General features: G+C 43.4%; 1 protein-coding gene across 1 annotated transcript; it reads left to right on the forward strand.

Annotated features, from left to right (window-relative positions):
* The first annotated feature begins 18696 nt into the window (after positions 1-18696).
* LOC126284521 (uncharacterized) lies at positions 18697-50941 on the forward strand. The gene is made up of 2 exons (XM_049983514.1): positions 18697-18761; positions 48553-50941. Exons 1-2 carry the CDS (start codon positions 18705-18707, stop codon positions 49048-49050), a joined length of 555 nt encoding a protein of 184 aa, XP_049839471.1. The 5' UTR covers positions 18697-18704; the 3' UTR covers positions 49051-50941.
* Positions 50942-70828: the final 19887 nt, after the last annotated feature.

The following is a 70828-nucleotide window of genomic DNA, read 5'->3' on the forward strand; positions in this document are numbered from 1 at the left end:
TGCAAGATGTTGGAAATTCTGAGAAAATGGGAGTAAGCCACATAAGGAGACCAGTGACACACAATTTGTGTAGGAATGAAGAGGGAACAGTAAGGATGGAATACCAAGAGCGACGTGCTTGGATTAAAGAAGGGATGCATCCTTTCGCTTATACTATTCAATCTATACTTCGAAGCAGCAATAACTTAAATAAAACATAGATTTAAGAGTGGGATTAGATACAAGATGAAAGGATATTGCTTGATAAGATTCGATCAAAACATCGCTGTAACGAGTACAGAATATTGACTGAGAGTAAACCGGAAAAAGCCCAAAGTAAAGTGAAGGAGCAGAAATGAGAATAACGGAAACGTAGTATCAAAATTCGTGATCACGAAGTAGACGAAGCTAAGGAAATCTGCTACCGTGGAAGCAAAATTATGCGTGACGGACGAAGCAAGCAGGACATAAAAAGCGGACTAGCACAGAAGAAGAGGGTATTCCTAGCCAAGAGAAGTCTACTAGTGTCAGGCTAAGGACTTAATTCGAGGAATAATTTTTTGAGCATTTAGATAAGTGAAACATGGACTGTGAGGAAACAGGAACAAAAGAGAATCGAAGCATCTGACATACGGTGCTACCGAAGAATGTAAACAACTACGTAGGCTGATAAGGAAAAGGAGGTTCTCCGCACAATCGGTGAAGACAGGAACTTTAGGAAAACACTGACAGTAAGAAGAGACAGGATAACCTCCATGGTACTAGAGGGAGCTGTAGAGGGCAAAAACAGTTGGGGAAGTCGGAGAGGCTGGATCACATTCAGCAAATAATTCAAGACGTGGGGTGCAAGTGCTGCTCGAGATGAAGAAGTTAGCGCACAACAAGAATTCGTGTCTGCCCGGATCAAACCAATCACAAAACTGATGACTTAAGAAAAATGTGAGCCCACCTCACCCGGTGCGTGGAAGGCATGGTAAGCTGCAAACTTCCTACCTTCCGCATTAGACACATTGCGTTGAACCTTCAGAAGCCAGATATTAACTATCCCAAATGGCGGGCCATCAAGAGCTTCTTTTATGATTCTTTCTACGTCACCAGCATTTGCAGTTAATCCCAAGACAATGGCGCATAAACTGGCTGTCAGGAACAGTGCGGACCCATCTCTTCTGACCCTCTCTCCCAACTTCGGTTACGAACACTTCTGCGTGGATTCTCACCTGCCGTTTCATAACTAAACGCCACAGAGCATTCATTCTCTCCACCTTCAAGACGAAACATGTCAAGGTTAGGTGGCATTGTTTGGCTGTACTGAGAGTTCTGCCTCCTACATCGGGAACACTTCGTGTATTCGCAGTTGTCGGAGATTTGCTCAGTGTGAATGCTGTGTCTTGAGAGCGCTGTTTCGACCTGATGCCTGTGATGAATTAATGTGGACTGTGTTGTTAATGCCAATGACAGCGAAGAGGAAGAGGCTTAAACGCGGCTCTGATACATAGGCACTCCAGTATAAAAGTAATGTAGTCGTGTCGTAATCCAACGGACAGATCACCATTAATACTGGCTCATGCTATCACTACAAGACATCCCACTAAGTGATTAAGAATTTAATCCAAAACTCTTACTATGAACAGAAACATGACAACCCTCCCTCTGCTCTCTTACCCGGCTGCGTACTGGTGACGGTATTGTATTCAACTAGTAGGTTTCGTACCTGCTGATACGAGTGCTGCCGACCGAGGGTGGGTTAGCAACTTCAGGTACGAAGCTGGACAGTCTAAGATGTGTAACTACTCGACAATAATCAGCCACAAAAACAGAATTTCGTGTATGCTAATTATTGCCTCTGCGTCGCCAAAACTGACGGAATAAAAGGGAGAAGGTATGCGTTTTGTAGCCAGCGGACCCTGTTACTACGTATACTCGTATACATAAGAGTACATTTTTCGAAAAGTCACACATTAGAAAAGAAAGGTGATACGGCGCCGTAATTTATTCTCCTGCTATTAAAAAGTCAATGACTTCTGGCAAATTATGATGCCTTAGCAGCCCATTTTACTGTTCCTTCTGAGCGGAGGTGTTACAGCAAATTCTTTTCGATATTTAGTGGGGATATAAGTTTCTGTTTGGTTAGATATATGGTCTTTACCAGAGTAGTACGTGCACATTATTTGGTCCAGCATGATTCGCGAGTGGAGGGCATCCACAGTTGTCAAGTAGGTTTTATTAAATAACAGCTCCAGTTGCACAAGTATATATACGAGCGGTTCGGCCCCTTGGATATTATTAAGCGTTCGGTCCGTATTTTATGTGTATAGGGAGAAGTGTGTGTCGTTACTAATAGAGAAAATCGACGTTGGTGAAAGTACATTAAGATAAGAGAGTTCTAGAACACCGTTTGCGAGATAGTTGCGAATGTGTGTTTAGGGGCCTGCTTTTACTTCACTATTAAATGTTGTCCTAATTACTATAAAAGTGTTCGAAAAGGAAACGTTTCTATTAAGTCCACATCTAATTGGACACAAATTTCTCCTAAGACCTACCTCGACAAGAAACGCATTACTACTTCAGTACGTTACAATTTACTGGTGAGTTTTCTTCAACTGCAACATGCAGCTTACGTAGTTGGGCATTGTGTTATATTTAAAACACGTCAGCATAGAATTATCCCTACATGTCTTACACTGCTACTTAACCATCGTAAATTGTACTACTCCAAATTTATTCAAAGTAAACCATAATTTGTAAGTTATGCATTAGTTAATTACAGTTATTAGATGTACAATGGTATGCAACGTAGCAAATTAAGTACAAAATGTCCTGCTTTACATCCTACTTCAATCGTAAATTTTACGAGGCCTTAGTAATCTAGGCTTAAAAGATTTTTTTAAACATTTCTGTATCACAGTTTCCGATGGAAAGTGAAATAATTTGTAAAACGTTGAATCAAAGACTTCGTTTAGTAAGTAAAGAAAGAAATAAAATTTTATAATTTCGTTCCTTTGCCTCAGGATAACAGACAGCACATTTTTGTTGAAACTCGAACAATGCATTAAGTAACGGTTTTAGCTCCCATTAAAAGCTTGGGAAAATCCCAGAAATTCGCTAACGTTGTCCCTTATTTTAATATTTAATACTAGAATGAGATTCACAAACTTATTTTTGTTACAATGGTCTGTCTAGCGCTTACTTTAAAAGTGAAATCTACTCATTGCCACGATCACTAAATTTGGATTTCTGTCCAGAGGAAAGTCAACAAATGTGCAAGGAGAGGGGGGGGGGGGGGGGGGCATTGAGTTTTGTCAAAGCGACGAAAAGTCAAACCTAACGCCCTACTCGAGTCGAGAAAATTAGGTATGCTGGTACGAAGAGAGCGTTATTTTCTTTTCATTTCATGAAACGTGGATAAAAATTATAATTGACACACGAAACGCTTACCAACCTGAGCTTTGGCATCTGAAGCCGACGCCGCGGGAAAGATCATCTGCAATATTCATCCTCCACGACAACACGCATTCACACACCGCTTCCCGTATCCAGTATCCGACTCGGCATTTCCTTTGAATACTTTTGGACCAGCCACACAGCAGTCTCGACCTTGCACCAAGCGACGTTTACCTCTAATTCAACTTGAAGTAATTCACCACCTGCGACATAGTCGCATATATGAACAGTGATCCAATACTGTCAAATGTTTTTTATTCCAGTCTTTGATCGCGATATCAATTCTTTTGACGATGACCGGTTTCAGTTAGTAATCACCAAACAGTTACGTGCGGACGATGCGGCCCATTGTACACCTTATTTTAGATCTATGTGACGATGCCGTGCTGGAATAAAAAACACTTGAAGTAATTAGTTCTCTAGCCAACGGATCTCAATCTGATTACAGTTTTGTAGATTTTACGGGTTTTGACATCGTTGTTCAGTATCGGCTTGTAATCAAGCTGCGCGCCGATGGAGTATCACGTTTGTTGTGCCACTGGATTCGATATTTTTTCCAGAAGGTTCACAGTTCTTAGTAAACGATGATAATTTATCTAGTGAAAACAACTGCGGTTCTCCAAGGAAGCGTTATACACCTTGTGTTGCTCTTAATCTGTATCTGCGATTTGTGAGAAAATCTGAGCAGCTCTGTTAGATTGTGTGCAGATGATGCTGGCGTTTACCGAGTGTAAAAGTCGTCATAAGGTCAAAACTAATTAAAAAATGGTTTAGACCGGATACCCAGAAGATGCGACAAGGAGTTCTGCGTAGTGACGCTTGTGGGACATGATATTCCTGCGGAGTCCAAGACTCTTCGAGTAGTTCGCTGCTTTCACATTCGTTGACTTCGCCAACTTTTAAGCAGTCACATTCCAAACTAACTTAAAAAAACCTAATTGTGACGACTGGCATGTAGCTCAGTCTGAGGTAGACAAAGCTATCTGTCTCCAGAACAGATACTTTCACATTTGTTGGTTTTTCCGATTTAAACTAAAACTATCTACTTCCACCATAACCTTTATCTCGAACTGAGTTACAGAGATTATTCTGTTACCATAAACAGGTTTTTGGTTTCACATTCGTTGTTTTGACCAACTTACAAACAGACTGTCAATCTGGAACCTATCTTGCACCTCTGGCCAAGCTGCACATCAAGATGTTACATTCGTGGCTTCGCCAACTCACAAACAAACTATAACATCCCAACGTAAAATAGGTTCAATCCTGTATCAAATTTCCAAATGTTAACGATCTTTTGGGTCACTCTGTATATAGTACATGTTGTAGACTGCAGCACCCTGTGTGACACCGATAGACTGGAAACTAATTGTTAGTGTGCTTGCATGCTACCTGTGAAAAAGCACTTTTCCCAGTAAGAGCCCCAGGCTCTGCAAAAATGTGACTTCGCAGAAGTGTTGCCTCGCACGAATGCTCCGACCCTCGACAAAAGTGGATAATGACCAGAAACAGTAAAAAGTGTGACACATTCCTACCACAAAAATAATACTAAATTTCACTTACACGAAAAATTAAACGTTTTAAATTTAGAATCAACTCATAAGTAATTTAAATTGTAACCGTCACATAGGAAATGTTCTGCGAAAGACGATGCAAAGACTACGTTTTAATGGGTGAATATTTATAAGGCGCAACGGAACTACTAAAGAGATTGCCTACACTACGTTTTTCCGTCGCCTTCTGTAGTATGGCTACGGAGTACGGGATTCTTATTAGATGTGATTGACGGAAAACATCGAGGAAATTCAAGGAAGGAACAGCTCCCTTTCAATAATCCCAAAATAGGGGAGAGTAAGTAACGGATAAGCGTGTCTGGCTGGTAGTGATTAAAACAAAAATGTTTATCGTTTGGCCAGTTCTTTACACGAAATTTTAGGGGCAAGAGATGTGACAAGCGTAAGACAACAAGAGAAATTAGAGCTCGCACGGAAAGATTTAGGCGTCCGTTTTTCCAATGTGCACCTCTGCACATATCACTGAACTACGTTAAGATTGAATTTACAGATATACACTCCTGGAAATTGAAATAAGAACACCGTGAATTCATTGTCCCAGGAAGAGGAAACTTTATTGACACATTCCTGGGGTCAGATACATCACATGATCACACTGACAGAACCACAGGCACATAGACACAGGCAACAGAGCATGCACAATGTCGGCACTAGTACAGTGTATATCCACCTTTCGCAGCAATGCAGGCTGCTATTCTCCCATGAAGACGATCGTAGAGATGCTGGATGTAGTCCTGTGGAACGGCTTGCCATGCCATTTCCACCTGGTGCCTCAGTTCGACCAGCGTTCGTGCTGGACGTGCAGACCGCGTGAGACGACGCTTCATCCAGTCCCAAACATGCTCAATGGGGGACAGATCCGGAGATCTTGCTGGCCAAGGTAGTTGACTTACACCTTCTAGAGCACGTTGGGTGGCACGGGATACATGCGGACGTGCACTGTCCTGTTGAAACAGCAAGTTCCCTTGCCGGTCTAGGAATGGTAGAACGATGGGTTCGATGACGGTTTGGATGTACAGTGCACTATTCAGTGTCCCCTCGACAATCACCAGAGGTGTACGGCCAGTGTAGGAGATCGCTACCCACACCATGATGCCGGGTGTTGGCCCTATGTGCCTCGGTCGTATGCAGTCCTGATTGTGGCGCTCACCTGCACAGCGCCAAACACGCATACGACCATCATTGGCACCAAGGCAGAAGCGACTCTCATCGCTGAAGACGACACGTCTCCATTCGTCCCTCCATTCACGCCTGTCGTGACACCACTGGAGGCGGGCTGCACGATGTTGGGGCGTGAGCGGAAGACGGCCTAACGGTGTGCGGGACCGTAGCCCAGCTTCATGGAGACGGTTGCGAATGGTCCTCGCGGATACCCCAGGAGCAACAGTGTCCCTAATTTGCTGGGAAGTGGCGGTGCGGTCCCCTACGGCACTGCGTAGGATTCTACGGTCTTGGCGTGCATCCGTGCGTCGCTGCGGTTCGGTCCCAGGTCGATGGGCACGTGCACCTTCCGCCGACCACTGGCGACAACATCGATGTACTGTGGAGACCTCACGCCCCACGTGTTGAGGATTTCGGCGGTACGTCCAACCGGCCTCCCGCATGCCCACTATACGCCCTCGCTCAAAGTCCGTCAACTGCACATACGGTTCACGTGCACGCTGTCGCGGCATGCTACCAGTGTTAAAGACTGCGATGGAGCTCCGTATGCCACGGCAAACTGGCTGACACTGACGGCGGCGGTGCACAAATGCTGCGCAGCTAGCGCCATTCGACGGCCAACACCGCGGTTCCTGGTGTGTCCCCTGTGCCGTGCGTGTGATCATTGCTTGTACAGCTCTCTCGCTGTGTCCGGAGCAAGTGTGGTGGGTCTGATACACCGGTGTCAATGTGTTCTTTTTTCCATTTCCAGGAGTGTAATATTGACAGCAAGTGTGGTTTATGAATTTTAGAGCAAGATTATAATTACGTGTTCAGATAACTATTTTCAAATCATCATGAAAGCAGATGCAGATCTTTTTTGAGTGTGTGTTACATCGTTGTGGGACTTGCCAGGTGTGCAATAGCTAAAAACGGTGACATGAGGTGAAAGTTTATCGATACTCTTGATCTTTGAAAACTCGATATATTACTATAAATGGTCATTCTCGACTGGAAATTTCGCTACATCTTTTGTGAAAAAAGGTATTGGAAAAGTTTTCCGTGCCTAACGAATCTCATGAATTTTTGTTGTAATCTGCAGAAAGACGAAGAATCCTGAGCGAAAGTGGGAGACAGTGCTGGAAAAAACAGGTACTGTTTTTCTTTGGAAGACTACTTACTTGTAACCCACTGAAATAAAACTTAATTGTTGGTGCAGCTAATATTTGCAGGAATGATTGAGTAGTGAGATTGATTAACTTTTTGTGTCCACCAGTTTGATTCAAAAGACAAGAGCAAGATAAAAATAGTTGTCTTAAATATTTAGTTACGTTCAGTGTACAGGATAGAGCTGCATTATACACAGTGAAGAGATAGAGAAAGTGTATTAGGATACGAAATTTAATAGTCGTGAGGAATTCCAATGCGCTTGTACAGGAAGGAATAGGAGAAATGGAAACGGGAGAATATGAGCTTGGTACTAGGAACGAGAGAGGAGAAAGGCTAATTGAGGGCTGCATTATATTTCAGATGGTAATAATAAATACTCTATTCAAGAACCGCAAGAGGAGAAGTATATCGGGAAAAGGCTAGGAGGTAAGGGACTACATCCAGGTCAGGCGGAGATTTCGAAATTAGATACTGGAACGTAAGACGTACCCAGGAGCAAATATAGACTCTTACTTCAACGTAGTAGTGATGAACGATAGACTGAAGTTTAAGAGAGTAGTCAAGAGGAACAAATGCGCAAAGAAAGGGAATACGGAAGTACTAAGGAAAGAAGAGAATTGCTCTAATTTCTCTGAGGCTATAGATACTGCGATAAGGAATAACTCAATAAGCAGTTCAGTTGAGGAGAATGGAGATCTCTAACACGAGCAAGCACAGAAACTAGAAAGAAAAGCATAGTTACTAGGAAATGAACCATGGACCTTGCCGTTGGTGGGGAGGCTTGCGTTCCTCAACGATAAAAGATAGCTGTACCGTAGGTGCAACCACAACGGAGGGGTATCTGTTGAGAGGCCTGACAAACGTGTGGTTCCTGAAGAGGGGCTGCAGCCTTTTCAGTAGTTGCAGGGGCAACAGTCTGGATGATTGACTGATCTGGCCTTGTAACAATAACCAAAACGGCCTTGCTGTGCTGGTACTGCGAACGGCTGAAAGCAAGGGGAAACTACAGCCGTAATTCTTCCCGAAGGCATAGAGCTTTACTGTATGAGTAAATTATGATGGCGTCCTCTTGGGTAAAACATTCCGGAGGTAAAATATTCCCCAATTCGGATCTCCGGGTGGGGACTACTCAAGAGGACGTCGTTATCAGGAGAAAGAAAACAGGCGTTCTACGTATCGGAGCGTGGAATGTCAGATCCCTTCATCGGGCAGGTGGGTTAGAAAACTTAAAAAGGGAAATGGATAGGTTAAAGTTAGATATAGTGGGAATTAGTGAAGTTCGGTTGCAGGAGGAACAAGACTTTTGGTCAGGTGAATACAGGTTTATAAATACAAAATCAAATAGCGGTAATGCACGAGTTGGTTTAATAATGAATAAAAAATAGGTGTATGGGTAAGCTACTACAAACAGCATAGTGAACGCATTATTGTGTCCAAGAGAGTCACGAAGCCCACGCCAACTAGCTCTGTAGATGACGAAGAAATTGATGAAATGTATGATGAGATAAAACAAATTATTCAGGTAGTGAAGGGAGACGAAAATTTAATAGTCATGGGTGACTGGAATTCAAGAGTAGGAAAATGGAGAGAAGGAAACATAGTAGGTGAATATGGACTGGGGCTAAGAAATGAAAGTGGGAGCCGCCTGGTAGAATCTTGCGCAGAGCATAACTTAATCATAGCTAACACTTGGTTCAAGAATCATAAAAGAAGTTTGTATACATGGAAAAACCCTGGAGATACTAAAAGGTATCAGATAGATTATATAATGGTAAAACAGAGATTTAGGAACCAGCTTTTAAATTGTAAGACATTTCTAGGGGCAGATGTGGACTCTGACCACAATCTGTTGGTTATGAACAGTAGATTAAAAGTGAAGAAACTGCAAAAAGGTGGGAGTTTAAGGAGATGGGACCTGGATAAACTGAAAGAACCAGAGGTTTTACAGATTTTCAGGGAGTGCATAAGGGAGCAATTGACAGGAATGGGGGAAAGAAATACAGTAGAAGAAGAGTGGGTAGTTTTGAGGGATGAAATAGTGAAGGCAGCAGAGGGTCAAATAGGTAAAAAGACAAGGGCTAGTAGAAATTCTTGGGTAAAAGAAGAAATATTGAATTTAACTGATGAAAGGAGAAAATATAAAAATGCAGTAAATGAAACAGGCAAAACAGAATACAAACGTCTCAATAATGAGATCGACAGGAACTGCAAAATGGCTAAGCAGGGATGGCTAGAGGACAAATGTAAGGATGTAGAGGGTTACCTCATTAGGGGTAAGATGGATACTGCCTGCAGGAAAATTAAAGAGACCTTTGGAGAAAAGAGAGCCACTTGTATGAACATCAAGAGCTCAGATGGAAACCCAGTTCTAAGCAAAGAAGAAAAAAGCAGAAAGGTGGAAGGAGTATGTAGAGGGTCTATACAAGGGCGATGTACTTGAGGACAATATTATGGAAATGGAAGAGGATGCAGATGAAGATGAAATAGGAGATACGATACTGCGTGAAGAGTTTGACAGAGCACTGAAAGACCTGAGTCGAAACAATGCCCCCGGAGTAGACAACATTCCAGTAGAATTACTGACAGCGTTGGGAGAGCTAGTCCTGACAAAACTCTACCATCTAGTGAGCAAGATGTGTGAGACAGGCGAAATACCCTCAGACTTCAAGAAGAATATAATAACTCCAATCCCAAAGAAAGCAGGTGTTGACAGATGTGAAAATTACCGAACTATCGGTTTAATAAGTCACGGCTGCAAAATACTAACGCGAATTCTTTACAGACGAATGGAAAAACTAGTAGAAGCCGACTTCAGGGAAGATCAGTTTGGATTCCGTAGAAATGTTGGAACACGTGAGGGAATACTGACCCTACGACTTATCTTAGAAGAAAGATTAAGGAAAGGCAAACCAATGTTTCTAGCATTTGTAGACTTAGAGAAAGCTATTGACAATGTTGACTGGAATACTCTCTTTCAAATTCTGAAGGTGGCAGGAGTAAAATACAGGGAGCGAAAGGCTATTTACAATTTGTACAGAAAGCAGGTGGCAGTTATAAGAGTCGAGGGGTATGAAATGGAAGCAGTGGTTGGGAAGAGAGTGAGACAGGGTTGTAGCCTATCCCCGATGTTATTCAATCTGTATATTAGGCAATCAATAAACGAAACAAAAGAAAAGGTTCGCCGATGACATTGTAATTCTGTCAGAGACACCAAATGACCTGGAAGAGCAGTTGAGCGGAATGGACAGTGTCTTAAAAAGAGGATATAAGATGAACATCAACAAGAGTAAAACGAGGATTGTGGAATGTAGTCGAATTAAGTGGGGTGATGCTGAGGAAATTAGATTAGGACATGAGACACGTAAAGTAGTAAAGGAGTTTTGCTATTTCGGGAGCAAAATAACTGATGATGGTCGAAGTAGAGAAGATATAAAATGTAGACTGGCAATGGCAAGGAAAGTGTTTCTGAAGAAGAAAAATTTGTTAACATCGAGTATAGATTTAAATGTCAGGAAGTCGTTTATGAAAGCATTTGTATGGAGTGTAGCCATGTATGGAAGGGAAACGTGGACGATAAATAGTTTAGACAAGAAGACAATAGAAGCTTTCGAAATGTGGTGCTACAGAAGAATGCTGAAGATTAGATGGGTAGATCACATAAATAATGAGGAGGTATTGAATAGGATTGGGGAGGAGCTTGTGGCACAACTTGACTAGAAGAAGGGATCTGGTGGTAGGACAAGTTCTGAGACATCGAGTGATCACCAATTTAATACTGGAGGGCAGCGTGGAGGGTAAAAATCGTAGATGGAGATCAAGAGATGAATACACTAACCAGATTCAGAAGGATGTAAGCTGCAGTAGGTACTGGGAGTTGAAGAAGCTTGCACAGGATAGAGTAGCATGGAGAACAGGATCAAACCGGTCTCACGACCGAAGACCACAATAACAACAACTAGGAAATGACTGTGGTGAAACAATGGGTAAAAGAAGAAATACTTAAGCTCATCGACGAAAGAAGGAAGTACATAAATCCCAGAGAAAATAAAGAATACAGAAATACAAGCCAACTAGGAATGAAATAAATACGAAATGCAGGAGAACTAAGGAGAAATGGCTGTGTGAGTAATTTGAAGAAATCGAAAAAAAGTGATCGTTGGGAGAACTGAATCAGGGAATAGTAAAGTCGAGAAATCTACGATGAAATTAAAAGCAAAGCGAATAGAAAAGTCGACAGATCTACGATGAAATTAAAAGCAAGTGTGGTGACATTAAGTGCAATGGGAATTTCACTGTTAAATGCGAAGAAGAGAGTGGATAGGTGGAATGAGTTTATTGAAGAGTCTCTGTGAAGGGGAAGGCTTGACTGATGGCATGACAGAAAAGACACAGTAGTGGACATAGACGAGGATCCAGTATTCAAAATTAAAAGAACTTTGGAAAAGATGGCTGGTTGGTTGATTTGCAGGAGGGGACCAAACAGCGAGATAATCGGTCCCATCGGATGAGGGTAGGATAGGGAATGTAATCGGCCGCGCCCCTTCAGAGCGTCCATCTCGGTATTTTCCTGAGGTGATTTAGGGAAATCACGAAAGCCTACAGCAGGACGGCCGGAAGCGCGTTTGAACCGTCCTCCTGCCGAATACGAGTCCAGTGTATCAGTGAAATCTAATAAGGCAGAAAGCATAAATAATATTCCACCTGAATTTCTAAAATCGCTTGGGAAATGGCAACCAAACGACTACTCACGCTGATGTGAAGAATGTGTGAGTCTGGCGATAGACCATATGACTTTCGGAATAAAATCATCCACACAATTCCGAAGATAGAAAGATTCAAATGATTCATATGGCTCTGATCACTATGGGACAACATTTGAGGTCATCAGTCCCCTAGAACTTAGAACTACTTGAACCTAACTAACCTAAGGACATCACACACATTCATGTCCGAGGCAGGATTCGAACCTGCGACCGTAGCGGTCAGATAGCAAGAGCCAACAAGTGCGAGAATTATTGGACAATCAACTTAACAGCTCATGCATAGTAGTTACAGACAAGAATAATTTACAGATGTATGGAAAAGAAAATTGAAGATTAGATGATCATTTTGACGTTAGGAAAGGTAAAGGCACCAGAGAGTCAATTCTGATGTTGCCGTTGACAATGGAAGTAACACTAAAGGAAAAAGGCAAGTTCGTAGGATTTGTCGACGTGGATAAAGCGTTCAACTATGTAAAATGAAGCAATATGTTCGAAATTTCAGAAAAAATAGGGGTAAGCTATAGTGAAAGACGGGTAATATACGATATGTACATGAAACATGAACAATAAGGATGGAAGAACGAAGTGGTATGGGACAGGGGTTTAGTCTTTCACCAATAATGTTCAATCTATACATCGAATAAAGAATCACGGAAATATAGGGTTCAAGAGTGAAATTAAAAATGATGGTGAAAGGTTATTAATGACAAGATTCGCCGATTACATTGCTATCTTTAGAGAAAGTGAAGAAGACTTACATGATAAACAGTCTAATGAGTACAGAATATGGATTGAGAGTAAATCGAAGAAAGACCAAAGTAATGAGAAGCAGCAGATTTGAGAACAGCGAGAAACCTAACATCAGGACTGATGGTCACGAAGTAGATGAAGTTAAGGAATTCTGCAACCTAGGCAGCAAAGTAACCAATGACTAAAGGAGCAAGGGGGACATCAAACGCAGAGACTAGCAATGGCAGAAAGGGCATTCGTGGCCAAGAGAAATTTACTAGTATCAATCGTAGGAGTTAATGTGAGGAAGAAATTTCTATTTGAGTTTGGAGCACAGCATTGTATGGCAGTGAAACAAGGACTTTCGGAAAACCGGGAAAGAAGAGATTTGAAGCATTTGAGATGTGGTGCTACAGACGAATCCTGAAACTTAGGTGGACTGATATGGCACGAAATGAGGAGGAAACTGTATAGGAAGACAGAGACTGGAACACATCCGGCAAATAATTGAGGACGTAGGTTGCAAGTGCTACTCTGAAATGAAGAGTTAGGCACAGGAGAGGAATTCGTGGCGGGCCGCATCAAACCAGTCAGAAGACTGATGGCTGAAAAAAAAAAAAAAAACATACTACATCAAGTTTATTCCCTCTACAAAGAATTACACTGGATTACTGTAGTTAATTGTGTGCACCCAGCGTCTATATGTGAACTAGACAAACGAATATGTTCCTATGCCATGGGTTTCACCTGATATAACAGTTAGACCAGTATGTTTTTAGTGACATTTGTATTCTTTTATTCTGATTAGATTAAGTCTAAAGACGAGTGATCAGCATTTTAGAGCTAAGTGTGAAGCTGACCATTATCCTTTTTATTTTATGAACATTATGTTGTTTTGATGGTAGATTCTGAAGACTGCTTTCAGAAGGAGTACTTATTCATTAAGTATCTTTGTTATGTGAATATTAATGAGGTGCTATTGATGATACACAGTAGAAGTGTTATTTATACCAACAGCAATCTAGTCCACCACCTCTGAAGGTCTCGCTGTATGACGGTACAAAATGCAATGTGTAGTTTACAAGAACCAGGGAAAGGGCGGGAATGATGTTGATATTAATCTCTATTCCAATTTTCTATATAGGTTCCGGAAATCTCGGAGCCGAAGCGATGCAAAACTTTTTTTGATGTGTATACAAAGATATGTAAACCGACAGAATACGGCCCTGCGGTCGCCAACGCTTATATAAGACAGCAAGTGTCTGGCGCAGTTGTTAGATCGATTACTACTGCCGCAATGTCTGGATATCAAGATTTAAGTGAGTTTATAATCGACGGCCGGAGTGGCCGAGCGGTTCTAGGTGCTATAGTCTGGAGCCGCGCAACCGCTACGGTCGCAGATTCGAATCCTGCCTCGTACATGGATATGTGTGATGTGCTTAGGTTAGTTAGGTTTAAGTAGTTCTAAGTTCTAGAGGACTGATGACCTCAGCAGTTAAGTCCCATAGTGCTCAGAGCCATTTTTGAGTTTTTAATCGGCACGAGATCGATGGGGCACAACATCTCCAGGTCGCGATGAAGGTATGACCATTTCACAAGTGTACCGTGAATATCAGGAATCCGGTAAAACATCATATCTCCGACATCGCTGCTGTTGGAAAGAAATCCTGCAAGAAGGAGAAAAACGACGACTGAAAAGAATCGTTGAATGTGGCGGAACCATTGCACAAATTGTTGCAGATTTCAATGCTGGGCCATCAACAAGTGTGAGCGTGCGAATCTTTCAACGAAAGATAATCGATATGGGCTTTCGGAACCGAAGGCCTACTCGTGTACCCTCGCTCACTGCGCGACAAAATGCTTTCCTCCTCGCCTTTGCCCGTCAACACCGACATGGGTCTATTATTCCCATATTCATGGTTAGAGGAGTCTCGTTTCAAATTGTATCGAGCGGATGGATTTGTACAGATCGGGAGACAACCTCATGAATCCATGGACCCTGTGTGTCAGCAGGGAAAAGTTCAAGCTGGCGGAGTCTCTGCGATGGTGTAAGGGGTGTGCAGTTGGAATGATGTGGGAGCCCTGATACGTCTAGATACGACTCTGACAGGTGATACGTACGTGTCTGATCACCTGCACCCGTTCATGCCCATTGTGCATTCCAACGGGTTTGGGCAACTCCAGCAGGACAGTACGACACCCCATATGTCAATAATTTCTGCAGAGTGGCTCCAGGAACACTGTTCTAAGTTTACATACTTTCGCTGGCCACCCAAACTCCCCGACATGAACGTTATTGAAAATATCTAGGATGCCTTGCAACGTGTTGTTCAGAAGAGATCTCCACGCCTTCGTACTCTTACGGATTTATGGATAGCCTGCACGATTCATGGTGTGAATTCCCTTCAGCACTACTTCAGACATTTGTCGACTCAATGCCACGTCCTGTTGCGGTACTTCTGCGTGCTCGCGGGAGCCCTACAGGTATTAGGCAGATGCACCAGTTTCTTTGTCTATTCAGGGTAAGTAAGATGGGGCGGTTTTTGTTTAAATTCTGCATGTAATCAGGCTCTCTCCCTTGTCAAAAACCAGAAAGGGACATCGTTAATGCTAACTCACCCGTTGACTAGACTATTAATTCACTGTCGATAATTTCTATGTCCATCATCATTGGTCTGTGTGATGGCGCTACTGTTTACGATGTGCGTGTGTGCTCAGGTTTTAAATTCACTTTCACATACTTACTTGTTGCAATTTTGGCTTGAAAATGTCAGTGTGTTCTCTTGTCGAAATATCGGCAGTTATCGACGACGTCAGCCGGCTGCATTCCGATAAGATATCTGATCTCATATAAAGCGCGCCTGTGACGTAGCAGGGCACAACGCTTTTGCATCATTAGAGAAGAAGGTAGTAGGAATCTTTCATCCAAATTTGAAACTCCTGTGTTGAAAATTGGAGACAGTTATGAGTTTGATTGGCGACTCCATAGAGTGCTGTGTGCACATAAACCATATACGTGAAATTAGAAGGAATTTCAGCTTTGGCCGTAATTTTGATGGTTTATTGACAGCAAAATCGATTTTCTATCACATAAACATCATCTTCAGTACTGTAGTGTACAAATTAAAACTTGTAGGCACTGATGTAACCAAAACTATAAAACTATCACATACGCGCATTACACTTTATAAAGCAATAGACAATATTGCTATTAATACTCAGAACTATGTAGGTGCTCAAGTCGTCCTGCATGGTCCATCAGTGTTCTGTGGTGGAGTTCAGAACTTTACTATTAGCAACAGAGATACCTTGCAGCATGGTAACGGATGGGTAACCGTAGCCCTCGTCCGTGGATCTAAAGTCGACAAAGTTTCAAGGCTAGAACGTTTTAACAGCCGGGACGTCATCACTTAACTGACATTTCACATCGAAGAGGTCTACAATAGAGATATCGGTAAATCATATTACCTGTCGACTATGATCTCGTTTCATAGCTTTCGTTACTGATACACTACTGGCTATTAAAATTGCTACAACAAGAAGAAATGCAGATGATAAACGGGTATTCACTGGACAAATACATTTTACTAGAACTGAAATGTGATTACATTTTTACGCAATTTAGGTGCATAAATCCTGAGAAATTAATACCCAGAACAACCACCTCTGGTCGTAATAACGGCCTTAATACGCCTGGGCATTGAGTCAAACAGAGCTTGGATGGCGTGTACAGGTACAGCTGCCCATGCAGCTTCAACACGATACCACAGTTCATCAAGAGCAGTGACTGGCATATTGTGACGAACCAGTTGCTCGGCCACCATTGACCAGACGTTTTCATTGTTGAGAGATCTGGAGAATGTGTTGGCTAGGGCAGCAGTCGAACATTTTCTGTATCCAGATAAGCCGGTACAGGACTTGCCACATGCGGTCATGCATTATTCTACTGAAATGTAGGGTTTCACAGGAATGCAATGAAGGGGAGAGCCACGGGTCGTAACACATGTGAAATGTAACGTCCACTGTTCAAAGTGCCGTCAATGCGAACAAGAGCTGACAGAGACGTGTAACCAATGGCACCCTATGCCATCACGTCGGGTCATACGCCAGTATGGCACTGACGAATACACGCTTCCAATGTGCGTTCATCGCGATGTCGCCAAACACGGATGCGACCATCATGATCCTGTAAGGCCGGCCGCGGTGGTCTCGCGGTTCTAGGCGCGCAGTCCGGAACCGCTCGACTGCTACCGTCGCAGTTTCGAATCCTGCCTCGGGCATGGATGTGTGTGATGTCCTTAGGTTAGTTAGGTTTAAGTGGTTCTAAGTTCTAGGGGACTGATGACCACAGCTGTGAAGTCCCATAGTGCTCTGAGCCATTTGAACCATTTTATTGATGCTGTAAACAGAACCTGGATTCATACGAAAAAGTGACGTTTATAGATTCGTGCACCCACGTTCGTCGTAGAGTACACGATGGCAGGCGCTCCTGTCGGTAATGCAGCGTTAAGAGTAAGCTCAGCCACGGTCTCCAAGCTGATAGTCCGTGCTGCTGCAAACGTTGTCGAACTGTTCATGCAGTTGGTTGTTGTCTTGCAAACGTTGCCATCTGTTGACTCAGGGATCGAGACGTGGCTGCAGGATCCGTTACAGCCATGTGGATAAGATGCCTGTCATTTCCACCGCTAGTGGTACGAGCTCGTTGGGATCCAGCAAGGCGCTCCTTATTACCATCCTGAACCCACGGATTCCATATTCTGCTAACAGTCATTGGATCTCGACCAACGCGAGCTGCAGTGTCGCGATACGATAATCCGCAATCGCGATAGACTACCATCCGACCTTTATCAAAGTCGGAAACGTAATGGTACGCATTTCTCCTCCTTACACGAGGCATCATAACAACGTTTCACCAGGCAACGCCGGTGAACTGCCGTTTGTGTCTGAGAAATCGATTGGAAACTTTCCTCATGTCAGCACGTTGTAGGTGTCGCCACCGGCGCCAACCTTGTGTGAATGCTCTGAAAAGCTAATCATTTGCATATCACAGAATCTTCTTCGTGTCGGTTAAATTTTGCCTCTGTAGCACATCATCTTCGTGGTGTAGCAATTTTTTAATGGCCAGTAGTGTAATAACTTGACACCAGTGCGTAAGAGCTTTAATTTTTACACTACAGCACTGACGAGCATCATTATGTGATTGAAAATCGATTTTGCTGTCAATAAACCATCAAAATTACGGCCAACGCTGACCTTCCTTCTAATTTCTAAGTTAATTAAAGTTTCAAACAAGTGATATTTTAATTGTGAGCCGGCCGGTGTGACTGTGCGGTTCTAGGCGCTTCAGGTTCGAACCCCGTGACCGCTACGGTCGCAGGTTCAAATCCTGCCTCGGGCATGGATGTGTGTGATGTCCTTAGGTTGGTTAGGTTTAAGTAGTTCTAAGTTCTGGGTAACTGATGACATCAGATGTTAAGTCCCATAGTGCTCAGGGCCATTTGAACCTTTAATTGCGTCTCACAGTGTAGGTGGAGGTTCCATGAGAAGGTAGCAGGTGACAAGGTCACAGCAACGTGGTGCAGAGGCGTGAGGTTGCCGGGTGACGGCGCTAGGGCACTGTGGCCCGTGTTGTGTAGCGCGCGCATTAACATTCCGGAGGCATCTGCTCGGAAACCGGGCCGCTGGCGGCGGTACGGGCGCCGCACTGGCTGTACCCTCCGCTGTCGCCGCGCGCCTCGTCGCCCGGTATCGCGGGCCGGCGCCACAACACGAAGCGACGCGAGGCGCGCCACGCCGCCGCCGCCACCGACGACCTTGCGTCGCCAACGCCCAAGGCGATGCAGGCACTGCCCCACGCCGTATAAGAGCCGCCGCCGCCCTACACCAGCCAATAGCCGACCGGCCCACCATGCAGCCCAACACTCCAGTAGCCGCAGCTGTATTCGCCGCCACAGCCGTCTTCGCGGTGAGTATCGACGTCTACAACCACACGGTGAAGTGTATGGCAGACAGACTGAGCTTTCTTCCTGATCCATTCTCATACGGAGTACTACTGCGATCCATATCATCTGCCAGCAACACTTGTATGCACCTACACTTCCGTTGTTACGTTACACCTACGTCAATACCTACATTTATATCACGTTATGCTGACTGTGTAAGGTGGCTATAATTTACAAGCACTCGTTCACACAGAGTCTTCCTGGAAGACTAAATACGTGTGCCGGACCGAGACTCGAACTCCGGACCTTTGCCTTTCGCGGGCAAGTGCTCTACCAACTGAGCTACCCAGGCCCGACTCACGCCCCGTCTTCACAGCTTTACTTCTGCCACTACCTCGTCTCCTACTTCCAAACTTTACAGAAGCTCTCCTGCAAACCTTGCGAAAAATGGTTCAAATGGCTTTGAGCACTGTGGGACTTAACATCTGTAGTCATCAGTCCCCTAGAACTGAGAACTACTTAACCCTAACTAACCTAAGGACATCACACACATCCATGCCCGAGGCAGGATTCGAACTTGCGTCCGTAGCAGTCGCGCGGTTTCGGACTGAGCGCCTAGAACCGCTAGACCACCGCGGCCGTCCGAACCTTGCAGAACTAGCACTCCTGAAAGAAAGGATACTGCGGAGACATTGCTTAGCCACAGCCTCGAGGATGTTTCCAGAATGAGATTTTCACTCTGCAGCGGATTGTGCGCTGATATGAAACTTCCTGGCAGATTAAAATTTTGTGCCCGACCGAGACTCGAACTCGCGACGTTTGCCTTACGTGGGCAAGTGGTAGAGCACTTGGCCGCGAAAGGCAAAGGTCCCGAGTTCGAGTGTCGGTCCGGCACACAGTTTTAATCTGCCAGGAAGTTTCACTCATCCACATAATTTGCGGTGATCTCCAACCACATTAGGTATTATTTGATAGGTAGTACATCGTATATATGAACATTTAAAGGTGACTGACATTGTTATGTACGCCTTGTAAACAATTGTTAACGCTTATTGCATGAAAGGTGACGGAGTGTCTTTATTGTAATACTAGTAGACGTAGGAACGACAGTGGAAATGGACCGGCAGACGAAACTCAAGCCCTGGGTGGAATGCCCACACAGGTGTGTTGGTCCTGCTTAAACACAGGATATAGCAAGACGGACGTCTTAGGACCTAAGTGCTGGAGCACAATAGAGTCGCGACCGGCCGGTTTTGTAGCGGAACAGGAAGGATTATACTTGGGAAACTACGAAAATCTTGGACGTAGGTGAGGGCAACAAAGAAGCTTCATCTAGAAAATCATACAGTCTGGGTTATTTCCAAGGATTTTTACTCAGAAACGTACCATTCTACGAGTATAGGCTTTTCCTCGCAAATTTTCCTCACCAGACGATAAAAGACTAAAATATGGTTACTTTTGAACACATTATGGGAGCGACAGTGATCAATGTGTTACAAATATTTACTATTATAAACAGTCTTCATCACGATTTATTTATTTCGGTGACCGGTTTCGACCACTACTGTGGTCATCTTCAGACCAATGAGTAGGAATCTCTTTCTGCTGGAGAATCACTACTGAGATTCCTACTCATCGGTCTGAAGATGACCAGAGTAGTGGTCGAAACAGGTCACCATAACAAATAAATCGTAATCAAGACTGTTTATAATAGTAAATATAAAATACGGTTGGTCGGCGTTCGGAAGAATCTGTAGAGAGGGAGAATATTCCGTGGTTTCGAGAATATGATTCCTTTTCGGAATTAGGGCAGTGGGAAGCCAAGTCTTGCTGGGAAGCCAGCGCTAGACAGACAGGGTCTTCAGTTGTGAGCTCCCGAGTGTGACGGACACTTGATACCAGCTTTTGTTGGTACAGACGGAATTGCTGTCTTTCCTCTCAGGAGAGATTATAGTTAGAACTGTTAGACACTGTACTGTTGCGCACCTATACGATTCCAGACTTCACCTCTGGTTTGGAAGTCGTCGTTGAGTACGCAGCGTTCAGCAATTGATTTCAAATGGCTCTGAGCATTATGGGACTTAATATCTGTGGTCATTAGTCCCCTAGAACTTAAAAATACTTAAACCTAACTAACCTAAGGACATTATGGGACTTAATATCTGTGGTCATTAGTCCCCTAGAACTTAGAAATACTTAAACCTAACTAACCTAAGGACAACACACACATCCATGCCCGCGGCAGGATTCGAACCTGGGACCGTAACGGTCGCGCGGTTCCAGACTGAAGCGCCTAGAACCGCTCGGCCACACCGGCCGGCTTCGGTAATTGAGAGCACTTCCTCTGCCTATACTGACGTGGAAACGTTATCTGATATCCGTGCATGTGGGTGGGAGAAACGCTGGTAGAACACAGAGAGGAGAAGACAGTATTAGTGTGTGTTAGTCAGAGGACTGCCTTCTGCCGTCCTAGTCTTTGAAAGAGTTCTGTTTGTGGCTGGAGTTCTTCCATCGACGCACACGTGTACGAGAACCAGCACGCCGGCGCACCAGACGCAGCACATACGGTGATATCGCCAATTGCTTCGGCTTATTAGGGCTATAGAACTAAACAGCTGTGATCACGTTAGTTTATTTCCACTGAGGTTTCACACCTCTGTAGATCATCTTTGAAAGTAGTGTCTTCTAGTGTTTGGTGCGTATATAACGTAAGTCATTTCCCGTTATTTATGTTAGATCGCGTGGCCATAAAAGGGAGCAGAGTTGGGCAACTGATTATTAATTTTAGGAAACATAGACATTTGTCAGAAAGGGTGTCTTTTTTAATCTACAATAAACGTATAATAAGAAACAACGCTTATAATTTAGTAGTATTAGTTGCCTTTATCATTCATTTACGTTTAGATTGTAATTTATGGAATTAAGAGATCCTGATATCTGCTTCAGGGGCAGACAGGGCCAAATCATCGTTTTAGCGTTTATTATTTTCCGCTGCCCACATTCATTTTTACACCCGCCTGGAGTAGCATCTTGTAACTGGTGGAGGGTACCTTGTGTTCTTTTCGTTTTCTATGTTAATCGCAAGTGGTGGTCGGAAAGAAAAACCGCAGATAAGCCTCCGTATGAACTCGAAACTGTCTAATCTTCTTCTTCTTCTGGGAATCGAGGACTAGGAGTTCCGGCCTGTTCAGGCCTCACCCTCTCTTCCTAGGCAGTGTAACAGTCCAATAGTACTCTATTCCATCTATTATCGAGGGATTCTCGGAGGTGACATACGCAATACATGCTTTTTCGAATTCATTCTACTTCTTTGGATTCCTTATCCCGTTAATTGCTCTAATGCCAGTCCTCTTATTTTTGTATTTCTTATTTTGTCTTCTCTTGCGTAGCCTTCTACGGATCTGAGGAACTGATCGTTGTCTTAGGTATTTTTCTGCTCAATATATAAGGGGCAATCAAAAGTTCCAGTTTGAGGGCGTTGCTGCAGCTTTTATGCAAATTAGTGCGACTCCGATGCGGGTATATAAAGCACCGACATTTAAACAAGGCACTAGCGTGGCACACGAGTCCTTCCGACTTGCGTGTGGTAATTGTGTATGGGGCAGCACGTCTGTCGAAAACCACCGTTGTAGAATGATGCGCCTAATTCCGTGCTGATCGCAATTCTGGACAAGACGCCGGTCGATCGTAATACGGAAGTTACGACAGTTCAGGTGGGAGACGCTCGAGAACTCAGCCTATAGTACTGATCTCTCTTTTAACCTTATGGGGAACATGTCCACTGCAGTGGGAAGCTGTTAATGTCGCTACTTTGGCGTTTCAAAACACTCGTGAGGCAGCAAATGCACACAGTTCACTCCAGTGGACACTTCCTACTGGTACTGTGTCCTGCGTAAGTCTGCAGCCTCAGGATTGACTGAAAACGCAAAGAAGCGACCACTAACAGCTGTTCACGGCACGAGACGTTTGCATCACAGAGTTAGAAAAGGCTTTGAGGGCTCGATGATTCCTGTCGGTCGATCATGTTACAACACTTACAATCTTCTTCACGCGGCAGGACACAATGTAGTACCAAACAGGAATCCTCAAGCTAGTGGTATGTGCCATGATTGCCTCAATACTCAGGGCGATTTTGCCTAATTGGCATACCGACTCGAATGAAAACGTTTTGATTACTCGTTATAATACTTATGGAATTTCGTCGGTTCTCTTCCTGTTTCACTTTTTAATGTTTCTCGCATGGCTCTAAATAGGTGATAATTTTATTACTAATGTCTGTCTCTCCTTCAAAAGGTATGTCACACCATAGATATTCGAAGCGGGACACATATTCTATCACAATGTTAGCCATGATTTTCTTCGTTTTTATGGGCTAAATTCCCTAAAAGGATGTTTTGTTGTTGATATCTTCAGTCTACGACTTAGGATTATATTGCTTGATCTATGTATCGCTGTTTGTAATTTGCCTTCACTCTTCCGTATGATGAACCTGTCGTCAGCACAAACCTTCGTATTTGGAAATTATCTATCCAATTCTTATCTAGTATTACAGTCATTGCCTTTTCATGAGGTGTAGAGAAGAAGAAGCAGTACGTTCGTTGGCTCATCTAGAAAGCGTACGTTCTCGCATTTTTATCAGTAAAATATCACATGAAGTCCAATACATCTCTTGTTGTACCTGCCACGTGTGCAGGGTGATCATTTAAGTTTAACTCGCGCTCGTTATGAACGGACGTGTGCCGTTCTTCCTATCTCCTGATTTCCTTTACCAGCCCTGTTTTGTTAAGGGGCCCAGACTCACGAATAACTCATTATCGATTGAACGAGGGTTTTGTAAGCTTCCTCCTAGGTGAACAGAATGAAATTCCACAGAATTATTACAGAAAATGTTAGTCTGGTATCTGCCTTTCCTACAACTCGTTTTATGCGGTCTTTCCAGTTGAAATAGCTGCGTGGGAATACTCACAGGTAATTTATGTATGCGACTGTTTCCAGTGACTGTTCGGCTTTGATTTCTTTACGCTGATTGGACAAATATCTCATGAAATAAGCATCAAACGAAAAAACTACAAAGAACGAAACTCGTGTAGGTTGAAGGGAGAAACCAGATGGCACTATGGTTGACCCGCTAGATGGCGCTGCCATAGGTGAAACGGATATCAACTTCTTATTTTAAAATAGGAACACAAATTTTTTATCACATTTCGTGTAGTACGTAAATAAATATGAATGTTTTAATTGGATCATTTTCTTAGCTTTCTGATAGATGGCGCTGTAATAGTCACAAACGTATAAGTACTTGGTATCACGCAACATTCCGCCAGTCCGGACGCTATTTGCTTCGTGATACGTGTTAAAATGGGCCTTTTATCACTTGCGGAAAAGGTCGATATCGTGTTGATGTATAGCTATTGTGATCAAAATGCCCAGCGCCTTGTGCTATGTATGCTGCTCGGTATCCTGGACGACATCATCCAAGTGTCCGGACCGTTCGCTGGGTAAGTTACGTTATTTAAGGAAACAGGAAGTGTTCAGTCCCATATGGAACGTCAACCACGACCTGCAAGAAATGTTGATGCTCAAGTAAGTGTTTTAGCTGCTGTCGCGGGCTAGTCCTCACATCAGTAGCAGACAAATTGCGCCAGAATCGGGAATCTCAAAAACGTCGGTGTTGAGAATGCTACTACATCAACATCATTTGCGCCAGTACCATATTTCTATGCACCAGGAATTGCATGTCGACGACTTGGAACGTCGTGTACAGTTCTGCCACTGGGCACAAGAGAAATTACGGGACGATGACAGATTTTTTGCACGCGTTCTATTTAGCGATAAAGCGTCATTCACCAACAGCGGTAACATAAACCGGTATAATATGCACTATTGGGCAACGTAAAATCCACGATGACAGTGACAAGTGAAACATCAGTGTCCTCAGCGGGTTAATGTACGTTGCGGAATTATGGGAGGAAGGATAATTGGCCCTCATTTTTTCGATGGCAATTTAAATGGTGCAATGTATGCTGGTTTCCTACGTAATGTTCTGCCGATGTTACTACAAGATGTTTCACTGCATGACAGATTGGCGATGTACTTCCAACATGGTGGATGTCCGGCACATAGCTCGCGTGCCGTTGAAGCGGTATTGAATAGCTTATTTAATGACAGGTGGATTGGTCGTCGAAGCACCATACCATGGCCTGCACGTTCACCGGATCTGATGTCCCCGGATTTCTTTCTGTGGGGAAAGTTGAAGGATCCACCGACAACGCCTGACAACATGCGTCAGCGCATTGTCAATGCATGTGCGAACATTACGGAAGGCGAATTACTCGCTATTGAGAGGAATGTCGTTTGAGCATTTATTGCATTAATGTGGTATTTACATACACTCGCGCTGTAACAGCATGCGTTCTCAGAAATGATAAGTTCACAAAGGTGCATATATCACATTGGAACAACCGAAATAAAAATGTTCAAACGTACCTACGTTCTGTATTTTAATTTAATTTGTTACTTCTCTGCATACAACAGCATCATCCACGAACAGTCTCACGCTGTTTCCGAGGTTATTCATTAGATCATTTTGGTCATTAGGATGCAGTGCGGAACTGCTCATAATTGTAAGGTCTTGGTCGTGGATGACACTGGCAATTATTTCGTCATCCATCAATGCTGACATCCAGGGTCATCATTATGACATTCGTGCCACGTTTCAATATTATCCTGATCGCACTGTTATCGCGCCAGCCGGTTTGAACACAAGTGCGCTATTTGAAGGCTCTTGAGATGCAGTGAGATGTACCGGATGAACCTGAACTACACCGACAATCTTTCAGGAGTAGCAGTATGAACCAAAAAATTAAAAGAAATGGCCAGTTAACATTGCCTCTGAGGCGTTTACCTTAAGAGCTATCAGAAATCGCTCATCTTTTACTGTGAAACATGTCTCCTATACTGAAAAAGTGCTCATTGGTGTTAAGGTATGCAATTTAGAGCCCATGTTTACTGGAACTTTCTTTTGTTTTGGTCCGTCCTACCCCGTACAAAAATAGGGAAAGCAAAGAATTTTCGGTACATGTGTTTCACAGTATCAAATATGAAGTGCTCGTAGCTCTTAACGTATACATTTCAGAGCTCGTTTTTATCAGATGTGGCCGCCTCTGAAAATTTCTCGACAGAGTTCAGGATCACCCTGCGGAGCTTATTCCAAGCTTTCGGTAGTGTCTTGTCCTTGACAGTAACCCAGTCTTCTGCTGTACGTTCGCAGCATCCAACAGGTCCATTTCTTTGTTTAAGTGCTGATTTTTTTCCATATCCTTCGTTAATCGGTATCTAAGGCTACATTTCCTTTGTGTAATAATGTTTAAACCTTCCGGTGACGCTTGACCTTCACGAGCCATATCAAAACTAACTTTGCTGGATCTTGCAAAGTCTTCTGCAGAGGATTTTCCAAAATGAGTGCATTTCCGATTTCCTATCTCGTAGTTCTCCTTTTTTCATTCGTATCTCATTCCTGCCTCTTTGATCCTACTATATGCACGCCTACTCACTTTTCAAGATTTGGAAACCCCTTGCAATCATTAGATGCCATCAGAGCCACAGCTGTCATTATAAAAAGAGGCAGAAAGTATAGGTCAGTAGAGAAACAGTGACGTAAGAACGGCTGGGTCAGGAAAGCTTAGTGACTTTGAACGTGGACTAGTTATAGGATGCCATAGGATGTCACCAGAATAACAAACCCATCAGGGAGACTTCAAACGTTCTAAAGCTCCCCAGCTCGTGCACCATAGCTAAACCAAGACGAGGCATACCTCTTGTACTGGGGGATAGGGACCATCGAGCATTGCAGAGAGTGGTTGTAAAGTATCGTATAAAGTCAGCGGGAGAAATCAGTCATGAGTTCCGAACTGCCATCAGCAGTCCAGCTAGGACAGTGACAGTGTGCAGTGAGTGAAAAACAATAAGATACAATGTTCGAGTAGCTCCTCATAATTTCTGTAGTTAAGGTAGGCGACGCTTGAGGTAGTGTAGAGAGTGACCCTAATGGACAGTGGATGGCTGGAAGCGAGTGATTTGGAGTGATAATGACGCAATACCCTGTTGCAAATCGATGGAAGGATTTCGCCTTGGCGAATGTCTGGAGGACGTTACCTGCCGTGATGTGTAATGCCGATGTACAGAGGAGGCCGTGTTGTGGTATGGGAGTGTTTACATGTTAGAATATGGCCCCCTTATTGCGCTTAAGAAAACGTTGAGTGTGGAGCGACATGAACACATTTTGCGGAACTGTGTATTGCGTATAGTAGAGGAACAGTTTGGAGACAATGGCTGTTTGTACCAGAATGACATGAACCCTTCCATAAAGCAACATCTGCCAGGGAGACATCTGTGAGGAAATGGTTTGTTGGCAATCACGTTTCTGGAATGGACTGGTCTGCCCAGAGTACCAACCCAGTACTGCAGTGCGTCTCTCTAATGCATGTTCCATGGTGCATTACATGTTCCCACCTCCCGCCAGACGAGGGTACACAATGCACTCACCACCAAATCTTTGAAAATGCTGCACTCATTGGTTGACATTACAGTTACGCTGTAACCCATGAACATCTTTTCAGGAATTCACTCAGGCCTGACTTCATTTTTATGGATAACAATGCGCGATCGCATGGGTCTGCGCAATTGTAGAAGCTCTTCGAACGAGGGGGTAATCGACGAATGGACTAGCCTGCCCGTTCTCCCGACCTAAATCCTGTCGAGCAAGTGTGGAATACGATGGGCAGGCGTACTGCAGCCCGTCCGCGTGCATTATAACCATCTAGAATTTCTCATTCGTGCTGGTGGAAAAAATGGAACGCCCTTACACAATTCCCTACCAACATTATAGCTATTATGGGAGTAAGTTGCAGAGCATCCACTGCCGTCTGCGGTGACCACACTCGTTATTAAGAACTATCTCCCCATCTTGTAATATCAATGGGCTCCATTATAAATCGTGGTGACTTCAGTGCAACTATTGTCTTTGTGTGAAAGTGTCTTTTTTGTTCGTCACATTATGCATTTCTTTCATTTGTCTTCTGTTCTATAGCAGTTCCTTTTTTTTCTTTTTTGTATATTCCAAGTTTCATCGAGCTATGCATTTTACTAGTACTAGTTACTAGGTGATGGTGCGCCACTGAATCAAAGACTTTCCGAAAGTCAAAAAACGCGGCTCTAGCCTGAATCCCTCTGTCTTTGGGCTTGTCATTAAGGAGAAGAACAACCTAAGTTTCACCCTACCGCGATTAGTTAAAACCCAGCTGGTTCCTACATATTTTCGTGGCGTATACTCGGAAACGTCAATGTTTCCCAAAACGTTTTGTTGTAGAGCGTCAGACGTACCTAGAAACCGAAAGATCGTGAGTTCGAATACCGCTTGAGAAACGTATAATTCAGACGTACTTTAACCTAGTCTTCACCTCTCAATGGCGTATTGATCACCCAGGAACAACAGGTGGTTCGGATTCTACCTTAAAATGTGGGTCCCCTTTTATCCGGTCGCGTTAAAGCAGTAGATTAGGGACACGCAAGTCACCAAAGAGGCAACCAATTGAACGACTCACATCATCCTGGTGACCCATACGCAATTATCATTATATCTATAGTAGGGCGTTTTCACAACTTCCAATGACGTAAATGGGACTCCATACCTTACCAGCATGAGTTCAAAAAATGTCGTTCCTATGAAACTCAGCTGGCTCTTTATTCCCACAAAGTAAGGAGTGTTATCGGATCTCAAATTGATTCTGTATTATTAGTTGCCAGAAGGCTTTTGAGACAGTTCTTACAATCGACTTCCAGTCGAGCTGCGTCCCTACGGAATATCGTCTGAGTAGTGCTACTTGATTCGTCATTTCCTGCTAGAAAGGTCACAGTTAGTAGTATTTGACGGAAAGTTATCGCGTAAAACGAAGGTATTATTTGACGCTCCGGACAGAAACGTTGTAGGCCCTCTGCCGTTAGTAACGTTCGTAAACTACACACATGTCCAGAAAATAAATAGAGCGCCCTGAACGACTATGTATAGGACGTTCACATTCACAGAGCATGTACATTAGGTTGTTCTGCAGAAATGATTAGCGTTTGAACCATGTCGGCCAGCAGATTTGAGGTCAACATTGATATCGCGGCGCAAGAGCACCCACAGGTAAAATGTGGCTTCAGCTCTTGTTGTCGCTGTAAACCGAAGGTAATGGATCAGTGTGACATGGGTTACGTGTTCGTATCAATTTCTCCACCTACACGCAATACAATACACTTCCTAAACCAATCTGTTACGTGTCACATCTCTGTTCATATATCTACATCTACATCTACATACATACCCCGCAATCCACCATACGGTGCATGGTGGAGCATCTTCTCTCCCTGTTCCACTCCCAAACAGAACGAGGGGAAAGTGACTACCTATATGCATCTGTACGAGCCCTAATCTCTTTGATCTTATTTTTGTGATCTTTCCGCGAAATGTAAGTTGGCGGCAGTAAAATTGTACTAGAATCAGCCTCAAATGCTGGTTCTCCAAATTTCCTCAGTAGCGATTCACGGCTAGAACGCCTCTTTTCCTCTAGAGACTCCCACCCGAGTTCCTGAAGCTCTTCCGTAACACTCGCGTGATGATCAAACCTACCAGCAACAAATCTAGCAGTCCGCCTCTGAATTGCTTATGTGTTCTCCCTCAATCCGACCTGATAGGTATCCCAAACGCTCGAGCAGTACTCCAGAATAGGTCGTATTAGTGTTTTATAGTGTTTTATAAGCCTTTACAGATGAACCACATCTTCCCAAAATTCTGCCAATGAACCGAAGACGACTATCCGCCTTCCCCACAACTGCCATAACATGCTTGTCCCACTTCATATCGCTCTGCAATGTTTACGCCCAAATATTTAATCGACGTGACTGTTTCAAGCGCTACACTACTAATGGAGTAGTCAAGCATTACGGGATTCTTTTCCCTATTCTTCTGAATTAATTTACATTTATCTATATTTAGAGTTAGCTGCCATTCTTTACACCAATCACAAATCCTGTCCAAGTCATCTTGTATCCTCCTACAGTCACTCAACGACGACAGCTTCCCGTACACCACAACGTCATCAGCAAACAGCTGCACATTGCTATCCACCCTGTCCAAAAGATCATTTATATAGATAGAAAACAACAGCGGACCTACCATACTTCCCTGGGGCACTCCAGATGATACCTTCACCTCCGGTGAACACTCACCATCGAGGACAACGTACTGGGCTCTATTACTTAATAAGTCATATGTCTTTATGGGCTTTCTTGTTAACAATATTGAATCCTTCAGAATAAAGTGCAACTTTTATTGAGCGAACACTAGACGGAAAAATAATTTACGCTTGGGTGATACTCCCTTAACGTTGTAAAGTAAAGTGTAAGTGTCCAGTAAGCTTTATTTACAATATGCTTCCAGCAGGGCAGTGAAACCAGAGTGATAAGATCCATGCATTCGAATCCAAGTTGACAGGTTTCCTTGTGGCACGTTAATTCTATCCTGTACAAGAGCTCCTCGCTGTAGTTCAGGACTCTCCTCTGCAACGTGCTGTTTACTTGTACACTACTTCGCAATTCTTTTCTCGCTATGTAAACTATGTATCGTCTCGCTCCATGAACCAGTATCTCTGGCTTGCCTGATTCCACGGAAACGAAAGAAATAAAAATAAAACTTTTAGGAAACGTGGTATCAACATGAGCACCAGTATACTGGTGGGTCAAACCAATGTGACAACCTATTTTATAGCATGCGCCAACGGCGTTTGCGTAGTAGTAACACCGGTTCCCGTCAGATCACCGAAGTTAATCGCTTTTTGGCTTGGCTACCACGTGGATGGGTTACCGCCTGGGACTTCAGAGTGCTGCTGACAATCGGGGTGCAGTCGGCCCTTGTGAGGCCAATTGCGGAGCTACTTGATGGAGAAGCAGCAGCACCGGTCACTAAAACTGACAACAGCCGGGAGAGCGGTGTGCTGACCACCTCCGTATCGGCATCTGGTGACCCCTAGTAGTGAGTATGATATGGCGGCCGTAGGTACCCTTGGGCCTTCAAGGCCTGTTTGGGCGGTATTTGTTTGTTTGTTTTGTTTGTTTTATTTAACAGCGTGTTGGTCTACTACAGCGACTCGGCCTTGGCACGGATTCAGTAAGGCCTCGGTACTTTTCGATGGGATGAAGCTCCCAGTGTCTACGCACAGGTCGCGCAAATCTCTTAAATTACAAACAGATGTTCTGTGGGAGCGGAAGTGGTGTCCGTGAGTGTCACAGATGTGTTCCATCATGTTGGTGGGCAAGATGGGAGTTCACTATCACGATTCTGGTTTTGTGAGGCGCACAGTTATCCTGCTGGAAGACGCCATCCCTATCACGTGGTCCGCAATTATGTTCACGTAGTGCACAGCTCTCGTGATGCCTTCGGCGACTACCACAGGTCCCATGTGAGCTCAGCATAATAGTGCTCTTACCGGATTGCGTCCCTGGCACTGAGCATGTTTCTAAAAGGCTTGTGCCTCCATGACGGCTTATCCGCTCACGACCAGCACTGTATTCGATACGATCTTGCAGTGCCTGTCTTATTCTGAGTTACGGTGTAAAGTTCTTTACATTAAATGTATTCGCATTTACGAATATGGACAACCATCAACTGTAGAATGACGACAGTGAAAATTTGTGCCAGACCTCTACGTTCTGTGATGAGGCGTATGCGTCTAAAGGCCTACTCCCCGTTTCACTTCTTTCAGTCAATTGGACAAAGAAGTTAGAGCTTGTTCGTCACAATATTTAGTAGATTTAAAACCGTTGCGCTCGCAAGTTCAATTGGCCCGCCAGATACAGTGAGTGCTCAAGCTGCAGTGGGCACCACAACATCCTGAAGAAGATACCAGCAGCGGGTTGTAAACGTTGATTCAAGAAATATGGCGCGTCCTAGCAACCCAGCTTGGAGAATGGCATGATATAACAAGAAACAGAAGTCGATAGGCAAATTCAACATTCTAAACAGAGTTTAAAAGAGCTTTAGAGGACTAAGGATGAAATAAATCAGAAGGTCTAGATATCATTCCACCGGAATTTCTAAAATCGTTGGAGGAAGTGACAACAAAACGATTATTCACTTTGGTGGTTGAATGTTTGAGGTGGGTGATACACCATGAGACTTACAGAAAAACGTTATTCACACAATTGTGAAGACTGAAAGAGTCGAGAAGTGTGGGCATTATTACACAACCAGCTTAACAGCGCATGAATCCAAGTTACTCACAAGAAAAATATGCATAAGAATGGAAAAGAAAATTATGGATGATCACCTTGGCTTTAGAGGAAATGAAGACACCAGAGAGGCAGTTCTGACGTTGTGGTTGACAATGGAATCAAGGCTGAAGGAAAATCAAAGTACGTTCATAAGATTTGTCGGAGTATTTCATCTAGTAACAGCGAATACTATGTTCAAGAGTAACAATAGGAGGAGATGGAAAATACCAGAAGATACAATAAGATTTCAGTTAGATTACATCATCGTCTGGCAGTAATTCCGAAATCAGATATTGGACTGTAAGGCGTACCCAGGAGCAGTCATACACTCCTGGAAATGGAAAAAAGAACACATTGACACCGGTGTGTCAGACCCACCATACTTGCTCCGGACACTGCGAGAGGGCTGTACAAGCAATGATCATACACACGGCACAGCGGACACACCAGGAACCGCGGTGTTGGCCGTCGAATGGCGCTAGCTGCGCAGCATTTGTGCACTGCCGCCGTCAGTGTCGGCCAGTTTGCCGTGGCATACGGAGCTCCATCGCAGTCTTTAACACTGGTAGCATGCCGCGACAGCGTGGACGTGAACCGTATGTACAGTTGACGGACTTTGAGCGAGGGCGTATAGTGGGCATGCGGGAGACCGGGTGGACGTACCGCCGAATTGCTCAACACGTGGGGCGTGAGGTCTCCACAGTACATCGATGTTGTCTCCAGTGGTCGGCGGAAGGTGCACGTGCCCATCGACCTGGGACCGGACCGCAGCGACGCACGGATGCACGCCAAGACCGTAGGATCCTACGCAGTGCCGTAGGGGACCGCACCGCCACTTCCCAGCAAATTTGGGACACTGTTGCTCCTGGGGTATCGGCGAGGACCATTCGCAACCGTCTCCATGAAGCTGGCCTACGGTCCCGCACACCGTTAGGCCGTCTTCCGCTCACGCCCCAACATCGTGCAGCCCGCCTCCAGTGGTGTCGCGACAGGCGTAAATGGAGGGACGAATGGAGACGTGTCGTCTTCAGCTAAGTCGCTTCTGCCTTGGTGGCAATGATGGTCGTATGCGTGTTTGGCGCCGTGCAGGTGAGCGCCACAATCAGGACTGCATACGACCGAGGCACACAGGGCCAACGCCCGGCATCATGGTGTGGGGAGCGATCTCCTACACTGGCCGTACACCTCTGGTGATCGTCGAGGGGACACTGAATAGTGCACGGTACATCCAAACTGTCATCGAACCCATCGTTCTACCATTCCTAGACCGGCAAGGTAACTTGCTGTTCCAACAGGACAATGCACGTCCGCATGTATCCCGTGCCACCCAACGTGCTCTAGAAGGTGTAAGTCAACTACCCTGGCTAGCAAGATCTCCGGATCTGTCCCCCATTGAGCATGTGTGGGACTGGATGAAGCGTCGTCTCACGCGGTCTGCACGTCCAGCACGAACGCTGGTCCAACTGAGGCGCCAGGTGGAAATGGCATGGCAAGCCGTTCCACAGGACTACATCCAGCATCTCTACGATCGTCTCCATGGGAGAATAGCAGCCTGCATTGCTGCGAAAGGTGGATATACACTGTACTAGTGCAGACATTGTGCATGCTCTGTTGCCTGTGTCTATGTGCCTGTGGTTCTGTCAGTGTGATCATGTGATGTATCTGACGTGAGGAATGTGTCAATAAAGTTTCCCCTTCCTGGGACAATGAATTCACGGTGTTCTTATTTCAATTTCCAGGAGTGTAGATACAGATCACAATTTAGATGATGAAGTGTATAGGCTGAAGTTTAACTGTGTAGTCATTAACAATCGATGGCCAAAGAAGTGAAATACGGAAATACTAAGGAATGAAGAGATACGCTATAAGTTCTCTAAGGCTACAGATATTGCGATAATGAAGAGCCCTGTGGGCAGTTCAGTTGAAGAGGAATGAAAAAGTCTAAAATGGACAATGACAAGAGTCGGGAACTAAAACTTTAGGCAGAAAGAAGGTAACTATGAGAAAACCATGGGTAACAGGAGAAATACTTCGGTTGATCGAGGAAAGCAGGAAGCACAAAAATGTTCAGGGAAATTCAGGAATACAAAAATACAAGTCGCTGAGGTGGAACAAATCGGGAGTGCAGGGAAGGTAAGGGGAATGGCTTAATAAAAAGCGTGAAGAAATCGAAGAAGAAATCATTGTCGGAAGCACTGGTTCGGCATATAGAAATGTCAAAACAACCTTCGATGAAGGTGAAAGCAAAGGACGATAACATGAAGAATGCAATAGTAAGTCCACAGTTAAATGAACAGGAGAGAGCTGATAGATCGGAAGAGCACATGGCAGGACACTATGAGTGGGAAGACTTGTTTGATGAAATGATAGAGGAACAAAAAGAAGTCGGTGTAGAAGAGGGGATACAGTGTTAGAATCACAATTTGAATGAGCTTTCGAAGACTTAAAATCAAACAAGGCAGCAAGGATAGATAACATCCCATCAGAATTTCTAAAAACATTGGGAGATGTGCCAACAAAACGATTATTCATGTTGGTATGTAGAAACTATGGGTCTGGAAGTATACCATATGACTCTCGGGATAACATTCGCAGAGTTAAAAAGATTGAAAGAGCCGACAGGTGCGAGACTTACCGCACAATCAGCTTAACAGCTCATGCATCCATGGAAACGTAAACCGAGGATATGTTATATGACGATCACTTTCGATTTAGGACAGATAAGGACACCTGAAAGTTAGTTCTGACGTTGAAGTTGAGAATGGAAGCAAGAGTTAAGAAAAAATCAAGACACGTTCACAGGATTTGTCGATCTGGAAAAAGCGTCTGACAATGTAAGATGGTGCAAGATGTGCGAAACTCTCAGAAAAATAATGTTAAGCTACAGGGAAAGACGGGTCATATAAACTTGCGCAAGAGCAGAAGCAGAACTGTAAAAGTGGAAGCCCAAGAAAAAATTGCTCGGATTAAGATGAGTGTAAGTTCAGGTGGTTCAAATGGCTCTGAGCACTATGGGACTTAACATCTGAGGTCATCAGTCCCTTAGAACTTAGCACTACTTAAACCTAACTAACCTAAGGACATCACACACATTCATGCCCGAGGCAGGATTCGAACCTGCGACCGTAGCAGTCGCGCGGTTCCGGACTACAGCACCTAGAACCCCATGGCCACCGCGGCCGGCGATGGGTGTAAGGCAGGAATGCAATCTTTCGCCCGTACTGTTCAATCAATACCTCGAAGTAGCAATGACGGATATGAAAGAAACGTTGAAGAATGGTATTAAAATTCAAGGTGAAAGTATAGCAATGATAAGATTCGCTGATGATATTGCTATCTTCAGTGAAAGTGAAAAATAATTTCTAATGAGTACAGAATATGGACTGAGAGTAAATCGAAGAAAGACGAAAGTAATGAGAATTAACAGAAATGGGAACCGCGGGAAACTAATCATCAGAACTGGTCATCAAGAAACACAAGAAATTAAGGAATTCTGCTGCCAACGAAATAACCCAAGACGGCAAGGACGACATAAAAAGCAGATTACCACTGGGGAAAAGCGCATTCATGGCCAAGAAAAGTCTAGAATCAAACATAGACTTTGTATGTGTGTATGTATTGAACTGGGGGCCTAGAAACAACGGAGAGGCTCCGTTCCCACGGTAGCCCTCAGTGGTACACAACCCCACAACAGGAAACAGGCTACAGCAGTCAACTCACCCCACCCCCGCCCCACACCGAACCTAGGGTTATTGTGCGGTTCGGCCTCTAGTTGTTACATATTAAATCTGCCAAAATGTTGATAATAAAGATTATTGTTGGCAAATTAATTTATGATACTAAATGTTTATCGCATGCATTTGTATTCACTCTCTCAGAAACTTCTTTTTCCCGCTAAAGGGATATTTACTCCCCTAAGGTGGGAACCACTCGTTTAGGTCCACGGCGTCAGCGCTCCACCACTTGCGACGTGTGGCCACGATATCGCATAGTAGTCTAGTCAACGAAAACCAAAAAAATTTCGACTGGTAGAAGAAAGGTTTTCCTTGAATCTCTCGAAAGCCGCGGCATCTAGCGAAACTGTTTCACACTACAAACCTTAACTGCATTAAACATACCACATTTCATGGTATACAATTCGGGTTTATTTGTAAATGAAGTGTATTAAGAACAAATGTTAAATTTACACTGACGGACCAATACATAATGGCCTCATGCTTAATTGCTTGCCTGTCCGTCTTTGTAACGAAATACTCAACTGATTCTGAGTATCAGAGATCCGACAGTTTGTTAGTAGATTTCTGGAGGTATGTGGTATTACATGTCTACGCACAGGTCATATAATTCGCGTAAATAACGGGCCGCCGATTTGCATACGAGGTGATGGCGCCCGATAACGACCGAGTTGAATTCCATAGGATTTGCATCAGGCGAATTTGGTCACCAAGACATGAACGTGAATTCACGATAATGTTCCTCAAACCATTGCAGCATTGTTCTGGCTCCGACACTAGGACAATTATACTGCTGAAAGATGACATCGTCGTCCGTGAAGACATCAACCACGAAGGGACGCAAGTTTTTCACCACTGTCAGCGTGTTTTCGATTACTACCGTAGATCCCATGCAAGGGAATGTCTCCCACAGCATACTACTGCACCCACCACTTGCGTCCTTGGCGCGGTACATACTTCAAGTCACTTTTCATCTCGATGGCACTACTTGTGAGGACGACCATTTACCTAGGGTAGCAAAAATGTTTTTCACCCGAAGAACCGACACATTTCCATTGATCGACAGTCGAATCCCGACGGTCCCGTGCCCACTGCGATGGTAATGGACGATATCGTTGGGTCAGCTTGTGAACATGTAGCGGTGGTCAGCTGCAGGACTCCATGTTCAACAACGTATGATGAACGGTGTGCTCCGAAACACTTCTGTGTGCACCAGCATTGTGCTTTATCGGCAGAGATGCCACAGGTCACCAGATGATAAAAGCCTCCGAACCCCACTTGCTGTGCAGGCCTGTATAACCGAGCGGTTCTTGACGCTACAGTCTAGAACCTCGCGACCGCTACGGTCGCAGGTTCGAATTCTGCTTTGGGCATAGACGTGTGTGATGTTCTTAGGTTAGTTAGGTTTAAGCAGTTCTAAGTTCTAGGGGACTGATGACCTCAGAAGTTAAGTCCCATAGTGCTCAAAGCCAATTTGAATCCACTTGTTGCGAAGATTCGTGGGCGTCCAACCACCTAGTGGTAATTTCGCTGTCCTCTTAGATCTTTCCGTAGACGCTCAGGATCGGAGGACACGAACATTCGACCAGTTTCGTCATTTTCGAGATACCCGTGCACAGGCTGTGCGTAATAACAATCTGCCCTTTGTCAAATTCGTTCATCTCAATGGTTTTCCTCATTTAACGGGTTATCCCCGTTTGTGGCTGCTCCGCTTACACACTCTTGTTACGCGTCACGTGCCCGCAACGCCATCAGGCGGCAAGTAACGTTCCGGTGGGCAGTGGACATAATTGACTGTTCAGTGTGTGTACCACATTTAAGTAGATTATAAACGTTTTAAGAGGTATGACAAGCCCACGCAGTGTTGACGCACTTTGTGGAAAAAAAACACCCTCTCGCATGTCGGCACACTGCGTCGTGAGTGCTCCATAAGGCGACTTGCGCCGGCGCGGAGCGGCCACGTAAGTGGCGCAGTGTCATGGATTGCGCGGCTCCTCCCCCCGGAGGTTTAAGTCTTCCCTCCTCGGGCATGGATGTGTATGTTGTTCTTAACATAAGTTAACGTAAGTGGTGCGTATGTCTAGGGACCGATGACATCAGCAGTTTGGTCTCTTAGGTATTCACACACATTTGAACATAAGGTGAATTGCGAATGGGTAGGTATAACTTTGTGAAACACCCTGTAGTTGCTGTATGTGAAGTATTGCGGTAGAGAGAGCTAGGAGTTGCCTTTTCGCATTTCATTTTGTAGATCTATGAAGGAGAGAAGTGTTTGAAAACAATCCAGCAACCTACGCCTCCAATCTCCCCCCCCCCCCCCCCCCTTGATCCAACTCCATACTGGCCAGCATTTTTATATGATGTTACGTAATTGCAATTGCTTGTTACATAGATCACTTGAACGATTCCTTCATCGGAACGATATGGGTGAGTTTACAGGATATGTGTTAACATTAACGAACACGTTATTATTTTTCAATTCTCTTCCTGCAACTACAACTAAACTCTTTTGCTGGGTACCAGTTTTTAAGTAGTAATTCGTCGATGGAATATAAGGATTGGTCCAAGAGCAATAATTTTAAATCTGACTAAAAATCTGCTTCACTGTCAGACATTTTATGTTACTCGGCTAAATATCGAGAACTCTTTTTGTTGAATATTGGACTCTTTTCTGAGCCACTGACAACTTTAACAATGGGTAATAAACGTCATTTTTCCGTCTAATGCTGTACGTATTAACATCAATGTTGTTGTGAAATTGTGATGAATTATTTCTGACGAATTTCACTAGCGAAATACGTGCTGTGAAGATAAAATTAAATGTCCAGCTCCATGAAGAGGTACATACATGACATCCATGGGTGAACACCAAATATTATTCTTACTGCTCGCGTTTGTGCAATCAATACTTCCTTTCTAAGTGATGAATTACCCAGAAAATTATTGTGCAAGACATTATTGTGTGGAAAAATGCAAAATATGTCAAGAATTCGATATTTTTGTTTCTACCATTAGCGATTATGACCTTTATAGTTTAAGAAGCTCAGTAATGTGCTTCTTCCAGTTCAAAGTTTCATGAGTATATACACTCAAAATTTTGTTTGTATTCTACACTGTTTACTGACTCCTGTTCATATGCTACATGAATTATTGGTATTACTATTTGTTGTACAGATCTGAATGTGTTGTTTTTATTTCAAAACTCTGGTAGAGCCTATTTTGTGAGAAACACTTAATAATTCGTAATTGTCTGGAAAATATTACTAACCAACTTTTCTGTGGAGATTTATTATAAAATTAGTATCGTCTGCAAAAAATGCGCATTTTCTTTGAATCTTAAGTGGAAGTTCAGTCACATACCCAAGGGATGTGAGTGGAACCAAAATTGAAGCTTGTGAGACTCTTTTTTGCCACTAGTCACTAAATTTTCTACCATTGCGACATTGTCTGATTTATTCGCCACAAGCTTTTTCATTCTGTTCCTTATGTATAATTCAAACCAGCTGTGCGTAAAACCATTAATTCCGTAAAACTTGAGTTTTGTTGGACAGTAACGTGATCTACACAGTCACGCCTTGGAACATTGCAAAAATAGCAGCTGGTGATATACGACTGTCTAATGCTACTATTTGATGAGTGAATGTATAAATAGCATTCTCAGTCGAGTAACCCTTCTGGAATTCAAACTGTGATTTGCAAAGGAAATCGTTCCCACTTAAGTGCGTGATTACTATTGATTACATTACTTTTATATTATTCCTTACCCTCCCCCAGCCAATGTACAAAAATTTGCGACTGCACGAATTTGTTCCCTTAATTGTCCTTCCTTGGCTGGACTATTGCTTCCTGATTAAGGCTGCTGATGCGCAGCTCTTGGCGTCTCGTGTGCAACTGACTGCTTTTATATCGACCAGCAGAGCGGCGCGCCTGAAGATGCGGCTGGCGGTCTTTGCGTGCCGAACAAACGATCCCTTTGCACGCGACCCGCCGAAATAGCCAGACCAAGGTCGCCCTCTGAAGGCAATGCTATAAGGCGCGATACACGGACCCGCGATGGTGGCGCTCTGATCCTGAGCCGGTAATCCGCCACCCAGGCCTGGGTAGAGGTCATCTTAGGGCCCTGGGAGACACGCCAAAGCTGCACCTCCACTCCACTTACAACGGGATTTAAGAGAATTGAAACCCATACCTGAAGTCGTGACTGGTAGATGCTACGTGTTTTGACCGAGCAGCCACTATGAATCGAGGCACAAAGACATTAGCTGCCAGTGGGCTCTGATTTACATCGATGAGGCAATTTGAAAAATTGTGGCAGACTTGGCTTCTAGCCCGGGCCTCCTGCTTACTACGCTGATGCAGCGACCACTATATCATTTAGACACAGTGGTCACCACTATCGCATGGAATATCTTAGCATACTACCCATCAGACCCAAATTCACAGTGGCTGCAGGATCAAAATGGTAGCTGTTCTTTCGGACATCTCCGAAACTACACACTATATATAAGGCCGATGATTCCTTCACTTCAGATGCACACCAAGCTCCAACCCTTACGGCAGTTAGCGAGATGCCGTGGGTAATGAGTCCAATGAGCAGCGGCACTAAATCAATAGTGTGTGGCTTAAGCTGACAATCTGGAGGACTGGAGGCATGCTAGGGTAGTCTGTGTGGTTGTGGCGACCAGTGTGTCCGGATGGTGTGGCGGACAGCGCATCTACCTAGTAAGCAGAAAACCCAGGTTCGAATATCTGTCCCGTCCAAACTTGCACCTTTGATATAAATCATATCCCATTGGCAGCCAATGTCTTTAATTCCTTTGTATTGGTAGCTACTGCTACAGAATGTATTGCTTAGTGGGACGGAGGTAAACACTCATGAATCTAAAATTCCGAACCCGAAATTCTTTATTCCCCTATTGTGTCGCCCATAACAAGGCTCACAAATAGAATGAAGCACTACAGCAGCTTTTTCAGCAATGAGAGACAGTGAACAGGTAACTCGAGTAATCTATCAGTTGGATCGCATCCGTCTAACGACTCAAAACAGTTCACGAAAATTCAAACTGCCATCAAATTATCATAAGAACATGGAAACTGTAATATGCACTATTAATAGCAGTTCAGTTTCAACTGGGCACACACAATACGAACTTGGTTTGTTAGTGTGGTAGAAAGGCAAGACAAATCTTTGTTTCACGAACACCTCACTTTACTTGATGACATAGAGAATCTCCAGCTTTTTCATAATACTCATTGACTGCAACTATCTCTTCCTCCATTTTCAGTTGCTAAGAGATGACAGTAGTGTCTGAGTGTGGCGCAGATCCCACGAAGACATGGATCCTAGTTGTCGACTATGTACGGTGCAAGCTGGTGGTGGCTGCATAATGGTGTGGACTGTATTTACGTGGGTCCCCTGTTCCATCTGAACCATTCAGTGATTGGGAATGGTTACGTACGGTTCCTTCATTTGCAGCCATTCATGAACGCCATATTCCCAAACAACAATGGAATTTTTACAGATGACAGTGCGCCATATCAGAAAATCTTGGACAATTTAAGCGTATGATTTGACCACCCAAATCGCCCGACATGAATCCTATCGAACATTTATGTGACATGAATGAGATGCCACTTGCTGCACAAAATCCTGCACCGACAACACTTTCGCAATTATGGGCGGCTAAAGACACTGCACAGCTCAATATTCCTGCAGGGGACTTCCAAGGACTTGTTGACTTGCCGCACTAAGGGAAAAAGGACGTCCAACAAGATATTAGGTGGCATCCCATGACTTTTGTCACCTCGGTGTGTTTCTCCTGTGGTGTGCTGTTCTTACATAGCCCATGGGAGAACATCTGGTATCCACGTTTACATCTACTTGATTACTCTGCAGTCCACACTTAAGTACCTAGCAGAGAATTCTTCCAAACACCATGATACAATTTCTCTGCCGCTCTAATCTTGAACAGCGTGTGAAACAACTGAACGCTTAAATTGTTCTGCACGAACTCTCATTTCTCTTATTTTATTACGATGATCATTTCTCCATATGTCGGTTGGCGACAGTAAAATGATTTAATATTCAAAGCATGAAGCTGATGATAGATCATTAAAAAATATCGCCACAGGAAAAAACGCCTTTGCTTTCTTGATTGGCACCTCCACTCCCTTATCATATCGGTGACAGTCGCTACCCTTATTCGCGGTAATATGAAGTTCTTTGGACTTTTTCCATGTCCTCCGTCAGTCCTAGCTGGTAAGGATCTCAAACCGCACAAGTATAGCAGAGGATGGGAAAGTCCAGCGTAGGCAGTGTCTTTAGTAGATTTGCTGCGTCTGCTAAGTGTTCTGCCAAGAGAACGCAGTCTTTGATTTATCTTCCCCCACAATATTATCTATGTGACGCTTCCAGTTTAAGTTGTCCGAAGTTGCAATACTTAGGTTTTTAGTTGAACTGATAGCCTTTACAATTGTGTGATTTGTGGCGTAACCGAAATTTAATGGATTTCTTATGCATGACCTCACAGTTTTCCTTATTAATTTGGATCTTCTGATGTCTTTACCATATGGTAAGTGGCAGCGTCATCTGCAGACAATCTAAAATGGCTGCTCAGATTGCCTCCTAAATCGTTTATCTAGGCCAGGAACAGCAGAGAACCTATAACACTACCTTGGGGATCGCTGAATAGCACTTCTGTTTTATTGTATTGTCGATTACTTGGTACTGTCAACCTCTCTGGCAGCAAATGACGAATCCAGTAACAGAACTGAAGGGATAGTTTACAGGCATGCAATTTCACTAGAAGTCTCTAGTGAGGATCGGCATCAAAAGTCTTCTGGAACTATAGAACTGTGGAATCAGTTTCATATACCTATCGATAGCACTCATAACTTCGTGAGAATAAAGAGCAGGTTGTTCTCCACAAGAAAAATATCTTCTGAAACCGTCCTGGGCGTCAGTAGGACGTTTTCGTCAAAATAATTCATAATGTTCGAACACAGTGTTTGTTCCATACTCCTTCTACAAATTTATGTCGGTGATATGAGTCTGAAATTCAACGGATTACTTTTACTTCCTTTCTTGACTGTTAGTGTGACCTGTGAACCTTTCCAGTCTTTTGGGGACGTGTCTTCGTCGAGTGTTTGTATGGAGCACGATCCGAAAGGAGCCATATTATTATGCTATCTGAACATGAAGATTTGTCTTTATTAAGGTCTTTAAGCTTCTTCGTTACACCGAGGGCTTCTAACTTCTAAGTTACTCATGTTGGCAGCTGTTGTCGATTCGAATTCTGAAATATCCGTCTTTTTCGCTGGACGAATTTCGGAAAACTGTGTTTCATATCTCTGCTTTAGTGGTGAAGTCACCGATTGTACTAGCTCTGGTAACCCTCCGCGAATTTATTGATTGTGTACTTTGCATACGACCAGCCTGTCTTTGGATTTCCTGTCAGATTCCGAGAGAGAGTTTCATTGTGAAAGCTATTAAAAGCTTCTCGTATTGAAGTCTGTGCTAAGTCAAACAGCTCCAGTCTAGGAGATTTTTGCTTCTGCAACAGTGTTCTGTCCTGTTTTGTGTACCATTGTTTGCCAGTTCTACCTCTTATTGATTTATTTGGTATGTCTATCAACTGCCGTCGATTTAAACGACCTGGTGTGTGTTTACATGGTTCGAAAGAAGTGGAGACTGTTCCTTAGGAAGGCGTCAAGCGAATTTTCATCTCCTTTTTTTAAGACATTTTGCGTTTATTTCTGGTGTGTTTGGATGTCACGGTAAGCAGTCTTGCTACAGTGATGTTGTAGTCACTAATCCCTGCATCCAACATGATACCCCGTGTGTGCTCAGGATTATTTCGTGCCAAGAGGTCAAATATTTCTCATAACCATTTACCCTTCGAGTGGGCTCTTGAGCAAACTGCTGATCAGTATCACAGTACCATAGTACTTAAATCACAAGTGACAATAAACGTTGGCTTTGGAAGTATGCTTTGGTAGCCTAACAGTTAATGTGATTTAGCAAAAAAAAAAGAGGAAAACAATGAATCTACGTTTGAGTAATGTTTCATATTGACTGCTACTTTTCAGGACAGGAGCTCATGTGGAGAGAAATACAAAAACAGCGTAGCGGAAAAGCTTTATTGGGAAAACCCAGGGCAGAGGTCGCGCAAAGTAACACGTCAGCCGCAGCCACAGAAAAGCATTCTTGTCCTGGGCGATGCACGTGTCTATCCCTGAGTTCGGAAGGGGCGACCATCTCAGTCGATCAGCGTTCTGGCTGCTGCCTCTCAGGCACACAGCGCGGCACAGCAGTCTTCGACCACCAAAGCTCCTCACAAAGTCTTCCATAATCAGGCACGTGTGGTTATATGCAACAACACCAAATGTTTGTCGGAAGAGGCAAACGAGGAAGCAAAAATCTCATTAAACAGGAAAAGGGCTGCAGGAACCGCTGACTTTCAATCTCACAATAAAGAGAATAAAGAAGGAGGCGTAAAAACATAGCTACAGGTTCTTCCCAACATTTACTGCTTCAGGAAAGACGCCGAAGAAGGAGGAAAAAATGTTTCATATTTTGGTATCACTGATGAACAGGATGTCGCGGCACCAGATCACAATTTACATGTGACATTTTCCTTATTACATCGTCACTATCGTTGTAAGCGTCTTTGTCAGCCACGAATCGTTTTCTTTACCCCTTTCTTGTTTAATGTTTACCCCTTTCTTACGTAAAGCATATTTAGGTTTGCAAAACTGGAAGAGGAAATATCGTGTAATGGAAGTTGCTATAGAACAAGAAATGACTGTACTCTAATCTTCGCTGATCAACAGATGGAATACATAGACGCGAATAAAGATAAGCGAGAAATTTGGGTATACGATCCTGCCAAATTAAATCTGTCTGTCTGAAGTCTGGGCTACAATTTTACAACACGGAGAGGAATTACACAAGCCGGCCGCGCTGGTCTCGCGGTTCTAGGCACGCAGTCCGGAACCGTGCGACTGCTACGGTCGCAGGTTCGAATCCTTCCTCGGGCATGGATGTGTGTGATGTCCTTAGATTAGTTAGGTTTAAGTAATTCTAAGTTCTAGGGGACTAATAACCACAGCAGTTGAGTCCCATAGTGCTCAGAGCCATTTGAACCATTTTAATTACACAAGACACTAAAAACGAAGCAAGAAAAAAGTGTAATTGGCCAGTTTGATTCTATGCTGTGGAGTGACAACATCGCAGTGAAGGTCTTGCTATGCAAGTCAGTCGCAGAGAGTAACACGACATACAGCGATGAAATAGGGGAGCTACCCAAAGAGGAGGAAAAACAACTTATGTCCTTTGAGATAGATTTATGGCGAAGCAGTTATATCTCCACATTAGAACACGCCAGAAATGAAACAGTACGGGGAATTATAGGTCAAAAAGACACTATTCTGGATGCCATAGATGGTAAAATAACTTGGAGCGACCATCTCCAACGAACGGATGATAATAGATGGCCTAAAAGGATCTATGAATGGACATCAGCTGAACAAAGGAAACGTGGAATTGCATATTGAAGATAGATGCATAACGTTAATGATGCGATGAATTCAAGGGGTTTTCAGGAAGAAGTCTGGACAGATAGGAAAATATGAAAGTTAAGGATCCGAAGATGGCGTAAACAATATATACCGTACGGGCTAAACATACAATAATATAAAATGTAAGAACTCGAGACGTACTGAGATATTTATTTATTGGCGGTTTGCTACTACGAGTTTTATAACTCAGACTTGGATTTCATGATCGAGCGGTTGCTCATAAGGCACACATCACGCCAGTAAGTGCCCAAGGACGCCTTGCTTGGTGTAAGGAGCGTAAACATTGGACGATTGAACAGTGGAAAAACATTGTATGGAGTGACGAACAACGCTACATAATGTGGCGATCCGATGGCAGGGCGCGGTTATGGCGAAAGCCCGGTGAACATCATATGTCAGCGTGTGTAGTGCCAACAGTACAATTCGGAGGCTGTGGTGTGGTCGTGTTTTTCATTGAGGGGACTTGCATCCCTTGTTGTTTTGCGTGGCATTATCAGAACACAGGCCTACATTGATGTTTTAAGCGCGTTCTCGCTTCTCACGGTTGAAGGGCAATTCGGGGATGACGACTGCATAATTCAACACGACCGAGCACCTGTTCATAATGCACGGCCTGTGGCGGAGTGTGTTACGCCACAATAACATTCCTGTAACGGACTGGCCTGCACAGAGTCCTAACCTGAATCCTGTGGAACACCTTTTGGGATGTTTTGGAACGCCGCTTTCGTGCCAAGCCTCACCGATGGTGCAGCTCCCCGTGAAGAATGGGTTGCCTTTTCCCTCAAAACCTTCCAGCACCTGAACGTATACCTGCGAGAGTGGAAGCTGTCATGAAGGCTAAGGGTGGACCAACAGCATATTTAATTCCAGCATTGCAGATGAAGGGCGCCAAGAATTTGTAAGACATTTTCTGCCAGGTGTTTGGATACTTTTTGTGGCGTCGATAGTTACGATGCCACAACGTAGGTGCACGCTCTCGTAAGTTGGCACTACAAGAGAAGAGCTCCACAACGTCGACCACAGCGCCCTCTGGCCGACGTTGTGGAGCTCAGGGAGTGCCGTCTTGATTTCCCCCATTTTCATTAAGAGCAGACGGCCTGGAAATATGGCTTCTACTTCCGAGTGGGCTAGCTTCCTATTGAGACTTTGTATTAGTTACGTTCAGTTAAAGTATGGACAGCAACAAGTATTTGTTAGTTTTGAGGCTATACAGAACAGCGATCCTAACTTCACAGGATTAGACATTGACTACGGATTCACACCTACTTGCTCATCCAAGCCAAATTTGATATTAACTTGTGTTTTTGACTCTATTAAAAGTTTTAAAGTTACATACAGTACCGAAGTGCTTCACCTCTCCTGTTCCTACTCGCTTCCTTCACTCTCGGCCTATATTACAGAAGCAGTTCACAAGAGCAGACCCACACGTGGCCTCTCCAGGCGGGATACAAATCTTTTGAACACATAGTGTATGATTAATCCGGACAGCCTGTATATTGTTCATATTGACATAATCTGTTAAGACGAGTTACTGTCTCGTTAGATGTATCTTACAAGTTAAGCGAGATATACACTACTGGCCATTAATATTGCTACACCACGAAGATCACGTTCTACAGACGCGAAATTTAACCGACAGAAAGAAGATGCTGTGATATGCAAATGATTAGCTTTTCAGAGCATTCACACAAGGTTGGCGCAAGTGGCGACACCTACAACGTGCTGACATGAGAAAAGTTTCCAAAACGATTTCTCATACACAAACAGCAGTTGACCGGCGTTGCCTGGTGAAACATCGTTGTGATGCCTCACGTAAGAAGTTGAAATGCGTACCATCACGTTTCCGACTTTGATAAAGGCCGGATTGTAGTCTACCACGATTGCGGTTTGTCGTATCGCGACACTGCTGCTCGCGTTGGTCGAGTTCCAATGACTGTTAGCAAAATATGGAATCGGTGGGTTCAGGAAGGTAATACGGAACGCCGTGCCGGATCCCTTGGCCTCGTATCACTAGCAGTCGAGATGAGAGGCATCTTATCGGCGTGGCTGTAACGAACCGTGCAGCCACGTCTCCATCCCTGAGTCAACAGTTGGGGACGTTTGGAAGACAATAACCATTTGCACGAACAGTTCGGCGACGTTTGCAGCATAATGGACTGTCAGCTCGGAGACCATGGCTGCGGTTACCCTTGACGCTGCATTACAAACAGGAGAGCCTGCGATGGTGTACTCAACGACGAACCTGGATGCACCAATGACAAAACGTAATTTTTCAGATTAATCCAGGTTCTGTTTACAGCATCATGATTGTCGCATCCGTGTTTGGCGACATCGCGGTGAACGCACATTGGAAGCGTGTATTCGTCATCACCATACTGGCGTATCACCCGGCGTGATGGTATGGTGTGCCATTTGTTACACGTCCCGGTCACCTCTTGTTCGTATTGACGGCACTTTGAACAGTGGACGTTACATTTCAGATGTGTTACGACCCGTGGCTCTGCCCTTCATTGGATCGGTGCGAAACCCTACGTTCCAGCAGGACAATGCACGACCGCATGTTGCAGGTCCTGTACGGGCCTATCTGGATACAGAAAAATGGTCGACTGCTGCCCTGGCCAGATCTATCACCAACTGAAAACGTCTGGTCATTAGGTGGCCGAGCAACTGCCTCGTCACAATACGCCAGTCACTACTCTTGATGAACTGTGGTATCGTGTTGAAGCTGCATGGGCAGCTGTACCTGTACACGCCATCCAAGCTCTGTTTGACTCAATGCCCAGGCGTATCAAGGCCGTCATTACGGCCAGAGGTGGTTGTCCTGGGTACTGATTTCTCAGGATCTATGGACCAAAATTGCGTGTAAATGTAATCACATGTCAGTTCTAGTATAATATATTTGTCCGCTGAATACCCGTTTATCATCTGCATTTCTTCTTGGTGTAGGAATTGTAATAGCCAGTAGTGTACTTTCTGCTTATGTTTCAGCTGTCGAATTGTACGTTTCCTAACTGGTGGTGGCCGTTCACAACGGAGTACCCACCGCTACCGCTCCGTCTGAGCAGTTATGGGCCAAGTTATTCTGTTATACCTTACGCACAAGCTTAGCAAAGGGTCGTGTATTCTTCACTGTATGTCCTGCTGGGGCGTTCCGTTTTTCCTCGTGTTGAGTCGTGTTCTGCTTATTGTGCAGGCGTTGCTGGGAGCGGCAGTCTGCGTGCCCCATCCAGAGGCAGAGGAGATGACGCCGTCGCTGGAGCTAACAGTGACGGCGATGCTGCCAGTGGGGGCGGCTCGCGGGGGCGGCGTTCCGGAAGCAGAACGGGGCCAGGTGCTGGAGCTGCTGGCCGGAGCGCTCGCCCCCCGCCTCTCCGAGGCTCTCCACCGGGGGCGGCACGGCTGCGGTGGAAACTACACGGCGGCCGCGCTGGAGGCGGCCATGAAGGCCCTGCTGCCTCCGGAGGCAGAGGACGCCGAGGCAGGAGGCTGGACGCAGGAGGCGGCGCCGGCCGGCTGGCGGCGGCTCGTCACACACCGCCTGGTGCGACTCAGCCCGTCCCCCGCCGACGGCAGGCAGTTCTTCGATGACATCGACCTCTCCTACCAGTCCATCATCACCCTCATCGTCGAGATGTTCGCCTCCATGGTGGGCCTCGGTTGGGGCGCCTTCTCCACCTTCACCAGCGGCTAGGCCTGGTCGCCGACGCGAGCATCGGATTCGTTTAGTATCGCCTCCACTTTCACTATCATGTATCTACCATCTCTAAACGACAGTTATTTCCACTACCAGCCGTTAACTATATCATCTTACCAGTTTATTGCCACTATCGCCAATTAACGTGTTACTCGACTGGCCTATAACTCCAGGTGCCTCCACGTTCGTCGTGCTTATTTCATCTGCTGGTCGTCTTCTAAAGGCTGCCTCCCAAATATCTGCCATCTGTAAGATGCGCCCAAATGAAAAGGAGAGTACAGATACACGTAAGAAACATTTTAATTGCAGATGATTATACATACGTGTATCATCATCATGAAAATCCCCAACTAGCGATCAGAGTCCTTGGTGATCCCCTTTTTCGATGTAGTAGGAACTTTTAGTTTTCTGAAAGACCCATTTGGGTTAAGAACCTCTTCCACCTTATGCCGACAACGCAAGTGGGCGCGTTTTCAATGGGTTTCCTTCTCTGCAACTTGGCAGGCACACTGGATTCGTTTGCTTCTCTCGTTACTCCTAATACAATACACAGATATTGTTTCATATAGTTATGGATCGTTCGTTGCTCAGCAAACTCCAGTCTCGAGGAGGTCCAAAGATACATTTCATCACCCTTCTTTCCAACTTTCTTTCTGTCCAAAGGCACAGAGTACAGATGGGCGAAAGAATGTGTTACAGATTTTTTTCTGTATTACAACACTTGGATTCTGAAGCAGATCACATTGGGTAAATTACAGAGTAGGTAAATGAAAGGAAGACAATATTTGGCGAACAAACCAAAGACCGTCTCGATGTACACAGCTCAAGCGGCGAAATACCTGATAAGTGTTTTTCAATAGCAAAGCAGTGTACGATTTACTGATGTACAGTGCAATTCCTTGGCAGTCATGTATGGAACAACACATCAGGTAAAAGGTCGCCAAGCCACACACGTAATCCTCTGGAATAAATGCTAAGTTACAGCTTTGCATGAACGTTGTGGTGCTGCGTTGATACAGGGTTCAACTTCGGCCTTTAATGTTTGGATGACTGTGGGCTCGTTGGCGTAAATCCGAGACATCAGAAAAAGCCATACAAAAAATTCCATATATCTTAAACAGCAAGATCGTGGCTGCCAGTTCTGGTCACCAAAATTCATGTAAAACCGTTATTGTTTTACGAGCGGCAAGGCAATAAAACCATTCTACTGAAATCACATGTCTTCATGAGCGCTGCCACATGTCTACAAGAGCACTTCCAGTTGAGCTACAAAGAAGAGGATTATCATGTTACGATGCCTCTGTGATAAGTTTCTGAAGAAGACTCGCCTCCAGCTATAAAAAGGAGTAACAACTGTTTATGCTATTATCGAGGAATCCATCATGCATTCATCCAGGGACATCAGTTTTCCATTAATGTAGAATACGAGGTGAAGTCTTTCACTATTCATGCTTAGTTGGGCATAACGGCACGCTGTCTGTCGGGATATACATTAACCGACAGCGATTACGTGGTGCAACGCCGGAAGACAAAATGTCTCCTTTTCACTTCGGTGCGCATTGAGTACTGCAGTATCATACATTTAGTACAGCACTTTTTTCAGCGCTGGGAAGACGGAGTCCGTATCTCAGAATGTAAAAGCTTAGCTCCTCTCGGTATCTTTATTTTGTACTTCTTATTTATTCGTGAATATAACTGACTGTGCAATAACTGCGACACCTGAGACATATTACTAGTCATTCTACTGAGTAATTGTCTACCTCAAATAGGCACCTCTGCCAAAAAACGTTTATTTAATGTAGAATTAATCTTTTGTGTCTGACACCTTTCTTTCTCCAATGACATACTGTTTCATGATGTTAAATCTGTTATGCAAATGTGAAATAAATAACTGTCCAAAAAAAGTTTATTTTCCTTCTTCACGTCGCTCCCACGCACATGGATATCAATGTGACTTAACCGCACAATCCACGCTGAAAGCTCTACCGCTCTTTGCACAAGGTGTAAAGCGTAACTGACAAAAACCTAAAATTGTTAGCAAAGTTTGTAGAATTTCTTCAGAGGTTTATTTTCCTCGTAGCAAGTCACCCAGCTTAGGTTTGCTATATACTTACCCAGATTTTATATTAGATGAATTATGGCTCAAAAGTATTTTGTAGTTGAAATAGTAGATTTGGAGGCGTGTTTATCTATACACGGAATCAAAACAAACCGCTCGTTCAGACAGAAGACCGCTTGATCTAGCCGCGCTTACACCTACTGATTGCTGAGGGTAGGTAAGTATAGACTTTAGCTGTAAAGATTTTTTCGAAGGGGTTCATAAATATTTTGTAGAATGGAAAGGCTGCTACAAACCCAACTACATCAAGAAAATATAACTCTAATATCCTTATTTACTTACAGCACTGTCTGAAACTAGTGGGTATACAACACACTTCACACAAGCTGCCTTAAACAGCACTGAGTCAAGGCCAAACTCAGTCCTTCATTGCGAAGGTGTTTGGCATCTGGCAACAGCTTGTGAGTGCCTGGTCTCACCTTCAGCAGGGGAGCGTTACAGAAGAATGTTATGCAACAGCTCTTGGTGGCCAGGCGTCACAGACTGAAGCGGTTTGCACATCTACAGACCCAATTACATGGCGCGTTCCATGTATAACGATTTTACGACTAAGACGTGTGGCGCCTGAAGATGGCATTAATGTAATGCCGAAACTGGTAGCACATAAGAAGTTCATAAAATAAATTTATAGAATACATACGGCTATTGGTAAATTATTCCATAAAGAAATATTCCCTTAGTGGCAGATTCTGGAAAGAACCTTTCCATTTCTTGTGTGTCCAGTCCATTAAATTCTGGATACACTCCTCTAGCACGGTAGCTAAAACACTTCAGTTCTCTCCGATTCCAGTTTTCTAACCGTCTACTTTTTTGCAATGCTGTGCTCCAGATGAACATTTAATAGAGGGCCGCAGATACTTTCATGGGCATTTCTCTAGTATTTGGATATTTTGAATGCGGAAGCACCATTGCTCTGTTTGAAATTATAAACTAGCAGTGTCATCAGAGATATCACGGCAACTGGAAGCTTCTTGGACCATTTCTACTTCGCATTGTACGCAGGAGGTGATGCGTTCTGTTAATAGTGAGATGAGCAGGCACAGTAGTTGGCAGTGGTGTGTCATGAGTAGCTATACGGCATAAGCCGAGTGGTACGGTTGCAGTTATATACTGAGGAAACAGAACATAGTGATTTACTTATTAATTACCTGAGATGAGGAAAGAGATTGAAGCATTTCGAGAAGAACATTTTATTACGATTATTTTGATGAGTAATAGAAGAGGATTTAATTTAAGGCAACTGATTTTAGATTTTGTACTTTATTGTGTTTGCTTGTAGTTACGTATTCTCGTTTCAGAAATGCAGAGACTTGAACACAGGGAAAGATGAAGAGCGAATTGTAACTTTTTATTTTTGAATTCGGGAGTAGGAGTAGCTACTGAATACTTAATACCATTTCTACGAGTTGTATTTTTTGATAAGATCTCATCTGATGTTAAAGACTCTTCGTCTGTCCTACAAAGAAGCGTAGTATTTTGGTGTATATTTTAGCAGTATAGAACTCGTCAAATCAGAAATCAGATGTCATAATTTATCGCAACTCATTATCCGCATCCGAATTCCAAGCCAAAGTATCAGTTATCATTTTTACGTATTGAGATTTGTTATGAAGTAAGTACGCTTTGCCTTTTCTTTTAATTTTGTGAAGTGTAAAATAAATTGTGTTTTATTTGTGTTTTCTGTTTACCTAAGCCGTATTTTTTTTTCTTCAGGTTGTAACCTTCTCAGATTTAACTACATTATACTTGAAATTGCTTTTATATTGTTGTTGTAACGCTATTGGAATCCTATACAATAATGAGAAAGTGCAGAAGTCAAAATATGCTGAATGTACTTCATTTTGGCCACCAAGCACAAGCTTAAGCACATGAGTGTTTGGAATACCAAATCTGGTATTAAAGACCATGTACGTTCTGCTACTAGTCAAACGTCGAAATGAAATGTAAATTAGTGAAGGAGAAGGAGTTCGAAGAAACTGACTGTCTCGACATCTCCTGGTGCACTGCAGTTACGAACATTAAAAATCATAAAACTTTTATTCGAAATTCTGTATATCTGTTACCTTTTGAGCAGTATTTGTTCAGAAATATTAAACTCAGTTTCTTCCAGCGAGATATTTCACTTCCTTAACGGCCATATTGGCACTTATAGAAAGTATGTGTCATATTTTCTTCTGCACCCCACCCGATCAAAATCGAGAAGTATCCCTTGGGTAGGTTTACTTGTTGCAGTGCTTTAAGTAATGTTTCTAAATAATAGCCTCGTTTAGACGATCTAATTTTTCCCATTTACGGACGCTGACCTGTCCACTCAGAACAAGTCAACGTAAAATAGCTAATGCTTTGACAGGCATGAGCTATTGCGGCTTCCATAGCGAAAGACATAATGTATCTACTATTTTGTGGGACCGACAGTATCCAGATACTGCCATCATCATCGCACAGCCCACACACACAAAGTGTGCGATTATTCCCAAATTTCGTCTGCCGTAGGCTTCCTGCGTTACTACATGTGTCCTCGGCTGTCCTCAGATTCGCCTTTTGTGAATTTGATGTCGCGCAGGTCCCGTCTTTACGACGGTTAAATCCCTCTTTGTCACTACATACTGACACTAGATCAGAGAAAGTGAAGTATGCTTCGAATGAAAGAAAAGTAGCAAGGGGTAACCAGGGACCTCAACCGAAACATATATGAGCAGTAACATTAGGGCACGAAGATTACTTGCGAGTATCAACGACGACACAGCTAAGTGCAAAGACTGATTGCTTAGACCTTACTGTGTGATCAGCCAGCATCTAATTTAGGGTACCATCTAAAGCAGAGATGAAGGAACAATGGAAATAATTGTGTAAGTAAAGAATGTTAGAATGCCTTCTCCGTTACCAGCGCATCGGTCTCTTCCTCTTACGGAAGATCTGGTGCTCTGCATATAGCTTGCGATCTGCTGTGCCGCAGTTCTCCAACATTAGCTGCAATGTTCTCTGCTCTACCGACGCCTTTCAATATTGCATGGACCACTTCCATTTATTGGCACGATGAATGTTTTACTATGGAAGCTTTCAAATCTCCCACATCGCTGTTACTGCTGAATTATTAACGTGTTTTGAAAATATGACATGCCCACATGTCTAACGGCTGCTGCGCACTTTGACTTCGAAATGGCGGGTGATATAGACGATCTAGAAACTTGTTGATAAAACAATTTCCACGAAACTAGAAAAACATCAAAGACCATTTTGAATACGGTATTAACTATCCAATGCGAAAATGTATGTGACGGCTTAATGACGGCTGCTCTTTCACACCGTGCTATGTACACAAACACTTTGTGACATTCCGACAGGAGGTGAAAACGCTTCGACGCAGAGGCAAAGAGCTTGACGATATAGAGAGACGTAATTACAGAATGCGAGTGCCCATCATTATTTAAAGTGAAACGTCCCCTTAGAAAAATTGTGCAAGATTGTGCTTAAACCGACACACAATATTTTTTTAGCGCAACGAAATCTGACTTTCAGTAATCCCTACAAGAGAATGGCGTTGACTAACATTAACCTATACGTTTCACAAATCACTTACCTCACAAAAATCTTCGTTACTCAAGCTACTGCAATACAGCGAGCGCCACTACTGCCAGCTAAATAAAAGATTCAAACTACAGAAGGCACTAACTACTGATAGACATAGTTAGCGAATGAAAGATTTTAATAGTGAACAAACAATGTATTTACCTTAATAGTCGTAAAATATAAATAGCAGTTCATGACACCCAGTCTTACAAATTTCAAAACTCCGCCATCTCTCTCCCCACGTCCACCACTGCTGGCGGCTCACCTCCAACTGCGCAACGCTACGCGCTGTTAGCATCCAGCTGCCGCTGCCCAACACTACAATGGCAGACAACAATGCAAACCAGCCACAGACTGCACACGGCACAGCCAGTGATTTTCATATAGAGCGCTACGTGGCGGCGGCATTACCAATAAAAAAAAGAACCTAAACAGCCTACTTACAAAATGTGAGCATCAAATGTGGGTTAGACAAAGTAAGCATATGCTCCTATAAACCACCTGCTTCAGTAAGTGCTGTGGGAGGAAGATTCAGAGAAAACTTCGAAAATATCGACGGTAAATTTTCTGATGACACTACTATGACGTGGGGAGGTTTTAACTTGCCGTAGACACCAGATTAGAATTTTGATTAATGTAGAGGAACGAACCATGATTATTACAGGATCAACGAGGAGTTGAGTTAAGGAGAATATTAAGATGGGTGGGAGGATATTTCTGCTTTGAATGTTTTAGAGGAGACAGTTTTTCTACCGGAAAACTTAATAGCTTTACACGTCTTCTGCATAGTATTTCTGTATGCCAGTGTGCATTTCTGATGCGCAGATTCATGATGGCAGCTTTCGTTAGTCTGTATGGACCTTCATTACAACGTCAATGTGCCAGAAACTCTAATCTGCGAATTTTGTTGATTTATTTTACGTATAGAATCACGATGAAGCTATTCCCGCCTGTTGAACGTTGTGATGGCCGAATAAGGAAGAGTTGCCAAGAAAAAAAAGAAAGAAAAAAACATCTACGTATTAATTTTGCCAGTAAGCCTTGTAACCTAGACAGAGACGTACAATGCAAGCCGCTTTCGTCAGCTCATTATAATACACACTGCGAAACTGCTGATTTCATGCTAACTGGTCGCGAATTGGAGGCAATAAGCGATGCAGTTACGTCCCTTCTGTAAGAAAACAGCCCCAAACGCAGTAAATGGAGCCCTGCGAAGCAGGCAGAGTTCGAGAGAGCGAGAATTCCAAAGTCCAGTGATCAGAAGAGTTCCAGAATTGGTTGAGCGACAGATACAACGGATACCACTTGCGTGAGCATTATACTCAGTTAAGCCTGTACACTCAGAAGGACTTGCAAAGCTTGCCTGCACGTACCTCAGCGCTAGGGTTGTTGGTTTCCATCGCATATTTGTCTACATGTAACTACGCCTGTATGACACTTCCATTGTGAAGAGTTGTTAAGCCTAATGGCTGATTAGGGAATAGAATCTGGCACTTCCATTATTCGTTGTCTGTAGTACGATATGTTACTGCATGAGTTATAGGCCGAGGCGGTCTTTTGTTCTGGCAGTTTATTGGATAATCCAGTAAGCCTCAGCTACGTTTTGCACATACTGTAGTTATAAACTAGTGCCTGTGCTCTTCTGAATGTCCACTGAAACACGTGAATAAGCAATAAAAAACAAACTAGTAAGCCAAACCTATCCACCACATCGACATCCTTAGGCTAAGGCCGAAGTCGGTCTATTCCCGTCGCCGTTTCAATCCTACACGTAGCTGCTCGTATAGCGAGAAACGGGTAACAAATCCTGCATCACCTCTTATCTGAGCATGGACTCCTAAAGTATGTATGTAATGAAAGAAATACACTGAAAGGACTGGTAGTGTTACTAGTCACGCATTAAGAGCCTGCACTCTTCTAATAAGTAACATTCGCTAAGGCTAACGGCTGTGATTTCAAATTCAGAGTTGGCTATGAATGAATAACAATTTTAAGCTTGTCTTGCCCTACAGCCTCAATAATAGGTAGCTTTGGATACAGAAAATACGGTAGGTTTTTCCGTATAAAAAGTTTTTTGGGGCAGATCTGTGTGCCATTGTGGATTTTCATGTGTATGAGCGACATGGTTTCTGCCGTTGTCATTGTTCAACGTTGACTGCATTCCTACACATACACGATATCGTCTTAGAACTGTAGTTCCTAGCCTACAGGTAAATACCCCTTGAGGGAATAAAATTAAACTTTCTGAGGGATGAAAGCAACAGAATACAATATTATTTCGATGACGAAACTAAATTGTTCACTAAAGGTCATTACTATTATTGTTATTCTGATAGAATGCAGTACTGATTCCATAAGTTAATAATAACTTTTTCCGAAACTATACTTTGTACTTCGTGCTATACATTTGTGATGGTGAGACTGAGATACGTAACTCATGTGCTGAAATGCCTCATGAACATGATAGATAGTTTCAGAAACACACCAGAAAAATCGTGATTAGTGACTTCACAACCATAAGAGATCTAAATGACAGTCCAACATAACAGGAACTATGGAATGGCTATTACATTGCTGTGTGGCCTACACAGTACTATTATTATAACTGCTGTTGTTATTATTATAATTACTGTTATTCATATTATCAACATTGCTATTATTACTATTATTGTTGTTATTGTTACTACCACTATTGTTATTATTAATGTCAGTGGTCATGCTCAATGCATAGGCAGACTGAAGTCTTCCAGTTTTAAGAACAGTGTATGCATTTTCACTTGGATGATTTGAAATGTGGGTACAAAACATGTATGAAGCAAGTGTCGCTAGGAAGAGGAGTGTTGGTGAGGAGGCATGTTTTATAACTAACGTCCGCCATCACTATGGATAGTTACCTTTCATTTTTGAGAAGAATTGTGGATAACACTCGCGATGAACCGCGCATTACTTCACCGTTTTATATAAAAAGAAAGGTTATTAGAAATAAGCAGTAGCAACTATGTCATTGACTCATTTGTTGGTGGTTATTTAAAACAACTAATTATCAGTTATCTTCCGTAATTTTACATACGAAAGTATAAAAGTAAATTATTTTGTTTCTAAAGTTTAGTTAAGTGCTAATGTTTTTGATGATGAGGGGAGAGAATGTAGGGGAGGGAGTGCTAGCTAGTATCTGGTTGTACTTAGGGGAAATGGCATCAGAAGCGATGGGAACCACTGCCTTAGAAGCTACTGTGTTCTGTAAAAGACACCGAAGTATAGGTGTCAGCAAATACCTCCCTTTGAATATGAACGTGAGTTCATTACATTATGTACTCTCTTTGTGCTCTGGAATATACCACAGAAATGAATATAATCCATTAACAACGTAATATGACATCACATTTTAAGTTTCGGAGATGATAAAACTTACACAAAGTGGAAAGAAGTGGGATTATTAGGATTTAAGCCTTAGATTAAAATTAGAGCATTAGCACCAAGCATCATTCTACAGTAGTGGAAATCAGTGCGAAGGCAGGGTTCCACGGAAGTAACAATTTCTGAAGCATACATGCATCGAATTTACTATGAAGCAGTAGATAGGTATAATACATAAACAATATGACGAAATTACGTAGTTTCTTTCACAACACTACTAACAAAATAAGGTGTTTGGATTTGCAGGGAGGAAGCTGCTATAAAGGCACTCTCAGTCCTGTTATGTTATTGCATTGTTGTTTCTTTGTCCAACGTCCCTTCTTCCAAATTAAATAGAAAATTCTCTTCGATGTTGATTTTATTAGGCTTTGTAGTTCTTGCAGTGAAATTGCCGCCCACTCTTTTCACATTGCCTTATATTACGACAAACATACCTAGCAAGTATTCCTCAAAGGTTTTCCCCGGCGTTCAAATCCTGGCTACGTGCAGGCCAGAGCAAGATATCGTTACCTTCAAATCTCTCTTTAGTTGCAGCAGAAACATATACAGATGCGGCATATTATTGAAATATTGGATTTAGGCCCCCAAGTCCTCACACATTCTAATCAATTCTGTCTCTAGCATCTCAGTGTACATGTTTCAGTTCATTCTAGTCTAATCAATTCTGTCTCTAGCATCTCAGTGTACGTGTTATAGTTCATTCTAGTTTTGAGACAAGCTATACATGGCTTCTCTTTAGAGCAGAATGCTGTCCAAATAATAATACTTCCACCAACAAACTTTCTGCCCATTCTTACCTCTTGCTCTGTTTTCAGGTCATGCCAATAATACTGAAATTCGACCTTCCCATCTAAACTAAACTTCTTCTTGTTATCACTGAATATTGCTTTATCCCATTCTAATGTTCATGATAGCTATATGTTTTCCAGCTTACTCCAGTCTCGGCTGTTTACGTTTGGGTGTTAGTGAGCAGTCTTTCTGCAGTCGTTCCTTGAATGCAAGATGTTTGTCATGTGACAAAATCTGTAGCACACGTGTGACGGTTACTGTCAATTGTAAATCATCGACAAGATGAGAAGAATAAAGGTTTGTCGGCCTTGTTTTGCGAAAAACTAACATTTTCTATGGCTAAGGTAATTTTCTACGCTGGCCGTTCTGTCCACATCGTGCAACCACTCTAACGAAATTATAAATCACTGTACTTGAACAACTCAACTTCTTGGTAGTTCGACAGCTAGAGTGTACCATTTCCACGTACGTACCGATTTTTTTTTCATCACGTAACTGTTTACGGCGATGCAGTGTTCCAATCCCTATTTATGTACACAACACGCTCTGTCACTAACGGTGTGCGTTTGCTATTTTACAGTAAGTGCACGTACGAACACGCTAACACCACACAGAGCAGTCTGCCTTTACACTGAGATCCAACCTCTACCACCTGAACCGTTGATGTCTTGTTATATACTATTGACATCAAATGCAACACCATTTCACTGCATTTGTCGGTATCTGGATTTCATGCTACTGCATATACTGTAAATTGCGCACAGCTATTCCAGCCAACTATGATAATTTTCCTGCAAATATTCTTTACTTTATACTGCTTTCCACTGCTCTGCATCGTCTTAATATGTGAAAATAGGGCCTTGTGGGCTCCGTAGTGGAGGGAAAATGTATTTGCCATATGTGGTCTACATTACCTAATAAAATGCAACGGAGAGCTTGTGTGTGGAAGCACTAATTTAAAATAACACCGTCTCTGCCGCTGTATATCTCGAAGTACTACATTTGCTCTCCTTAACTGAACTGCTGAAATGTTCATATGGAAGAAAATAGTAAGCCGCGATTACACGTACATTGTAGCCCTTGCGCGAAATGCAACCTAGGTGACTGATTCAAATGGTTCAAATGGATCTAAACACTATGGGACTTAACATCTGAGGTCATCAGTCCCCTAGACTTAGAACTATTTAAACCTAACTAACCTAAGGGCATCACACACGTCGATGCCCGAGGCAGGATTCGAACCTGCTACCGTAGCAGCAGCACGATTTCTGACTGAGGCGCCTAGAACCGCTCGGTCACAACACCCGGCCCTAAGTGACTGAGGCTAACCTGAAATATTCACACGTTTAGTTAAAATACACATACTGGGAAAAGGTGTATGAAACATTTATCTCGCGAGGCGTGGTCCCTCAAATCGAGCGAGAATATTTTCGAACTCATTCGCTAATGTCAGTTCTGGCGGAATGCTTCTGCATGCCACGTACCCTCCTCTGTCGCCAACCCAACAAGGTATTATTGTCGGGGGCATTCACACCTTGTTTGTTTGTTGTCGCCACGTGCTGTTGACACGCGTTGGGATTTCTAGACCGCGCTTCGTGAACTAAATACCCGTTTTCTTCACTACAATGCAAAATGTCTTCGCAGGTGTGCGTCAGTTTGAACGATCCTAAGTTTGTATGGAGGAAGATGTCAGTGATAAAGCTCAAGGTATTGCAATACCCAGTAATCACAATACTGCTAGCGAGAAGACGCTGGTTCAGAAGACGAACTTCAGAACAATGGTTAGGGATACCTTCCTGTTTCTCCAATGACATACTTCAAGAGATAGTTAAAATAAAATGTATTCTGAGTGTTGGTAAAGCGAAATGTAGATCCGAGAACTGAACATCAATTTTGCTGGCTTTTTTGTTTACCTACCAAGTGAAACTTTTATGTACAAGTTTAAGCCATGGAATTTTGTTTAGTGTGAACTTGTTCCAGAGATGCAACTATTTTTCAGACCGTAAGATTCAGTTCTCCAACAGTTCGTTTATGTGTACTATTTAAAAAACCGTACAAATGTACGTTTATAAAGAATAAAATATTGCTGCCTTTGTCTGTTGGAATAAAATCTACAAAGAGTTCCAGAGGTTGAAAATACAGTTTCAGTTGTAAAGTTATTTTGTTATCACATGACGGCTTTCGGGCTCCTATAAGCCCATCTTCAGGTGTCGAGCTTTGTGCTGTGCCCCTCGAACGCCGCTGTGGACGTGTACTATGCGCGGTGTGCTACCCATGAGCGCAGAACTCCCTGAAATACCCGACATCGCTGCGGCCCGAAAAAGATCCTGCAAGATGGAGACCAACGACGACTGAAGACAGAAATTGCAAACTGCTGCAGATTTCAATGCTGGCTTGTCAACAAATGTCATCGTGCGAACTATTCAACGAAACATCATAGATATTTCGTTGAAGACGCACTCGTGGACCCTTGATGATTGCACGACACAAAGCTTTACGCCGACATTGGACTGCTGATGACTGGTGGGACGAGTCTCGTTTCAAATTGTATCGAGGGGATGGATGTGTACGGGTATGGAGAAAACCTAATGAATCCATGTACCCTGCACGTCAGCAGGTGACTATTCAAGCTGCTGGGGTTCTGTAATGGTATGGGGCGTGTGCAGTTGGAGTAATATGGCACCCTTGATACGTCTAGATACGACGTACGTAAGCATTCTGTCTGGTCACCTCCATCCATTCATGTCAATTGTGCATTTCAGCGCACTTGGGAAATTCCAGCAGGACAATGCGACGCCCTACATGTCCAGAATTGGTACAGAGTGGCTCCAGGTACACTATTCTGAGTTGAAACACATACGCTTGAGCATATCTGGGATAGCTTGCAACGTCCTGTTCAGAAGAGATCTCCATCCCCTCCTACTCTGACGGATTTATGGACAGCCCTGCAGTAATCATATTCTCAATTCCCTCGAGTCCAGGGCACATCATGCTGCAGCATTTCTGCATGCTCGCGGGGGCCCTACGAGATATTAGGTTGGTGTACCAGTTTCTTTGGCTCTTCAGTGTATACGTGCCACATGTGCATGCGGGTAGAGCCACAGGTAAAAGGTTCATCCTAAACCCCTGGAACAATTTCCATCAAATTTGGCACATATATTAGATACAATATGGAAAGAAATACTGTAGGGGTAAGAACCACCAACCTCCTGTATGGATGAGCGTGATATCGTGGATTGGGAAGGGGTAGGTGGAGATGGACAGACAGAGAGGGGGAAGGAGAATATAGGGACAGAGAGGAGGAGGAGAAGATTGCAAGATAGGGAAGGGGGGCAGAGAGAGGGGAGACTAGAGGGGAATGAGGAGATGGATAAATAAAGAGATGAGTAGGAGGTGGACAAAGAGAGGGAGGAGGAGGAGATGAAGAAGCGAAGAGTTGAACAAAGAGAGGGAGGAAGGAGGAGATGGACAGAGATAGTGGTAGGAGGAGATGGAATGTAGGAGGGGAACTGGAGATTGAGAAAGGGAGGGGGAAGATGAGATGAACATAGTGGGAAGGAGTAGACGGACACAAAGGTGAGGTGCAGGTTGACAGAGAGGGGGAGAAGTAGGAGGGACATGTAGAGGGGCAGGAGGATGTGAATATGTTCAAATATTTGTGAATTTCTACGGGACAAAATTGCTTCGGTCATCGGTCCCTAGGCAGGAGGAGATAGTGTGCGTGTGTGTGGGGTGGGGGGGGGGGGGGCTAGGAGGTGGACGGAGAGAGGGCCAGCAAGGAGGTGAATGAGGAGAGCGACGAAAACAGAAGGGAGGAGGAGTTGGATTAATAGTAGCAACGCTATGTACTCAGCTAGTCCACTATAAATTTAGGTATAGAGACTGTGCTTACATAATGTCTGCCAGCCTCTTGTACATGGATTTTTAGACGACGTAGTTGTTTGGATATAACAAAGATTAATTTACTTATAATCAATTATCAAAAGGACAGTCACACTCGCATTATTTATTTTGGCCGTTTCAACCCGCGATGGGGTCATCTTCAGGGCAATTTGCACCATTTGGTCGCTCGATGGAGTCGTCACCCTGCCTGTGCACGGTTGGTAACCAAAATAAATAAATAATGCGATTGTGATTCTGCTTTTGAATAATTGATTCTTGTACATGGAAGGCCGTTTCGTATAGAAACTCTGCATGTGCTTATTGAAGAACTACATACTGCTAAATAAATAATGTTTCCTACTACTTCCTCATTCCACTGATTTGATCGTTCGGTGAAATATTACAGTTTAGTGAAAAATGAGTAAGCACTTTTGAATCTTTTTCATTTTCCCTTTTTCTGTTTCTCTTCCGGCCACTATTGTTATATAATAGTTCTGATAGCGTCAGTGGAGTGTGGTGGACGTCTGCCAGACGTTCTAGACGCCACTACTCTCTCTGTGTATAGTGTAGATCTTGGAGCTGATGCAAGAAAATATTTTCTAAATTGTCTGTGGCATGTGTCTTAGATGGGATGAGGATAACAGGCTGGCTGACCTACCAGTCCTCGTCATTAATTCAATCGGGGGCCCTTTTCGCACAAAGAAAGGTTAAAAACCTCCACGTAAACATATATTTGAAACTAATTTATTTTTTGGATTATTAATGTTCTCCAGCGAGAAATTATTATTAATGTTCCGCATTTGTTTCTGGATGTCCTGGAGTCGTCAGATCATCGACTGTCCCACACCATTTGTTACACAAATAAAATTACAAATTATTACAATCACCAAGTTCCTTGACAGTATAAAAATTAATAGTGAATTTAAAAAGTCAGATGAATTTCAGAAGAATAAATTTCAACTTACGCTACCAGCTAACTGGGACGCTTCGCATGCTACACTGGTCAAGGAACTCAGACACCATCTCTTTCTAAAACACAGGCGTAAAACAACCTTGAAATGCATACACTAACAAAAGATCAAATTAACGCTTTACACGCTTTGACTGATCTCAACCGTCTTTCTTTAAAAAGCAAATTGAATGAGGCTCGATTGCAATCAACCCCAAAAATATTTTAAAACCACAAGCCCCCAAACAGTGAGCAGACTAAACACCTAAACTAATTATCAGTTAGTTCAGAAGACAAATTAAATGTGCACAAATACTAATAGCAACTGTCCCTAAAATTTGAGAAATACATGCCCTCAAACAACACTCTCTTATGAAGTGCGAGAGTAATCTCGCCAATACGAATGCTGTAATTTGGACACCACAGTGGGTAGTTCTGGTCACCATGGACTTCATGCCCATACTCACAGTACAGATGCTGCAGCGGTATCAACTGTGTCGTTGCGTGCGTGCACTGGTCGGTAGTCTTCAGTGCTAGCTGCTGATTAATAATGCTCCTTCTTCGAGTGTCAAACAAGAACTATGATTTCCCTGTGCTGGTTCCTGAGGTGGTCAGTGGAGCTGACAGTAGGTACGACCAGGCTTGACTTCTGTTGGATCAGTTGATTGCTGACTAGCGGAAGTCTGTTTCTGTTTGTCAGCACGGGCTGTTTGTTTCCTGAGAATAGCCTTGGCAGAAGGAAGACTCCATGAATATGAAACTGAAATTGTGTTGGTATTTCTGTTCGAATCATTTGTTTGGTTTTACAGGAGACTGATCTGTGGTTTGTGGTCGTGAATACTGATGAAAAGGGTATTAAATTGGCTGATATCTCTTACACAAGGCACCACGAGGTTATACCTGGGCCTCGAGTGATGTTCACACCAGCCGTTGACTGATGTCGACGTCCGGATCCTACTCCAGTAACAATGTCGTACCAGAGCCAAATGTGTGTTTCATTGTCGTTGATGTTGTCTTCAGTCCTGAGACTGGTTTCATGCAGCTCTCCATGCTACTCTATCCTGTGCAAGCTTCTTCATCTCCCAGTATCTACTGCAACCTACATCCTTCTGAATCTGCTTAGTGTATTCATCTCTTGGTCTCCCTCTACGATTTTTACCCTCCACGCTGCCCTCCAATACTAAATTGGTGATCCCTCGATACCTCAGAACATGTCCTACCAACGGATCCCTTCTTCTGGTCAAGTTGTGTCACAAACTTCTCTTCTCCCCAATTCTATTCAATACGTCCTCATTAGTTATGCGACCTACCCATCTAATCTTCAGCATTCTTCTGTAGCACCACATTTCGAAAGCTTCTATTCCATTCTTGTCCAAACTAGTTATCGTCCATGTTTCACTTCCATACATGGCTACACTCCATACAAATACTTTCAGAAATGACTTCCTGACACTTAAATCTATACTCGATGTTAACAAATTTCTCTTCTTCAGAAACGCTTTCCTTGCCATTGCCAGTCTACATTTTATATCCTCTCTACTTTGACGATCATCAGTTATTTTGTTACCCAAATAGCAAAACTCCTTTACTACTTTAAGTGTCTCATTTCCTAATCTAATTCCGTCAGCATCACCCGACTTAATTCGAATACATTTCATTATCCTCGTTTTGCTTTTGTTGATGTTCATCTTACATCCTCCTTTCACAACGCTATCCATTCCATTCAACTGCTCTTCCAAGTCCTTTGCTGTCTCTGACAGAATTACAATGTCATCGGCGAACCTCAAAGTTTTTATTTCTTCTCCATGGATTTTAATAATTTTTCTTTTGTTTCCTTTACTGCTTGCTCAATATACAGATTGAATAACATCGGGGAGAGGCTACAAACCTGTCTTACTCCATTCCCAACAACTTTCTCTAAGTCTACAAATGCTAGAAACATTGGTTTGCCTTTCCTTAATCTTTCTTCTAAGATAAGTCGTAAGGTCAATATTGCCTCACGTGTTCCAGTATTTCTACGGAATCCAAAATGATCTCCCCCGAGGTCGGCTTCTACCAGTTTTTCCATTCGCCTGTAAATAATTCGCGTTAGTATTTTGCAGCTGTGGCTTATTAAACTGATAGTTCGGTAATTTTCACATCTGTCAACACCTGCTGTCTTTGGGATTGGAATTATTATACTCTTCTTGAAGTCTGAGGGTATTTCGCCTGTTCCATACATCTTGCTCACCAGATGGTAGAGTTTTGTCAGGACTGGCTCTCCCAAGGCCGTCACTAGTTCCAATGTTGTCTACTTCGGGGGCCTTGTTTCGACTCAGGTCTTTCAGTGCTCTGTCAAACTCTTCTCGCAGTATCGTATCTCCAATTTCATCTTCATCTACATCCTCTTCCATTTCCATAATATTGTCCTCAAGTACATCGCCCTTGTGAGACCCTCTATATACTCCTTCCACCTTTCTGCTTTCCCTTCCTTGCTTAGAACTGGGTTCCCATCTGAGCTCTTGATGTTCATACAAGTGGTTCTCTTCTCTCCAAAGGTCTCTTTAATTTTCCTGTAGGCAGTATCTATCTTACCCCTAGTGGAATAAGCCTCTACATCCTTACATTTGTCCTCTAGCCGTCCCTGCTTAGCCGTTTTGCACTTCCTATCGATCTCATTTTTGAGACGTTTGTATTCCTTTTTGCCTGCTTCATTTACTGCATTTTTATATTTTCTCCTTTCAACAATTAAATTCAATATTTCTTCTGTTACCCAAGGATTTCTACTAGCCCTCCAATGTTGTCTACTCCGGGGGCCTTGTTTCGACTCAGCTGCCTTCACTACTTCATCCCTCAAAGCTACTCATTCTTCTTCTACTGTATTTCTTTCCCACGTTCTTGTCAATTGTTCTCTTATGCTCTCCCTGAAACCTTGTACAACCTCTGGTTCTTTCAGTGTATCCAGGTCGCATCTCCATAAGTTCTCACCTTTTTGCAGTTTCTTCAGTTTTAGTCTACAGGCCATAACCAATAGATTGTGGTCAGAGTCCTCATCTGGCAATGGAAATGTCTTACAGTTTAAAACCTGGTTCCTAAATCTCTGTCTTACCATTATATAATCTATCTGATACCTACTAGTATCTCCAAGGTTCTTCCATGTATACAACCTTCTTTCATGATTCTTAAACCAAGTGTTAGCTATGATTAAGTTGTGCTCTGTGCAAAATTCTACCAGGCGGCTTTCTCTTTCATTTCTTAGCCCCAATCCATATTCACCTACTACGTTTCCCTCTCTCCCTTTTCCTACTACCGAATTCCAGTCACCCATGACTATTAAATTTTCGTCACCCTTCACTATATGAATAATTTCTTTTATTTCATCATGCATTTCTTCAATTTCTTCGTCATCTTCAGAGCTCGTTGGCATATAAACTTGTACTACTGTGGTAGGCATGGGCTTCGTATCTATCTTGGCCACTATAATACGTTCACTATGCTGTTTGTAGTAGCTTACCCGCACTCCTTTTTTCCTATTCATTATTAAACCTACTCCTGCATTACCCCTAATTGATTTTGTGTTTATAGCCCTGTAGTCACCTGACCAGAAGTCTTGTTCCTCCTGCCACCGAACTTCACTAATTCCCACTATATCTAACTTTAACCTATCCATTTCCCGTTTTAAATTTTCTAACTTACATGCCCGATTAAGTGATCTGACATTCCACGCTCCGATCCGTAGAACGACAGTTTTCTTTCTCCTGATAACGGCATCCTCTTGAGTAGTCCCCGCCCGGAGATCCGAATGGGGGACTATTTTACCTCCGAAATATTTTACCCAAGAGGACGCCATCATCATTTAATCATATAGTAAAGCTGCATGCCCTCGGGAAAAATTACGGCAGTAGTTTCCCCTTGCTTTCATCCGTTCGCAGTACCAGCACAGCAAGGCCGTTTTGGTTATTGTTACAAGGCCAGATCAATGAACCATCCAGACTGTTGCCCTTGCAACTACTGAAAAGGCTGCTGCCCCTCTTCAGGAACCACACGTTTGTCTGGTCTCTCAACAGATACCCCTCCGTTGTGGTTGCACCTACGGTACGGCTTTCTGTATCGCTGAGGCACGCAAGCCTCCCCAACAACGGCAAGGTCCATGGTTCATGGGGGGGGGGGGGGGGGGGGGGGGTGTGTGTTTCATTAGCAGTATCAAATAAAGTGAGTGTTAGGTAAAATCAAGCTTCTGTATATCTTCGGTGCAGTGATGTGATCATTGCAAATAAGTGTTGTAAAGTGATTTTGTGTGTGATGATGCATGGTTACAATAGCCAAAGAATTATCTAATGTCCCTCAGTGTACTGAACATTTATATGTTTTGTGACAGTTTTGCTATTACCTCTTGAATGAAACGATGTTTAAGACTGCTTCGGCTTACTCCACATTCATGAGGACCATTTCACAAACAATCTGTGGAAAGCATATTGACGTTTCTCTTTTTTGATAAATATGTGACATACATTTTGGTTTAGTGACATGTTATACATCCATGATGATGTCCTCATTGTGTGTAAGAGAACATAAATTATATCTTGACTAGTCATAAATAAATTGGCCAATCAGTTTATGAAACACTAATTTTTAATGAGAAAATTTCAAATGCTGGAACAATGATGTGTCCCCAGATATGATATTCTGAAATATTGAATCGTTATTAAGTTTATCTCCATGTCTGACAATATTGTGAAAAAGAGTAGACTGCTACTCTCCATACAGCGAAGGTATTGATTCGCAGATAGGCATAACATAAAGACGGTAAAACCGGTAGGCTTTCGGCCACAAAGGACTTCATCTGAATGAGACAACAAACACACCCAAACACACACACACAGACACACACACACACACACACACACACACACACACACACACACAAACACACACACACACGCATGACCATGGTCTCTGCCCGCCGAGGCCAGACTTATCTCCACGTTTATCACAATCAGCTACTGATGCATGAATAATTATCTTGAAGCCAACGCTTGGATCCTGATCGCATATTGTCTGTGCAGTATACAGACGGACTTCAGTAAGTAAGTTACATATGTAGTCTCACGCTAAGATCATTGTTCAACAAGAGCAGCGCATCGTCAGAAGACAGGTTCCCGGTGTCCTGCAGACACAATTCCGCAGCGGTACGGACAACAGGTGCATCACAGTTCTGGAGTGGAATGGTGCGGCAGATGGAAACGTACTCCGAAGTATGCTGGACCGTATGATTCTTGCAGGCAAATCATATAAACTGCAGAACCATTTACCTTGAAATTCTTGCGGTATGTGGACCAAATGCAATGTTGCTTCCATTTTTAGGCAAATGAGCCCAGTAATTTGACCAAGGGCGCACACACGTGGGTGATGGTGGTAGGGAAGGAAGAAATCGAGGTTGATCTTATGTGACAATATCCAGGCAGTCAAGGGACTGATCCACATCCATGGTAGAATGACTATCGCGCACATTGCTCAGCAGATGCGCACCTCAGTAAGCCACGTTGTTTCAAACCTTGGAGCTCATCTGAAGTATTGATGACAAATTTGGAAACTTCCGACTTCAAATGCGTGTGAATTCCTAAAGGGCCAAACTGCTTATGCTAAGAAGAACATACACATCAATTCCGTAGGGAGGGGCCGCGCAATCCGTGATATGGCGCCCCTAGCTATACAGCCACTCCGTGCGGCTCCTTCGACTTCAGTACAAAACTTGTATCATGCTATTTCCGTCCTGTCGGTAAGCTGAAAGAAAATGTGTCGGAAAATATATTTTCATACGACGAGGACGTTCATACAGATGTTCTCGGATGGCTCTGTAACCAAGGAGCGGATTTGTTCTTCCAAAGGACTGAACGATTAACGTTCCGAATTCAAGACTTGGTTAATTAGTAGATAAACAGTGTCGCTTTGAAGTGCACTGCGGCATACAGTAAACGTTACTTGACCTGCAGTAATGTGTAACTTACTTTTTGAAGCCAGTTCATATCACTTTCTGTCACTTACTTTTCGAAAGCTGTTCATATCACTTTCTGTCACTCAAATCATTATATTTCGCGAGAATCAGTAACGCTAGAGCACTCTATATATTTTCTGGAGAACTCAGCATCCAGTTTGGGAAATTTCGTCGCCAGTGTTTTGTTACTAGTCACAGCAATCTCAGCGATCAAACAATACTTTGTGTACATCCGTTTTTACAACAGTTTTCAATGCTATGGTGTGCAGTGTGATTATTTATGCTGAAGTGAACGATGAAGTGACTGCTGTGACTTTCTCAGGAAAGAATTCACAGTACATTTGTTCTGATCTACATCTACATCCATACTCCGCAAGCCACCTGACGGTGTGTGGCGGAGGGTACCCTGAGTACCTCTATCGGTTCTCCCTTCTATTCCAGTCTCGTATTGTTCGTGGAAAGAAGGATTGTCGTTATGCTTCTGTGTGGGCTCTAATCTCTCTTATTTTATCCTCATGGTCTCTTCGCGAGATATACGTAGGAGGCAGCAATATACTGCTTGACTCTTCGGTGAAGGTATGTTCTCGAAACTTTAACAAAAGCCCGTACCGAGCTACTGAGCGTCTCTTCTGCAGAGTCTTCCACTGGAGTTTATCTATCATCTCCGTAACACTTTCGCGATTACTAAATGATCCTGTAACGAAGCGCGCTGCTCTGCGTTGCATCTTCTCTATCTCTTCTATCAACCCTATCTGGTGCGGATCCCACACTGCTGAGCAGTATTCAAGAAGTGGGCGAACAAGCGTATTGTAACCTACTTCCTTTGTTGTCGGATTGCATTTCCTTAGGATTCGTCCAATGAATGTCAGTCTGGCATCTGCTTTACCGACGATCAACTTTATATGATATTTCCATTTTAAATCAGTCCTAATGCGTACTCCCAGATAATTTATGGAATTAACTGCTTCCAGTTGCTGACCTGCTATTTTGTATCTAAATGATAAGGGACCTATCTTTCTATGTATTCGCATCACATTACACTTGTCTACATTGAGATTCAATTGCCATTCCGTGC

Source organism: Schistocerca gregaria, chromosome 8, assembly GCF_023897955.1.
Source record: "Schistocerca gregaria isolate iqSchGreg1 chromosome 8, iqSchGreg1.2, whole genome shotgun sequence".
Lineage (NCBI taxonomy): Eukaryota > Metazoa > Arthropoda > Insecta > Orthoptera > Acrididae > Schistocerca > Schistocerca gregaria.

Excerpts from the sequence above, each read along its gene's own strand:
- LOC126284521 (XM_049983514.1), top strand. The coding sequence starts at position 18,705 with ATGCAGCCCAACACTCCAGTAGCCGCAGCTGTATTCGCCGCCACAGCC. Across the intron at positions 18,762-48,552 it reads CCGCCACAGCCGTCTTCGCG|GCGTTGCTGGGAGCGGCAGT; the intron begins GTGAGTATCGAC and ends CTTATTGTGCAG.